The 72089-nt window shown below is 34.1% G+C and overlaps 5 protein-coding genes and 1 long non-coding RNA gene across 11 annotated transcripts in view; 3 read left to right on the top strand and 3 right to left on the bottom strand.

The window, feature by feature from the left end:
- Positions 1–4899, top strand: part of LOC109150185 — a 5147-nt gene extending 248 nt beyond the window's left edge. Inside the window, exons 1-11 of one of the 2 annotated variants that reach the window (XM_019298093.1) lie at positions 1–61; positions 838–1016; positions 1108–1232; positions 1330–1438; positions 1551–1590; positions 1924–2013; positions 2098–2197; positions 2283–2422; positions 2660–2762; positions 2848–3458; positions 4403–4899. The exon at positions 1–61 is cut by the window's left edge and continues 248 nt beyond it. In XM_019298093.1, coding sequence (XP_019153638.1) covers positions 878–1016; positions 1108–1232; positions 1330–1438; positions 1551–1590; positions 1924–2013; positions 2098–2197; positions 2283–2422; positions 2660–2762; positions 2848–3458; positions 4403–4673 — 1728 coding nt within the window. In that variant the 5' untranslated portion in view covers positions 1–61; positions 838–877 and the 3' untranslated portion in view covers positions 4674–4899. Of the gene's footprint in view, positions 87–837; positions 1017–1107; positions 1233–1329; positions 1439–1550; positions 1591–1923; positions 2014–2097; positions 2198–2282; positions 2423–2659; positions 2763–2847; positions 3459–4402 lie in introns of both variants that reach the window. The other variant, XM_019298092.1, reaches the window with a different exon arrangement.
- Positions 4900–5677: 778 nt separating this feature from the next.
- On the bottom strand, positions 5678–9111 carry LOC109150172 (uncharacterized mitochondrial protein AtMg00810-like). Its single transcript, XM_019298079.1, has 3 exons — positions 9067–9111; positions 8924–8980; positions 5678–6379 (listed from the first exon to the last, which is right to left on the bottom strand). Exons 1-3 carry the CDS (start codon positions 9109–9111, stop codon positions 5678–5680), a joined length of 804 nt encoding a protein of 267 aa, XP_019153624.1.
- A 24250-nt stretch (positions 9112–33361) lies between these two features.
- LOC109150173 lies at positions 33362–40250 on the bottom strand. 2 transcript variants are annotated; one of them, XR_002049091.1, is made up of 10 exons: positions 40002–40250; positions 36170–36405; positions 35845–36048; positions 35471–35739; positions 34975–35385; positions 34604–34897; positions 34348–34521; positions 33913–33982; positions 33707–33805; positions 33362–33618 (listed from the first exon to the last, which is right to left on the bottom strand). It is a non-coding gene; the product is annotated as an uncharacterized LOC109150173 (long non-coding RNA). The 2 variants fall into 2 exon arrangements; XR_002049090.1 differs by having other exon boundaries at positions 35475–35739.
- A 2089-nt stretch (positions 40251–42339) lies between these two features.
- LOC109150159 (calcium-dependent protein kinase 24-like) lies at positions 42340–47598 on the top strand. Of its 2 annotated transcripts, none has more exons than XM_019298067.1 (9): positions 42340–43181; positions 43711–43775; positions 43929–45027; positions 45269–45412; positions 45529–45681; positions 45993–46108; positions 46479–46646; positions 46740–46964; positions 47206–47598. In XM_019298067.1, exons 3-9 carry the CDS (start codon positions 44136–44138, stop codon positions 47317–47319), a joined length of 1812 nt encoding a protein of 603 aa, XP_019153612.1. In that variant the 5' UTR covers positions 42340–43181; positions 43711–43775; positions 43929–44135; the 3' UTR covers positions 47320–47598. The 2 variants fall into 2 exon arrangements, with proteins under 2 accessions (XP_019153612.1, XP_019153611.1); XM_019298066.1 differs by having other exon boundaries at positions 43869–45027.
- A 1474-nt stretch (positions 47599–49072) lies between these two features.
- Positions 49073–50423, bottom strand: LOC109150171. The gene is made up of 3 exons (XM_019298078.1): positions 50141–50423; positions 49875–50039; positions 49073–49815 (listed from the first exon to the last, which is right to left on the bottom strand). The coding sequence occupies exons 1-3, from the start codon at positions 50421–50423 to the stop codon at positions 49073–49075; spliced, it is 1191 nt and encodes a 396-aa protein (XP_019153623.1).
- A 15069-nt stretch (positions 50424–65492) lies between these two features.
- On the top strand, positions 65493–68786 carry LOC109150183 (protein WVD2-like 4). 3 transcript variants are annotated; one of them, XM_019298090.1, is made up of 7 exons: positions 65493–65702; positions 66154–66806; positions 66881–66943; positions 67037–67121; positions 67223–67294; positions 67386–67493; positions 68124–68786. In XM_019298090.1, exons 2-7 carry the CDS (start codon positions 66172–66174, stop codon positions 68556–68558), a joined length of 1398 nt encoding a protein of 465 aa, XP_019153635.1. In that variant the 5' UTR covers positions 65493–65702; positions 66154–66171; the 3' UTR covers positions 68559–68786. The 3 variants fall into 3 exon arrangements, with proteins under 3 accessions (XP_019153635.1, XP_019153636.1, XP_019153634.1); XM_019298091.1 differs by having other exon boundaries at positions 65499–65702; positions 66159–66806; positions 67064–67121; XM_019298089.1 differs by having other exon boundaries at positions 65499–65702; positions 66159–66806.
- The last annotated feature ends 3303 nt before the right edge of the window (positions 68787–72089 follow it).

Below are 72089 nucleotides of genomic sequence, written 5' to 3'. Positions count from 1 at the left end.
TCATTCGTCCCTCCCTCGATCATTCATTGCTTGAGATCTGTGATTCTCTTCTCCCCACTGGGTATTCTTCAAAACACCTGCTTTCTGTGAGTTCTCCATTCTTTTTGTATATCAAAGTTCTCATCTTTTTTTTTTTTTTTTTTTTTTTTTTTTTTTTTTAGTTTGTGGTAACTATTTTGTACCTGTGTTTGAACATGTTTCTTTTTGAAATTTCATTAGTTCAGTTGTATTTGGTTATGTGCATAGGTGCATTGAATGAAGAAACTGTGTGTTTCTGAGGGGGTTTGACTGAGTTTGAAGCTCTGTGCATTTAATTTTGAAAAGATTTGAGTTTCTGTACTGAGAGGTGAAGAATTTTGCTAAGCTACATATTGTAAAAAAAAATATTTTTGGTGCATACATGTGTAATCTGTGGACAGTGGATGCCACCAATTCTCTTGATCAATCTTAAATGCCAGAAATTGGATGTTTCTTCTCTGTATATTTTGGGGTGACGAGGAAACCCGCAGCCACTACCCGAGAGTGTGCATAGGGTAAACCCCGCCTTGTGACCCTAGCCAGCAAAGGATCACAAGGAGGTAAATTAGCCTAGGTTGCCCATAGCTGACCGGCTCAAACCAAGAGGGCTGGGATTCGAATTTGTGACCTCGTGGTTACAAGTTTGTATCCTTAGTGTATATTTTGGAGTTATATTCTTATGTGTGTTGATGTAAACCAACCATGTTGTCTTCGAACGAAAGAGTGAAGTTGTCTCTGATGGAAATTTGTACTTGATTGCTTTTTCTAGTGGATCGTTCCAACATATTCGGTATAACATAATCTCGTTTGGCATTACAGAAGTTGAAGTAGAGTGTTTGTTTTGCGCTGAAATGCAAATATGGTGGTAAAAGGAGGCATATCCGAGTACAGAGATCGACTTGATAAGACCTTGCTGTCTCAAGATCTTGTAAATGAGGATCTACTTAAGGGCCTTGTTAAGAGTCAGATCATTAGCTCGTTAAACATTGAGAATGAAGGTAAGTTTATTGACTTAATTTGATAATCGTAATCCCTCTGATTGGTCCGTTTTTCACTTGATCAGATTATTGTACGTGTATGCTTTTGTAGAGTGTATTGACAATGTCGTAGAGAGAAGAACCAAGGAAGTACAAAACGTTCTTGGCATGTTGAGGAGCACCTCAGTAACGGATGGCGAGAAGTCGAAATCCTCTGAGCCATCACACGGTTGGAAAGTAGGCTACTCCGTATTGGCTTCTCCTTTTCTATTATTTACTCCCGAAGGGAAATTAGTTACAAACTTTTTTTTTTTCACCTCTTTACTTTTGGCAGATAAAGCAGGATAGTGAAGAATTCCGGGTTATGTATAGAGAAGGACCCGAAGGCACACCTTTTCATACACTTCTTGTTGAAGGCTATGTCGATGGCCCGGTTGATGTTTGTAAGCTAACCTTAAAACTTTGATCCTTTACCGCTTCTTCCTCGAAAAAAAAAAAAAAAAAAATTTCTACCCGTCTATGTAGGAATTTTAAGACAAACAAATAACTATGCAGGTCATTGCATCTCTTGGGAAGCAGACTTATACAAGAAATGGTAAGACGTCTAATTTTGCAAGCACAGTAATTTTCTGAATTAATCTCGATGAACACTTTCATTTTCATTTTATAATTACTTTAACTAATTATGATGGCATGAAAGTTTTGTTGTGCACCTAGATAACGTGCTCCTTTTACTAGAACGTTAGTGCCAGTTTGGCAGAATGGATTAAGAATGTTTCGCCTTTTGATTTACGACATGAGAGGATGAAACGAAGAAATTTTGCTAAAAGTAGAACACTAATGCAAACACAACAGTGTAATTTATGTCTGTTTTATCTGATAATTGATTGTGGACTATATGATTATATTCTTGCATTCGACTTGTCAGGTTGCCGCAAAGTACTATACCGACTTTTAAGATATCCTTCACTCAGTGTTTGCAGAAGATCAGAATCGGTGAACAGATATCTTTAGTAAGGTTTGTGCTCATTTAAAAGTAGAGATTTTTATGTTTACGAAGTCCTTAAAGTTGCTGATGTGTTTCGATTTGTTGGGAAGACAGGATGAAGCTTTCATGGCCGTTATCATCGAGGGAAGCTCTTTTGCATTACTTTGAATTTGATTACTTTCAAGATGGCCTTGTTATAGTGCTCCTAAACTCCGTAAGAATTTAACTTAAAATGATTTTCTTCTAACACAGCGTGTTATTGATGGAAAACTAAATTGAAACTTCGTTTCGATTTTAAGATTTCAGACGTAGAGGGCGTTGATATAAGTACTCACGGATTCTCCAAAGACGGGATACCTGATGCACAAGATGTGGTAAGAATTGATGTGGTGGGAGGTTTTGCCATGCAGAAAGTTACCGCTAATCGGAGCTACTTCCGGTGAGTTTGGCGTTTTTAAAATTTTTCAATTCAAATAGTTTCTGTTATAAACTAAGATTGGGTTAGGATCACTCAATTGGGCTATAATGCACATGGGCAAAACCACACTAAAAGATTGAATCCAGCAAATTGGCTAGTCTAACCCATGGCCTTATAAACCCATATGTTCTCTCTTATTTTATCAATGTGGGACTCTTAACACGTATAGTAATGATCCTGCTGCTTTCTGTTTTGCAGGACCATCGCAAACCTCGATATAAAATTGGATCTTGTTCCTCCAGCGTTCATAAATTTTATTTCGAGGCAGCTCATAGGTAGCGGATTCAAGCTATATAAGAAGGTCAATTCCAGTTCTATAATTGATTTTTCTTCGTTTGTTTCAATATTTGTTGTGGCATTATCTAAAGTCTGGCATTATTTTTCAGGAAGTTGCTTCAGTTACGAGAGGCGACGAAGATTTTAGCAAGGCTTTAAAAGATCCACTGTACAGTCGAGTACGCGAAGCTCTATATTCAGATCATACGTGTAATGGGGCTCCCGTGCTGGAAAACTTGACGGGAAACAGTGATAAACAAGCAAAGGATGAAAGTCGAGACGAAAATGTGAATATGGACCATATTGTGATTAATTCACCAGCAGGTGGAAATGAAAATGTTTCTTGTGAGATTGAGGAAATTGATGAAGAAGATGGCGAGAAGAGCGAGAATTTACCCAAGGACGATAGGGAACAGTGTGATTCCCCGAGCAATCCCGTATTACACAAGTGTTTCAACAGCAAAAGCAACGAGGTTGTTATTAGTCGTGACGTCCAACAAGCACTGGCAACACTAGAAAAGGCCATTGCTTTCATACGCGAAAATCAGTTGGATCTGGATGCCCGGCCCTCTTGTGGAGCCAACGCAAAGAAACCACTAGGCACGGTGGACAAGCACGATGTAGAAGAAGTAAAATTTTCAGCTGAATTACCCGGAAAGGAATCAACCGAAACAACCTCCTCGTATGAACATAGTAACAGCTACAGCAGTCGCGGCTCGAGGTAAATCTCGTTTGCTGCGTGGATTACTTTCAACAAAGCTCACTTTAATTTGTCATATACACTTAAGTGACTTAACAACTCCCATGTTAGTTTCACTATACTAGAGCCTAGAGGTGTCAAACGGTCGGGCTTGAGCCGGCCCGCCACTAGCATGTTTATTTTTTGGACCGGGTTGGCCTAGTCCAATTAAGCCCGGTCCAAAAATAAAAATTAAAGTCCGGCCCAGTCCATAGCCCTAAAAATTTAAAAATAGAATTAAAATTTATATATTTATGTATTCCGTCTAAATTAGTTTTACAAGTTCACATCTTTTTTTCAACTATTTAACTTAAAGAAATATTACAAGAAAATAAAGAAAATAAATTTACAAATTGCAACTACTAACTACTAATTAGTAGGGTAATTTTTTCAATTTAAAACAAATAAAATTTTACAACTTTAAAATATTTTAAGGTAGTAATTACTAATTAGTATGCTAGTTAGACAGTTAACTAGCTAAATAGTAAAATACGAAAATACGTAAAAAATTAATAGGCATAGAACCAATATCACAATTTCTAATGTAATAATATCATGAGCTATTACTCTATTAGAGTATATATGTATATTATATTTTTTAAAAAATGTACAGTCTAACGGGCCAGACCAGGCCAACCCGGTCCATGCGTCAAAAATTAAAATCCATCCCTGTTCGTAATATAAAACGGGCTAGCCCTAGTCCGCCTATTGTAGCAAATGGACCGGACCAGGCTGGATCAAACGTGTTGGGCCTGTACTGGACTTTGGGCTAGCGGTAATCCTCAAAATATAGACCCTCAAGCCTCGTATAAATAACAGTTAGTAAGAGGAAACTCATTTTCGTCTGGTCAGCCAGGATGTGTGTTCTTTAGAATCATTTGATTAGCTATAAAAAGCGTTAGCATCAATGCCGCTTGTTTTTTCAGGCGTATAAGCTCTAGCTTGTGCACGAGGGAAACGAACCATAATAAGATCGCACCAGCTTCACCAGACGTTTATATTGCCAATCCTAGCGAGACTCGAGACGTTGTTTCACATTCCCCAGAAGATCAAAGAGAAGAGGAGACAATTTTGGAGAAAACATTGAAGAGTGATCATTTAAGCAACATCACTAGTGAGAATCGCATTGGTAGAAAAAAACCCAGAAAACTGAAGAACAGGTGTTTTTCCTTTCTTCCTGGGAGGGGAATTGCTTAAGAAAGTAGCCTCTCTGAATTGCATCATGGAGAAATATAGGGTCAAAATCTCTTGGATCAAGTTATTATATATGGTTACAGATTGTCAGAGTTGTAGGTATATATATATATGTATCTAAAGTTCAATAGGAAAGCTTATTTGATCATAAATGGATTCGAAAATGTAATCTTATAAACAAAATTTTGGAGTCCTCATCCAGGGCTGAAATCTTGGTGTTTTTTTTTTTTGGGAAATTGTATTAAAATAATGTCTTTTTGAATTTCTACAGGATTATTATTTGTTTCTGATTCATATGCACACATTTAAAATTATTTATTGAATATTCATAAATTATCTAGAAGCTTTAAAATTTGGTTCTCTGATCTCAACACAAGGGTGAAGAAGAAAATAACAAGGTACAAGGGACACAGTCCTTTAAGGGTTTTTTTTTTAATGTAATATCGATGAATAATTTAAACTTGTGTGATTTCTTAACTATTATGTGTACCTATAGTTTAATGTGGATTGCGAGTATCATAACTGTACTTTGTTTTTCATTTTTGAGAATATAATTCTTTTAAATTTGTTTTAAGTGTTGTGTTTGTGTAATTCAATTTTAAATTACATTAAACCTTGACTAAATTGTATGTGAGTTTTGGGTAATTGACCATAGTAGTGGCTTTTAGTTTAGGCACCACAAGCACACTATGGGGTGGGGATGATAACTATAAATGAACAGCTATTACAACTGTACAGACTAGGAAAATATATACAAGAGAGAATCATAGAAAGACTAGGATAGAGAGTCATAATATGATTCAAATACATAGAGTCCTAATACTAGTCTTAATACTCCCCCTCAAGCACATGGTATACTGGTAACTTGTAGCTTCTCTCTAAGAAAAGAAAATCTAAGATTACGTAAAGCTTTAGTAAAATGTCTGCAAGTTAATCTTTCGTAGAGATGAAATTAACTTGAATGTCTCCGGAAGAACCTTTATCTCGAACGAAATGGTAGTCAATTTTCATGTGCTTGGTACGAGCATTAAGATGAGATTTGCACACATATAAGTAGCAGCAAGATCATCACACCATAATTTTGGAACAGATATACCTGACACTTTAATCTCACGCAGCAAGGAGACTATCCATGTTACTTCAGCACAGACATTTGCTAGAGCTTTGTATTTTGCCTCAGTAGAAGATCTAGCAACAGTTCTTTGTTTCTTACAGACCCATGAGACGAGATTAGATCCAAGAAATACAGCAAAACCACTAGTGGACTTGTGGTCCCCAGGACATCCAGCCCACTCAGAATCAGAGAATGCATGGAGTTCTTTTGAGACTGACTTTCTTATACGCAAGCCAAAATTAACTGTTCCTTTAACATACCTCAAGACTCGTTTTAGGTGCCCCCAATGAGATATTGTAGGAGCGTGCATGTGTTGACACAACTGATTGACTTCAAATGATAAATCTTGATGTGTTATAGTAAGATATTGTAGTGCTCCTGCCAGACTTCTGTATTGCGTATGATCATCATATAAATCTGCACTTAAGGGAATAGATTTCGAAACAGAGATAGGAGTAGATAATGCTTTACATTCTGCCATTCCAACACGTTTCAAAATATCATTCATATATTTCTGTTGCGAAAGTAAAATTCCATCATCACATTTAATTGTCTCAATCCCAAGAAAGAAACCAAGTTCACCAAGATCTCTAATCTTAAAAGCAGTAGATAATTATGTTATTAAACGAGTCACAAGATTCTGATCACTCCCCATCACAAGTATATCATCAACATAGACCAAAAAATACACATAGACAGAGTCCTGTGAGTAGTAAAATAATGATACATCCGTTTTTTATGCTTGAAACCCAACAGAAAGTATAAATGTATGTAGACGATTAAACCAAGCTCTAAGAGCCTGTTTTAAGCAATACAAAGAGCGTTTAAGTAAGCAGACATGATTGAGATACTGAGTATCAATATAACCAGGTGGTTGTTTCATATACACAGTTTCAGATAGATTTCCATTTAGAAAAGCATTGTGGACATCGAGCTACCTAATAACCCAATCAGAAGATAAAGCCAAGGAAAGAAGCAACCTGACAGTTGTGCGTTTTACCACTGGGCTGAATGTGTCAAAGAAATCATGTCCTAGTACTTGATTGAACCCTTTTGATACTAATCTTGCTTTGTGTCTCTCAATAGAACCATCTGTCTTTCATTTAGTGCGAAAGACCTACTTACACCCAATAATATTCATACCAGTCTGAGATGGTACGAGATACCATGTTTTATTCTGTATAAGGGCATTGAATTCCTAGTCCATAGGCTCACGCCATTCTGGATGTTTTACTGCATAAGTGTAACAAGTGGGATCTGGGGGACAAACCTGAGCACTCAAAGCTGTAGGTGGTGCTTGAGACCGACTACGAGTCTCCATCGTGTGGTAGATTTTACTGACTTTTCTCGCGGACGCCCCCTGGGTCGAGTGGCGACAAAAGGTGCTGCTGAAATTTGTTGTTGAACGGGCTGATCATGCCCGCTGGTGTCACCCACGGGATACCCAGGCCCGTGAGGGGCTCCCGCGGGGTCATCTACACCCGCAGGGTGTTCTGACATAGGCGATGGCACGGTAGTTTGCTGTAGGATCGATTCTGCCCATGGAGTGGTTTGAGGAGCCTGTGGTGTCTACAAAATATTTTTAGTAGCAAAGGGAAAGATAGCCTCATCAAACCGCACATCTCTGCACATATAAACCTTATTAGTCTGTAAGTCCATGCACCTATAACTTTGGAATGACTCAGGATAACCTAGAAAGACACAGGAGAAGATCTGTAGGACATCTTGTGGCGATTATATGGTCGCAAATAGGGATAACATAGGCACCCAAAGACACGAAGAAATGAGTAGGATAAAGGGGATTTATGCAACTTAAGATGAAGATTGCAGTTATTTAAAACAGTAGATGGCATTTTGTTAATTAAATATACAGCAATCTCAAAAGAAAAATCCCAGAATTTATACAGAACAGAGACATGAGTAATGAGAGTTAGACCCGTTTCAACTATGTGTCTATGTTTTCTTTCGACACAATCATTTTGTTCATGAGTGTAGGCACAAGACTGTCGATGAGTGATTCATAATTGAATAAAGGATAAGTGTAATTTTTTGTATTCAGCTCCTAGATCAGATTGAATGGATTTAATTTTTCTATTGAAGGAACACTCAACCATAGTATGATATTTTTCAAAGATGACATAAAGATCATATTTTAATTTCATGGGATAATACCAAGTGTAACAGGAGTGATCATCCACGAAAATAACAAAGTAACGATAGTCATCAGTGGATAACAAAAGAGCTGGACCCCAAATGTCTATGTATGTTCAGATGCTTGGTGTGTGGATTAAGTTCAACAGATATAATGAAGAAAAATTTTGGAAGCAAAAAAAACAAATGCCAAAATAAAAAGGTCAACAACTAATTTAGTGGAAGTTTTACCACTTTACATTTGTCTTAACTAGCCAACAAAATAACAAATGCCTTTTGCCAACCAACAACTTAGCAAGCTGGACAAAAAAAAAAATCAAGTTTAGTGGATGTTCTACCACTTTACAACTTAGTAATAAAAATCAGCAAAATATTTTCAGTATTTGCTAACTTCCAAAACAGAATATCAGCTTCATATTTACAGTGCTCACTTGATTGATCAGGCTACAACAAAGAATTTTAAATATTACAGAAATAAAATTAAAGAAATATATAAAAATAAAATAATTGAGTAGGACACCTTTCTTATCTTTGTTAGTCTGGTAGGACACCAATCCTAGTAGGACACCGTCTTTTATTATGGTCTGAATTCTTACATATTGAACATCACATTTCTTTTCCATTCTTTGACAACTTTAGCTTACCACATGCAATGGTAGTGCCACTAGTAGTAGTGGTACCATTGCCACGACTTTATGGAACTTCACTGGCCTCACGATTTCTTTTCGTTTAGGTCTTCCTGACATTTTTTTTTTTGGGAATTGGACCCTCTTATCTCTTCACATTGAGTTTTTGGCCAAAATAATTCGCCATTCATAGGTTCAAGTGAATGTGCATATGTCCTTATGTATACTTTTTTTGAGTAACATGTATCAAGGTAACCCTCCGGATCTCTTCCTTGATCAAAGATGGCACATATTGCATGTGCACAAGGTATACCACTCAAATCACATGACCTACATGAGCAACTTCTATTTTCAAGTTTAACCTTGAATTGGTTTCTCCCATTCATAATCTCATACCCATAATCTCCATTAAAATCAACCTACCATCAAATATAATAAAAAATACAAGATACATACTAAATACAACACACCAAAGTGAGTAGATCAGATAACACCACATACTTACCTTCCACCCAACATTCTCAAGTATATTATGATTAAGCTTCTTCATTATCAATGGTCAATGATTTCCAGTCCACCTCTCAACAGACTTCATCTTTGTTGCAACCTCCTCATTACCCCAACTCGTATATATGTCTTCAAGCATTGGAATGATAGGTTTTACTCTTGCGTTCACTAGAGTGCTATTGAATGCCACACATAGATTATTGTCAACAATATCACACTTGACATTTGTTCTAAAGAAAGCTTTACACCGCAACCTTAATGGGTACCTTAGTAATCATTCAATGCTATTAGTTTAAAATACAATGGGCAGAAAATCATATGGCCACAGTATAATAATATTGGACAGAATTTTCATAATGCAATTTGGAACATGAATATACCTTTCTATGCTCCACCCACACCCACCCTGATGCCAATTTGTGCGGCTTCCGCAGGCTGGATTTAAGTTTCCTTCCCTGTCCCCAAGGTGGCATAACTGTAGTGCGTGCTTCTTGTGGTGATTTAATTCTATGCTCCACCACCATCTCCCAAACCACCAAGTTCTATGTCTGTAATCAGCTAACCAAGCAGTGGGCTGCTCTTCCTTCTGGCCCCCAATTCCAAATCCAATTGATTGAGTGGGTCATAACGGCCTATGGCTTTCTTCGCCTTCCTGCTCCCTGTTCACTTTGCAGCCAATGTGTAGACAATTCTCGCTATAATTTTGTGGTGGCTCAATTTTGTATTTATCCACGTTCTTATTTCCAAGTCGGACTTCACCTCTTCTCCTCTCAGGAAGGTCAATGGAAAACTCTTGTGGTTTCATTACCGCGGCGCTTGAGGTTTTCAGTCCCCCACTATAATAAAGGAATATTATCTTCTATGCCCCTTGTCCCTTATAAAGGAATGTTACATTGGCTGATCTCTGATTTTTTTATTCTTGTGTATGATCCCCGGGGGCGGAGCCACCCCTACCCCAAGGGGGGCCCTGGCCCCCCACCCCACCCCCATTTTTAATAAATATATAGGTATATATTATTATAATATGGATAAATTATACTTTTGGCCTCCCTCCTAATTTTTTTTTTTAAAAAAATCTATTATGTATATATTAAATGAACTCGAAAGTTACACTTTTTGTCCCTAAGTTATGAGATAATTGTAGAATTCGTCCATAATTGTTGGTCGTGTTCACTTTTCGTCTCTAAACTATAATTAACGTTGAAAATTTCGTCATTTAAATGACATGTTGTGGTCACTCTTCCTTTCTAAGCTATACTTCGTTCTTAATGTTTTGTTAGTAAAGGGACGAAATTTGCAACATCAATTGCGAAGTATATTTTAGGGACGAAAAGTAAGCATGACTAATAATTATGAATTCTTCAATTACCCTATAACTTAGTGGTTAAAAGTGTAATTTTTCCTATTTTTTACTATTGTATAATTTGTGTTATGTAAAAAAAATTCAAAAGTAATGTTTGACAATCTTAACGATCGTACTCATATAATTATATATTTCATATATTATTGTACATAGTATAATTAAAAATAATTATCAATAATAATTGGCACAATCATATATGGTATATATATAATAATATTGTGTGGTTGGTACTAATATCAACTAAGATAATAAATTTCTTCTATAAATTTGGCCCCCCAACCCCAGCTTTCTGGCTCCGCCACTGATGATCCCTATACTTGCCCTGGAAAATTTTCTCGTTCAATTGATATGCCAACTTGTTCTAATATCGCGGACTACCAAACCATTGGAATATTTCAAGATCGTCTTCGTGCAACATGCATTGGGGGTTGTAACCGCTATGAATTTCCCATACATTATATATGGGAGCTGGAGGACTACAACATGGGGAACTGGAGTTTGGTGCACAAGATTTACGTTAATGAAATTCCACGTCTCTTGAATCTCCTGGATCTTGATCTTGATCCTAAAATTAGAGAGACAGGATTTCACCACCGTGATATATGGAAGTGCTTTTTATTGGACTGATTCGGTTGGGTGGTCAGTTAGTAATGGGATTGCCCATTCAATTACTGAGCAATGGTGGCCAACACCCGTGACACCACTAACTTAACTTGCACGATTAAAAGTAAGTTGAAAAGTATCAGTTTCATACAATATCTTTCTAAAGATTTCTATGACCGTTTTTCCCATTCTAGTTTCCTTGTGATAGTTGCTCTTTGCTTCTTATTTAATATATATATATATATATATATATATATATATATATATATATATGGCATATAATTTGTATAGCTGGCTCAATAGCTAACACATTTTATTTGGATTATAGTTGTATCAATAATATTGAATTTGGATATTCTTTTCTTTCAATCCTAATATATTTACATGTTATAGTTGCAGATAATGAAAATACTCTTGGGAATTCATAGAAAAAAAAAAACAAAAAAAAAAAGAAGGTGAAAGGTAGATATAGAGTTTTGTCACCTTCTCCCCATCTATTAGAAAAAGACAAATTTGAAAATTTTTCTTATTTCATTAATTTTATATGGAGTTACATTTCTTAGTATTGTTTTATTGATCTACCCCTTTGTGGGATTCATGTAATTTGAGGCCGGAGAGAAAATATAGCTCACTTGACTTCTATTTTATTGATGAATGATGATTAAAACAACTTCCATGATTTGTTAATGATATGATATGATTTGTTAACTTGACTTCTTATTTCCATTGTTGTTTAAGTTCTATAATTCTTAGTTGCGCGGGTGAAGAAAATTAAAGTTAGTATCCACCTTTACATTAATGTTTCAATTAGGATGAGACATCTGATGGTTCATTAACACTTTCTTGCTCCCTTATGGGTGTTTGGTTGGATCATGGATGTAGTTAGAATTCATTTCTTACTTTATTCCGTGGCACAAAATTACAATTTCCTTCTTTTGCTGAATTGCAATTCGGTGATTGTGAGAATGGAAAAAATAAAAGCGTGAAAATGACAAAAGTTGTTTTATTACTACTATTTGTAATCATTATAAGAAAATAATATATATCATAATAATAAAAATAATTAGAAATTTTAAATAGTACTAAAGATTCAATAAATAATTAACATTTACATTATATTACAAATTATTGAAAATTTCTTTGTAAATAACATTTTTAGTTATGTACTCAAAGATTATCTATTATCCCCACAAATCAAAATTTTTTTAAGTCCTTAGATTATCTATCCTCAAAACATCAATATGTAATAGTGTTTGACCCTAATTTTTATTTATTGCACATATTATTTGACCCTAACTTTTATTTATTGTCATACGGGAATTACTTCTTTTGAAAGTTGAATGATAACCTGGGATCTGACGGTATGCAGATAACTACATGTTACCAAGCACAGTATGCAGTTGAATTTTCCCCCTTTTTTCGCCAGTCTTTTAGCCATGAAGCAAAGAGGACATCAAGTAGTGCATTTTAATTACCAAATTTTCTTGAGTTCAGGCATTTTCCAATAATGACTACTGGATGGAGCCGGATTCTATTGTACTTAGTGCACTTATCAAGCATGCTTAATTACTTAATGACAGTCTTAATGAGGATTTCTCATGAATAGTCCGGATTTGAGTGGATTAATAGTTTATGTTTCTCTTGTGATCTTTGCTTTATTTGTTAATCTACTAACCTTCCAAATGTGTTGCTATCTGGTGGAGGCCTAACAATTGGGCAAATTATACCATGGATCCAGGTTTACCTCGCATTGTAGACCATGGTCCAAAAATAACCTTTCAATTCTGTATCTATAGTTGACCAATTCCGATTCTGTACTTGAGCTATCATATTATATGTGTAAGCAATTATCAAGATTGAGTTACAATGCAGCATCTGTTCATAACTACATTCCCAACCTACTGAAACACAAAGAGTCAATAATATCGCATCTGTGGCTCCTCTCATAGAGACCAAATTGGTATCACTAGACCATAAAGTGTTAGCATGTAAAGAATGTGTTAACTGAAGGTACATAATTTTTATATATGTTCACAATGCAATATGAACACTGGTCCATAGTATAACAATTCTAACAATTGTGTACCAGTACATACTGCCCCCCACACATATCAAATCGCCACCAACTTCATAACAATTGTGTATCCATATTCCATACTGCCCGCACCCATAACAATTCCAAGCTAAGGTATCGATCCATGCATTATTGTAATTTCCCACTTGACCTGTGTGGCTGTGTCTGTACTTTGGATTTGGTCCTCTTGTTTGAACTTTGAAGTATTTTAAGAGAAATTTATTTAGAGCATTGATTGTGTTACAAAATTTTATGATTCTATTTGTCCCACTTTATCTGTTATATTTAATATTCATTAGTCATACAAATTATTTCTTCTTTATCCTTTCTTATTTTTTTTTATTAGTTTGTAATTATTTTTAAATTTAAATTTTTATACTACTTTTACTGTAGTACGTACTTTTACCGCAGTTTCTAAATATATAAATTTTATATGCTAGTATTAAACTTGATGTTTAAAAACTTGTAAACTCACAGTACTGTAATTTACTGTATTGTAAAATTTTCCATTAAAAATTCAACTAATCTCATCTAAAGAATAAGCAGTAATTTCTCTCTTTTGCGAAGCTTAAAAAGAAAAGACAAAAGAAATGTACTTACACCCCAAACCTCCGTTTTATTCCCTTTTCTTCACTTTCCTTACATGCAAGTACAAATATATGTCTATTTTTGTCCTTTGACATTTATTAGTTTTACTAGTTTTTTTACGCGTATTGTGCGATTGGGATAATGCCTAATGTTTTTTTTTTTTTTTTAAATAAGTACTTTAAAGTATATCCATGCAAGACTATATTGGACTTGTTCATGCATATAGATAATTATTAAATGTTGAATTTGCGTATTTAAATAGGTAATTCTAAGTTTACAAATACAAGATAATATAGTCAAAATTTATTATAATTGTCAATAAAATAATTGTATAGGTATGGTTGAAACCAAATACAGGAAATAAGGGAGAGCAAATAAAAATTAGGGCATAAAATATTAAATATATACTAATATTGAAGAGATAACTGCCGATTGTCAAACAAGTACATTGCGAGGTAGTTTCTCACTTCAATTTATTGTATGATTTGGATACTCTTTTTGTCAATAAATCTCCCAAGTAGTTAATATGATTGACTTAATTATATTTTTTATTCTTTAAAACAATTATTATTATTATTATTATTATTATTATTATTATTATTATTATTATTATTATTATTATTATTATTATTATTATTATTATTATTATACCCTTAGGTCATTTTACATGTTAATCTAAACAACTAATTTTTTCAAATATCCTTTTACCAACCGTGATATAATTCGCTGGTCAAATTCGCTAACGCTAACCACTAACTGCTGATTGTCAAACAAGGACATTGCGAGGTAGTTCTCACTTAAATTTGTTGTGTGATTTGAATTCTCTCTTTGTGATCAACAAATCCCTCAAGTAGTTAATATGAGTTGATTTATTAATTATAATTTTTAAATTTTTTCATGGTATTAATAAAATACTTGGTAAATAAATATATATCATTATTTTGTATTATAACTTTGATACTTAATTAAAAATAGTGCACAAAAAAGATAATAGACAATGTAGTGAATATAATAAATTGATGAATTTGAATGTAAAGAATTTTTACATTGGAGAAATATAAAGACAATATAACTAATAAAATTATTTCTCTTAATTAATTTATTGATAAGTAATAATTTTTTTTTTAATAAAGACATTGTAGGGACAATGTAGCGAATATAATCAATTGATGAATTTGAATGTAAAGAATTTTTATATTGGAGAAAAATAAATACAATATAACTAATGAAATTATTTTCTTATTTAATTTATTGATTTATTGATAATGAATAATTTTTTTTTTTTGAATAAAAACATTGTAATCAGTCAGATAATGAATAAAGACATTGTAGAGGCGGCCGCCTAGGCGCCGAGCCAACTTTGATTGGGATGAGGTTCGAACCTAAGAGGCTAAGACCTTTCTTATTAAAATCAATGATTAAGTTAACGGTGAACTAATGGAAATTAACGGAAAAGATAATATTTAACGGATAATCATATTCATTAAGGATAAATTAGAAAATCTTAAGGAGAAATTAAAATCTGATCAATCTGAGCCATTCATTTGATTAAAAAATTTGACCGCCATTTTTTTGACCCATTATAGGTCTAACTCTCTTGGACTCTTATTAGTATACTAGTTTTTTTACGCGCATTGCGCGATTGGGATAATGCCCCATGTTTTTCTTAAATAAGTATTTTAAAGTATATTAAGACAAGATTATATTATAATTGGTCATGCATAGATAATTGAATGTTGAATTTGCGTATTTAAATTGATAATTCTAAGTTTAATTTACAAATGCAAGATAGATAATATAGTCAATATTGATTATAATTGTCAATAAAATAATTGTATGGGTATGGTTGAAACCAAATACGGGACATAAGGGAGAGAAAATAAAAATTAAAGCATAAAATATTAAATATATAATAATATTGTTTTAGGTGTTTTGCTCAGTGTTCATTTTTTTTTTTTTTTTTTTGATTCAATGCTCAGTGTTCATTTAGTTCAACCATTATTGTTGAATAAATTATTATGGATAAAGAAATTCCTAATTTAAGAAATTTAAATGTAGTAAAAATTTAAAATTTTTAATTATAATGTAACCCAAAGATATTGGACGATTGGTAAATATGATGTAACCCAAAGTTCAAAATGATAAAGAAAGTGTTTTGGTTATTCAACAGTTTGAAGCAACAATTTGTTCCAAACCACTGAAAATACAAACATTGCAATTTACAATATTTTTACTTAACGTTTTTTGAGAATGATTTCCCCAAAACACATCTATATTTTTTTAAAAAAATTATTATTAAAACAATTATTATTATTATTATTATTATTATTATTATTATTATTATTATTATTATTATTATTATTATTATTATTATTATTATTATTATTATTATTATTATTGTTAACATTTAGGTCATTTTAAATGTTAACTTAAACAGCTAATTTTTCAAATATATTTTTACCAACTGTTGATATAATTCGCTGGTCATATCCGCTAATATAATCTGTTAACGCTAATCGCTAACTGCTGATTGTCAAACAAGGATATTGCGAGGTATTTTCCCACTTTAATTTGTTGTGTGATTTGAATACTCTCTTTGTCAAAAAAATCCCTCAAATAGTTAATATAATTGGCTTTATTAATTTAAATTTTTTAAATTTTTTCATGGTATTAATAAAATACTTGGTAAATAAATATATAACATTATTTTGTATTATAACTTTGATATTTAATTAAAAAATATTGCACAAAAAAGATAATAGACAATGTAGTGAATATAATCAATTGGTGAATTTGAATGTAAAGAATTTTTACATTGGAGAAAAATAAAGACAATATAACTAATGAAATTATTTATCTTAATTAATTTATTGATAATGAATAAATTTTTTTAATAAAGACATTGTAGGGACAATGTAGCGAATATAATCAATTGATGAATTTGAATTTTGAATGTAAATAATTTTTATATTGAAGAAAAATAAAGACAATATAACTAATGAAATTATTTCTCTTATTTAATTTATTGATAATGAGTAATTTCTTTTTGAATAAAGGCATTGTAGACACATAATTCTAAATTAAAAAAATGCATATGTATTATTTTTTGTTGTAGCTACTAAATTATTATTTATTATTTAATATAAGTAAAATAGAGTACTAATTATGCCAACTTTAATTTGATTGGGATGTGGTTCGAACCTCTTTCTTATTGAAATTAATGAGTAAGTTAACGGTGAACTAACAGAAACTATGGAAAAGATAATATTCAACGGAAAAATTAACGGATAATCATATTCATTAAGGATAAATTAGGAAATCTCAAGGAAAAATTAAAATCTGATCTGAGCCATTCATTTGATTAAAAAATTTGACCGCCCTTTTTTCTACCCATTATAGGCCTAACTCTCTTGGGCACTTATTAGTATAGTAGATATATATTAGATTAATTAATAGCTATATTTTCTAAACACTTTCAATTTTAGAGTTAATTCTATTTTTTGTCTTAGATTTATAGGTGGCAGTGCACTTTTAGTCATTTTTTATCGGAACATCTTTTTTTTTTTTTTTTTTTTTTTTTTTTTTATCCTAGTATTATTGTGACATGACCAATTTTGATCCTCTATTAAAAAAATGGTTGAAATTTTGTTAAATACAAGGGCAATTCTTTCTCCAATGAATCTTTGTCAAAAGTATAAACATAAAAAATATAACGGCTCAACACACTTTGTATTAAAAAAGATCAAGATGTAAATATAGGACAAAAAATGCTAGAATTCATGTTCATAATGTACATAATTTATGTTCATTATATCTTGTTTATGTGTATTATTAACATAAATTATGTCATTATGAACATTAATTATGGTTATGCCCTGGACCCGTGTCCACAATTCATTGTGGACACGCGCCCAAAACGACTTCGTTTTTTTTTTTTAAAAAAAACGCATCGTTTAGTTATAAAAAAAAAAATTCGCGCGTGTTTTGCCGTTAACGGCGCTAATTTTTTTGGATTATGAATGTACAGTTATGCCGTTATGAATGTATAGTTATGCAATTATGAAATTATGAACACAGAGCTCTAACATTATGAACTTACAATTATGAACATATAGTGATAAAATTATGACCATGGAGCTTTAAAATTGTGAATATAGAGCTTCAAAGATTATGAATGTACAGTTATGGAGTTATGAATCTACAGTTATGAGATTCCGAATCTACAGTTATGGAATTATGAATGTACAGTTATTGATCGAATTATGAACAAAGAAGCTCTGACATTATGAACTTACAATTATGAACATATAGTGATAAAATTATGAACATAGAGCTCTAAAATTGTGAACATAGAGCTTCGAAAATTATGAATGTACAATTATGGAGTTATGAATGTACAGTTATAGAGTTAAGAATGTACAGTTATAGAGTTATGAACGTACAGTTATGGAGTTATGAATGTACAATTATTAACATATAGTAATAAAATTATGAACATATACTCCTATAACGAAGCGGTCTGAAATTTAAAAAAAAAAAAAAAGGAGATAACAGTACCTAACGGCATTGTTACCCGTGTCCAGCATGCATGCTGGACACGGGTCCATAGCATAACGATTGGTAGACAATTCTCGCTATAATTTTGTGGTGGCTCAATTTTGTATTTATCCACGTTCTTATTTCCAAGTCGGACTTCACCTCTTCTCGTTTGAGGAAGGTCAATGGAAAACTCTTGTGGTTTCATTATCGCGGCGCTTGAGGTTTTCAGTCCTTTTTTCTATACCCCCTGCCCACTATAATAAAGGAATATTATCTTCTATGCCCCTTGTCCCTTATAAAGGAATGTTACATTGGCTGACGTCTGATTTTATTCTTGTGTACGATTCCTATATTTGTCCTCAAAAATTTTCTCGTTTAATTGATATGTCAACACCTATGATGGCTGCGAGTTATCAAAGCATTGGTATATTTCAAGATCGTCTTCGTGTAACACGTATTGAGTGTATAGGCTCAGAATATCCCATACATTGTATATTGGAGCTGGAGGACTATAACATGGAGAAGTGGAGTTTGGTGCACAAGATTTACCTTAAAAGAATTCTGCGTTTCTCAAACCTCTTAGATCCTGATCTTGATCCTAAAATTAGAGAGACTAGATTTCGCCAAGGTGATGGAAGTGCTTTTTATTGGACTGATTCTGTTGAGTGGTGGGTTAGTAATGGGATTGCCCATTGGATTACTGAGCAGTGGTGGCCAACACCCGTGCCTCCACCAACCTGCACCATTAAAAGTAAGTTAAAAAGTATCAATTTCATACAATATCTTTCTAATGTTTTTTTCATTCTAGTTCCCTTGTGATAACTGCCCTTTGCTTCTTATTATATATATATATATATATATATATATATATATATATATATATATATGGCATATAATTTGTTTAGCTGCTTGCTTGCTCGGTGGCTAGCCCACTTTATTTGGATTATAGTTGTATCAATAATATTGAATTTGGATATTCTTTTATTTTGATCCTAATATATTTACATGTTATAATTGCAGATAATAAGAATATTCTTGGGAGTTCATAAAATAAAAAAATAAAAAAATTGGATGGTAGATATAGAGTTTTGTTACCTTTTCCTCATTTATGGGAAAGAGATAAATTTTGAGTTTTTTTTTTTTCTTCTTGTTTCATTAATTTTATATGGAGTTACATTTCTAAGTATTGTTTTATTGATCTACCCCTTTTGGGATTCATGTAATTTGAAGGCTGGGGAGAAAACACAGCTCACTTGACTTATTTTATTGATGACTTTCATGATTTGTTAATGATATGATAGTAATCGTGTCAATAGATGTTTGCCCCGTTTGATCATTGGCCTTGTTTGGTAAATGGTTGTTAGCTATTAGCTATTAGCGATAAATTGATTGGATTAATTATAGGGTTAGTTGATAACATTAGCTGATTGTAGAAATGTGTTTGGTAAATTAGTTGTTTGCTAATAGTTGTTTGGTATAATATCTTTTTTCAAAAAGTTAATTGAAAATGCAGCTTTGAGCAGCTTTTTGAATTTTAGCATTTTGGAGTTGATTTTTTAATCAAGTCAAACAATTTATAGTGGTCAAATAAGCCAAAATTAGCTGATAAGCTAATTTTTACCAAACATGGTCATTGTGTTTTTTTTTTTTTATATCACATAACTTTTTTCACAAACTTACCTTGTACCAAAACCAGGATTTTTAGTTGCGTATGTAGTTTATAGCTAATTAAATTGTAGCAAAAAGTAAATGTAGTTTAAGTTCCAGGATTCTTAGTTGCGCTGGTGATGAAAATTAAAGTTAGTATCCACCTTTACATCAATGTTTCAATTGGGACGACGGATGGTTTTGATGGTTCATTGGGAACACTTTCCTGCTTCCTTAGGGGTGTTTGGTTGGATCATGGATGTAGTTAGAATTCATTTCTTACTTTATTCTGTGGCACAAAATTACAATTTTCTTCTTTTTTTTTTTTGAATTGCAATTTGGTGATTGTGGGAAAGGAAAACAAAAAAAGCGTGGAAATGACAAAAGTTGTTTTTGTTGTTGAAGTTGTTATTATTATTATTATTCCTCCTCCTTCGAGTGTTAAATAGAGTTATGGAAGAACCGACTGTTAACATCGCCCCCCCCCCCCCCTCATACCACATCTCTTTCACTCGCTGCCGCCACTTGTCATTTTTATTTTTAAGCAACATAAAATAGTGTCGCTGAGCCGCACCAAAATCACGAACCTGCCCACTCCCCCTACCCATTCGTAACACCCCCACTTTTGATTCTCCTCCTCCTAGTCACTGAACGCCCTCCTCCCCCCACTGCCATATTGCAGTTCCACACCCTGCTAGCCTCTCCATCGTATCACGCCCCCTTAGCCTATTCCATGTATCTTCCACTACCCTTCCACAATCTTGATTATTTCACCATGTGTTTTCAAACAAGTGCCGCCTTCTAAAGCATCTTTTTGGCACTCTATTCACCCGCAACAAAAGAGGCATGTGGTCACTACAACTCCCCTCTAATGGCCAAGCCCGAGCTGCCCTAAACATATCTCGCCATCCACCCGAGGCTAGAATACGGTCTAGACAGCCCACTTTCTTCAAATGCCTCCCTAAACACCTTTAACTGCCATGGAGGCTGAGGAACCCTCCCATCTTGTCCCTTTCCCACATCATGTCAATTTAAAATACAAACATTCTATTTTATCATACCTCTCAACTGTAATATAATTCACAATGTGATAATATGATATTAAATCAGGGTTAAATGTAATATTTTCCACCTCCATTCATGTATTTCATTTGCCAAGTAGTTGACACTAGGGGTGTAAACAAATCAAATAAAAAAATTCGATTCGTGATTCGAATTCGAATATTTCGAATACAAATCTGATTCGAATACTTTTTTGGATTCGAATATTTTTTGAATACGAATTAGAGTGTATTTGATTCGAATAGTGTATTCGAATATATTCAAATATTTTATGCTATTTAAATATAAATTTTTATTACATTTTCTCTTAATTTATTGGAGAATTTTGTAAAAAATTAAGTTAGGCATTTAGAATTCGAATATTCGAGTCGAATCGAATATATTCGAATAAACTGATCGAATCGAATACGAATCAAATTTGAGATTCGAATATTAAACGAATACGAATATTCGAATATATAGTTGAATTCGAATCGAAGAGTGAGATATTTGACTCGATTCGATTCGTTTACACCACTAGTTGACACAATGCCCCCCCTGATGTATTCTTAGGGAGTGTTTGGTTCGCACATAGGAATTAGAATCGAAATGGGTACCAAATACTTGGTAATTGTAATGGGTTTTGGTGAAAGTATTTAACATGTTTGGTAATAGGGTGGTATGAGAATGGTTACTAATAGTATTGCTTGAGAATGAATAAGGGAATGAAATCCTTATTTTATTTGGGTATGAGTTTTTCAATTGATGTGGTATTCGAAACTCATAGTAGTGTTTTAAAAACCTACCAACCAAACAACAACAATCACGTTTATACCCATTCCTATGGGCAAAACCCACCAACCAAACACACCCTTAATTCTGCTTCCAAATACATTCTACAACAAAAACAACAACAAAGGAACATTTAAGAATACAATGGACCACACACTGAAGTTAGTAAAGTTTAAAGCAAAGGCAAAGGTATATAGGTTTTACACAATCTATACCACAGTAAACAAGCTATACTACCAATATAAAAGACAAAGCTACTCAAAACTTACAATAAATTTGGTTAAATTATACTAGCAACTATGTATAATGTAAGTGAACAAGTTTAGTACACATTAAAACCTTGGTTGGCTAATTTATTTAGTTTCAATTTATTTAGATTTAAGATTAGTTTAAATCTATTTGGACCATTTCCTATCTTATAAGATTATTTTAAATGGCTATCATTTATTGGAAATTTAAGAAGAGAAATTCAGCAGAGCATATAGTGAGGGAAGTTCAAAATAGAATGTGTGGATGTGGTTTGTTGAAGATTATGGATGCTATCTTTATGGATCAAATCTAGTGGATTAAAAGTTACTATAAAAAGAAGCTATTCCTTTTTGGAAACTGACGAATTGAGAACTGCTATTCTAAGTGAAAGAATATTTTACAAGCTCTTATATTATCACTTTGATTATATTATTGTAGTTTAATTCTAGACTGCACAGACAGTACCTGGTACAGCTGAACCTTCGCTTGAAGATTGTTATGGCATGCACGATTCAATCCTGAATGGGTGTTAGGAAGGGTTGTAGTGGTAAAGGCTGAGAGCCATTTGTACTTACCTCTTGTAATACTCCTTGGTGAACATCTATAGTGGATTGGGCAGACGTGGGTTGCCCCGTAGACGTAGGAGAAGCACTCCGAACTGCGTAACAATTCTCTTGTGTTATTGTTTTATTTTATGCTTTCAATTTTCGTTATTTACATTTGATTAACAAATCTAATTAATGAACGAGATTTTTGCATAACATAAAATCAAGTAGAAATATAAGTTACATCTTGCATTCAAGATTCACGGTGCAATTTCAATTGGTATCATAGCCTGCAGACTTAATTTATTAGTATGTCGATCTGGTTATTCCGTGCCTCTTAAACTCAAGCTTTCAGTGGCTTTTATTGCTTTTCTTTATTCTGTTAATTTGTTCAATCTCACGGGTTATTGAGTGTTACAGAATGGATCGTGTTAAGGTTCTTCCTCAGTTAGTCGGCGACAACTATGCTTATTGGAAAGCTCGCACACGTACACATTTAAAAGCTCAAGGTGATGCAGTATGGAGGTCTGTGGTGACAGGTTGGACTCATCCGACTAAAGCCAGTACCAGTGATGATGGAACGCGAGTAACCTGAAATCGAATGGTCCCAATCTGAAATAACTAATGCTGGAAACAATGATAAGGCTTTAGATACTATTTACTCTCTTATCTATGAAAGCCAATTTCCTATAGTTGCAGGTTATGACTCAGCTAAAGGCGTGTGGGAAGCCCTTGAGTCAACTTACGAAGGTACGACTTCTGTAAAACAATCGAAGCTGTAACTGGTACAGTCCGATTTTGAAGAACTCCGGATGAGTGAGGATGAAACCATCACGAATTTCCACACACGCGTTCAAGAACTGGCAAATCATGCGATGGTTCTCGGTGAACCTTTTCCCCAAGAAAAATTTGTTAAAAAAATTCTGAGGTCCTTACCACTGAGGTTCAGAATGAAAGTCACAGCCATCCAGGAACATGACGGCTGGGAAAAAAATAGTCACTCAGTTAATTGGAAATCTTAGAACCTATGAAATGGAAATTTTAATTGATCACACGAAAAAACAAAAAAATGTAGCTTTTGCCGCTGAAGAAAATAATGTTGTATCTAATTCAGACGAACCTGGTGATGATACTGTTGTATTTTTGACTAACCAGTTCTCTAAAATTTTGAAACAGGTTTCAAAAAATTTGCGCAACAGAAATCCACAAAGAGGAGCAACATCGTCCAAAATTGGCCCTAGGACTGGTTCGTCAAACTTCAAGCAGTCTGTCTCACGCCCAGGGCAGTCCAAAGAAAAATATAACAATAAAGGAATCAAATGCTATGAGTGTGAAGGCTTTGGACATGTACACCTGGAGTGACGACGAACCTGACGCTGAAACAACTGGATCTGATGTAGAAGAAGTCTCCGGTAATTTTGTTGCTTTTACTACACGTGTTGCTGGATGTTCAGAACTTGAAGAAGGAGCTTACTCAGAGGGAGGTGAATATGTCTCAGCGGAAGATTTAGAATTAAATGCTTTATATTTTGAAGTTGAGTTTAATAAGTTGTACCCCAAATGGGAAGCCCTAAGAAACGAAAATCGCAAATTGGCTAGTGAGATATTGTAACAAATGCTAGTAAAGTGTATCAAACTCAAATAGCTGATAGGGATCTGCTTCTTAAAGAGGCATCTACCCGAGAAGAGAGACTGAAACAGGAGCGAGGTACAAACCCTGAAGTAGGAGCTAAGCACCTACAAACGACAAATCCAAATGATGGACACCAGTTCAACACTTGACAAAATCCTTGATTTCGGAAGAAAAACTTCTGCAAAATTTGGTTTGGGTTTCACTGGAAGCAACTCAAAGGATAAAACAGTATTCGTCAAAGTTTCTGGACCTGATCCAGGAGACATTCCTGAATCCAGCTCAACGAAACATAACAGTGGTATAGTAAGGTCAAACAAGCAACAATACAAACTCTATAACCCCGTATGTCATTATTGCAGGTTGCGTGTCCATACCAGACCCGAATGCTACTACTTCTACAAGGATCAAAGAATCGAGAAGTTCAGGCACAAGAACATCCAACCCTTTACAAAACAGATTTCGATTAAAAAGACTTACTATATTTCGTTTGTCTCTTTTCACTCTAAAAGTGCAGGAAGAGAAGAGAAATGGTACTTTGACAGCGGGTGTTCCCGTCACATGACAGGAAATGCTAAATTTCTAAGTAACGTAAATGCAAGCAAAGGTGAAGTTACCTTTGGTGACGGTATTAAAGGTCAGGTCATTGGGATAGGCACGCTAAAAGTAGTTGGCCTGCCAAAACTATAAAAAGTATTGCTAGTTAGTGGAATTCACGCAAATCTCATAAGTATAAGTCAACTATGTGACCAAAACTGGAACATGTGCTTCACCAAAAATAACTGCAGTGTCCTGGACAAAACAAATCAATGCGTTATGGAAGGTAAAAGGTCAATTGACAATTGCTATATTCTAATTAACATGTCTTCTATTGCGGGACCAGCATAGATGAAGCTGAGCTATGGCACCAAAAACTGGGGCATCTGAGTTACAGACTACTTGATAAACTAATGAAGATAGAAGGTGTTCGTAGTTTACCCAAGATGAAAGTCGAATCAACCATTTGTGGTGCCTGCCAGGCTGGGAAACAGACCAAATCATTTCATCCAGCTCAACATGCCATAAACACGAGTCACTGCGTAGAATTGATCCAAATGGATCTCATTGGTCCTACTCAAACAGAGAGTTTTGGAGGTAAGAAATACATACTGGTATGTATTGATGATTTTTCACGTTGTTCGTGGGTAATCTTTCTCAAGAAAAAATCCGAAGCACTTGAAGCTTTCAAAACACTGCGACTGAAACTCCAAAATGAAACAAATGAACCTATTATTTGAATTCAAAGTGATCACGGGCGGAAATTCGACAACAACTTGTTCGATGCCTTTTGCAATCAATCAGGAATTACCCACGAGTATTCAGCACCAAAGACACCTCAACAAAACGGAGTCGTTTAATGAAAAAATCGCATCATTCAAGAAATGGGACGAGTCCTGCTCAACGCCAAAGGATTACCTCAAAAATTCTGGGCAGAAGCTGTAAACACCGCATTTCACATCCCCAACCGAGTCTATCTTCGACCAGGCACAAGTCAAACACCGTATGAGTTATGGAAAGGTAAGAAACCGAATATTAAATACTTTCACATTTTTTGCTCACGATGTTTTATTTTGAAGGAGATAAATCCTGTTGCAAAATTTGAACCAAAAAGCGACGAGGAGATCTTTCCCTGTTATTCAACGAACATAAGGGCATATCGTGTATACAACAAAGTGACCAAGACCATCATGGATTCTACAAATGTTGCAATTGATGATCAATCGAATGATATTGTTGAAGTTTCACAACCTGAGTCAGTGACAGAACCTGATGCAAACCGTTCTGAAACTCCTGATCCTGAAACTCCTGAACCAGATCCAGAGTCGCCTACGCCATCACCCACGCTAACTCAACCTGACCTAGAACCAGAATCTGAATCTGATACTGATCAAGACGACATTGACATTCCAACACGCATCCACAATAGATCATCCATCTTCAAAATTAATTTTGCCATCATCTTTGGTGATAAGGTCTACAGGTTCATTACTCTCTAATTCCTTTTGTTGATTTCATAAATATTTAGGATGTCATTGTCTAATGTGCCCTGTTCAATACCTGCAATATTCCTATGTCTAAAGCTGAGTTTTTATGTGTCCCTTTACCTAATTTGGTGCCCTCTACTTCAATATCCTTGCATTCATCAAATCTTGACAATTCTTCATCTTTGCCAGTGTAATATTCTGCATCTGTGATAGAATCTGTTTCAGGATAAGAGAATTTATCTTTTGAATTAATGGTTCAGTTCCTACATGCTCTCGCATTGCATCTATGTTTTTTTTTGTGCGTGTGCCTCTCTATGATTGATTTGTCCTCTATTCCATTTTTTTTTAAATTTTCTCGCAATTAGTCCTTTTCGTTACCTACTCTAAATTGCGAATTGATTCTTTGTGTTTTGTTCTTGACTGCTTCCTATGCGTTTACTAAATGTTCTACTTGCGTTATTTTGAGTGATTTTAACGGATTGATTCTTTGTGTTTTGTTCTTGACTGTTTTCTATGCGTTTACTAAATGTTCTGCTCGCGTTATTTTGAGTGTTTTTGAACTGATAAACCTATTTTTGCTTAGGTTATTTTTGTTTCTTGTGTTCCATCTTCAAATATTCTATGGTTACTTGAATGAAAATTTGATTCAATTTGTTTAATATTTGCACAATATGTGAATGTATTTTGTTGGTCCGGTCATGACCGTATCTGTGTTTGCTTGTATACTTATTGTGCTAAATGTTATAAATTCTTGTCTGAAGTTGATTTATATGAATCTGTGCCTGATTTTGCTCTATTTGAATCTCTGGCTGAATATGCTTTACCTGAATGTGCTTACTGCCTTATTACCAATCTGTCTTCTTGAGTGACCCAATTATGTGTTTTTTGTGCTATTTGCTACGAATTTGTGCTTGAATGCGTTTGTTACTTGGTATGTTTTATCTACTTAATCTGTTCCAACTTGACTTTGGCTTATATGTTATTTGTTAAAATTGTTATCACATTTTGTTTTTCTCGTTGTTTCTAATCTTCTTATGCAGGTTCAGTCCCATAGGGCACTCCGTCAGACTCAATCCAAGAATATAGATGTTCACATTTGTCAATTTATTGGCAAAAAGGGGGAGTACAAAGATACAAAGGGGGAGTACAATAGGGAAGTATGAATTAAGTACAAAGGGGGAGTATGGAATATGGGGGAGTTTTGATAAAATTGTTGGAATTTTGGTTTGGTATGTTCTGGTTGTTTTTGTTGGAATAAGGGGGTAAGTAAGAAATGGGGAGTAGTAGTTAAATGGTTGATGTTGGCTTGACTCTGATTGCTGCATATGGTATGTCTTTTGGTACTACTACTCTTCTGGAATATTGTGTGGTAAATCTCTGACTATTATCACTCCATGATTATGCGATTCATGATTTATGTCTATTCACAATGAAGCTTTTATTTAGCTTATATCCGTATTGTGTGGTTTCTGGGAATAATTCTATTAGTCCGAATCGTGACATCTCATGGGATATTCGACAGTACAGGTTCATTGGAATACACAGATGGAATATGGTCCAAAAGGTTTTTAGTTTAAAGTGTTTTTTTTTAAGGTATTGTTTAGTACATATACTAAGGGCCTTCAATAAAATTAAATTGTTTATCTTATTTTGCCCAAAGTATAAGATACTATAGTTTTACCAAATAAATTGACAAAGGGGGAGATTGTAAGTGTACAAGTTTAGTACACATTAAAATCTTGGTTGACTAATTTATTTAGTTTCAATTTAATTAGATTTAAGATTAGTTTAAATCTATTCGGATCATTTCCTTTCTTATAAGATTATTTTAAGTGGCTATCATTTATTGGAAATTTAAGAAGAGAAAGTCGGCAGAGCATAGGGAAGTTCAAAATAGAATGTGTGGATGTGGTTTGTTGAAGATTATGGATGCTATCTTTATGGATCAAATCTGGTGGATTAAAAGTTACTATAAAAGGAAGTTATTCCTTTTTGGAAACTGACGAATTGAGAACTGCTATTCTAAGTAAAAGAATATTTTACAAGCTCTTATATTATCTCTTTGATTATATTATTGTAGTTTAATTCTGAACTGCACAGACAGTACCTGGTACAGCTGAAGCTTCGCTTGAAGATTGTTATGGCATGCACGGTTTAGTCCTGAATAGGTGTTAGGAAGGGTTGTAGTGGTCAAGGCTGAGAGCCATTTGTACTTACCTCTTGTAATACTCCTTGGTGAACATCTATTGTGGATTGGGCAGACGTGGGTTGCCCCGCAGACGTAGGAGAAGCACTCCGAATGGCGTAACAATTCTCTTGTGTTATTTTTTTATTTTATGCTTTCAATTTTCGTTATTTACATTTGATTAACAAATCTAATTAATGAACGAGATTGTTGCATAACATAAAATCAAGTAGAAATATAAGTTACATCTTGCATTCAAGATTCACGTTGCAATTTCATATAACAATTTTAAATGCATTCGAGGGCCACAATTTTAAATGCATTCGAGGGCCACAATAACCCAAAATGTCTCCATTATTGACTACAAGGTGGGACCCATATTTCAAAAAAAGTCATCCAAAAATGATATAGCTATGAAAAAAACCACCGTCGGACAAAGATTAAATCTTAAAAATTCATTTTCAAATTAATTTTATCTAATATATAAATACACTCAACTACACAAAGCATTTTCTACTAAAAACTGCCATTAAAAAAAGTTTCTCCTATCAAATATCAAAATTGTATATTACACTAAAAATTGCCATTAAAAAAAGTTTCTCCTACCAAACATCAAAATTGTATATTACACTGCTATAAGAAAGTGTACATCTATTACCTAGACCAATGTTATTTGCGATTTGTGAACACCTCTTCTATCACTTTCTTCTTCCGTCATCGTCGTCGATGGAGTCTACGAACAGATCTTTTTGGTGTCTTAGGGTCCATACAAACAGAGCTTTTGGATTCTTCAAAGGTATCTACTAACAAAGCTTTTAGAGTGGTCAATGGTGTCTACTAACAACAGTATTGAAGTCACAAATGGAAGATGGAAGAATTGCAATAGAGTCTACGTACATGTGGGCGGAATTGGAATTTGGGATTGGGGATTAGTTTAGGGTTTTATTTATTTATTATAATTATTTAGCTTTAGTTTTAATAATAATATATAATAAATATATTTTAATTGTAGTCCACGTGGTTTGAGGTAGTCTTTTTTTTTTTTTTTTTTTTTTTTTTGTTTTTGTCCACGTGGTTGCTTATGTTAGCATTAACCGGAAGGTTACAAGTAAAATGAGAGAATTGCACTAATTTGACAAGTTGAATGGTTCAATTGGAACTTTTTATAGATTGATGGTCTAATTGTTGTTTTGGTTATACTTTGAGGGCGTATTTGACCCTTATCCGTATTAATAATGTTACAATTATAGAGAAAGATTCCGTAGTTAATAATAGTTGAACATCAAAAACATCAATTCAAACAAAATTGGAATAAGCATAAGTCAGTAATAATAATTCAACATAATAGTTAATATAGTTAATACAAGTAATAATACTCTAGCAATGACGCCTAGCTGCAATCAAACTAAATGCAATATTATCGCCAATAATTGTCATTTCTCGGGTTCTCATATTATCATCACCTGGTACAAAGTTAGCTTCAACATCTTGAAAAATATCTGGGTATGAACTCTGAATCTTGATCAATGAATCTAAAACCTGGTTCACCAATTGTGTTTTTACTTATGTAGTTGTGCAATGCAAAACATGAGCAAATAAGTATGTTTTGATCCATTAATGAGTATATCGACATTTTTTGCAATATCTTCCACCGAGCATTAAGAACACCAAAAGCCCTCTTAATGCAACTTCTTAAAGATGAATGATCTTGATTAAATACTTCTTGAGATCCCCTTGGGTTTGCTACATGAAACTATGATTGATGGTATCTATTTCTTTATGGGAAGTCTTTATCGAGCAAGTAATACTTCCCTAAAAGTATCTAAAAAGTTTAAATTATAAGTATATTTAACCATAATAGTAATTAATGAAACAAACTTTTTAAAGTACCTGGGGGTGGTTTAGGGAATTTGAAACTTGGATTACTAATCGTGTCAAGAAAAATACGAGTATCATGTGCAGATCCCTCACATCCTGTTAAAACATATGTGAATAACATATCAAAGTCACATGATGCTACGGCATTGGTAGTTGAAATCCCTTTCCTTCCTCTATATCTCGTTTGACCTTCCTCTTACAGTTATTGCAATATGTGTGCCATCAATAGCTCCAAATTCGCGCAGTTCTACTTTAAGGGAAAAAAGTGGCATATATTAATATTCACATATTGATGTAACAAATATATAGATAAGAATGAGATGAACAACATATTAATTCACTTACCTTAAAATGTGGCATATATCCATTATCATTAGCAATTTGTGGCGGGATCTCCTTGAACTCATGATCTTTTGGTACAAGCATATCTCTTGAGAATTCATCCATGTAATTCAACACTTCTTTAATAATTCTACTCGCAGTTTAACCGGAATGTTAAAAGCGTTCTTGAGTATCTCTATTAGAAGCACCCTTACTAAGCACATATACAAATATACCAAGTTTCTCTAAAGTTGAGATCCTATTTGAAGCCCTCAAACCATACTTGGTTTCTAAATCTACACATAAATGACGAAATGCAATTGGGTTCATTCTAAATAAATTAAAACACTGTTTCTCATGACCATTCATGAATTCATTCATCCATCTTTCTCCAGTTAAATATGAAGTCATGCATGGTTCCTTGTAAACATGTTTCAAAAAGTGAACACACATATACCCAGCCATAAAAGTCACCAAATTTCAAAATTCATCCTCGTTGTCCAAGTACTCCTTAATTATGAGAAGTTTCCTAATTTGCTCAGTATTATCCATGTCTTGTTGCCTAAACACAAATTAGTATATTTACTATAAAATTCTCATTCATGTTTTTAAAAACCATAAATAAATTACATAACATTTCCTACAATAAGAATTCATAATAGTTCATTAAATAAGAAATTACATAAGAGTTCATAATAGTTCATTAAATAAGAAATTAAATAAGAGTTCATAATAGTTCATTAAATAAGAAATTACATAAGAGTTCATAACAGTAAATTACATAACATTTCCTACAATAAGAATTCATAATAGTTCATTAAATAAGAAATTACATAAGAGTTCATAACAATAAATTATATAACATTTCCTACAATAAGAGTTCATAATAGTTCATACAATAATAAATTACATAAAAGTTCATAGATATCCACTACTGAAGCAAAAAATACATAACAATTTATGCATAACAATTCGTGCTTGTTTTCTTTTTCATATAAGAACTTGATGTAGTCAACTCTCACCTTATCATCTGGTAATCCAAAGATAACATATCTTTTTTTTGGATCTTCACTTAGCGTGCAAGCAAAGAAAAATTCAGGAGTGCTGAATTCCAAACTGGGCAAAACATAAAATTTTGCCAATGCATTCGTAATTTCATTAGGACTTGAGTTTTTCATTGAAGTCAAAATATCCATAAGTGACATATTCACCTCTTTAGATACATTGCTTCTTTATCAATAATTTGTAACACACTATCAAGTTTCTCACTCAATGTTGCAGCCACTCCTTTTTTTAGTGGTTTCAGTCCTCGCACTCTTACTACTTTGTGAAGAATTAATCTCTAACACCCTCTTACCTCTATTTTTTCACTCCTCTCAAATTGTGTATCTTAAGGGGTAGTCGTGTAGGTATACACTTTGTCCACACATCATCACATGTATTATAACCACTATCATCACCAAGAGTCATCCATGTTACCAAGATCAACATACACTTCATCACTTTCATGTTGCAAATGTCCTTGCGGGGATATTAGACTAAATTTAAGTGCTCCTTGAGCATAACAACAAAAAATTTTGTCCATCTTAGTTTCTAGTTCAAATTCAAACCCTTCTTCCCGAAAAGCCTTAAACTTTGAATTTTCCTTTTAAGTTTCAAATCTTACCACTCATTAGTAGCACTAGTAGTTCGTTTTTCATGATCCCATCCTAATCCGATCTCTCTTCCTTTGAGTTGTTTCCACAAACCCCATCTAGTTCTCATTCAATCTACTTTGTTTTTTAGTTTCATTTTATCCTATTTAAGGTTTGTATTTTTTTTGAAATTCTGCTTAGATCTTCTTCCACAGTAACCTTTGAGAGGTTACTCCACTGCTTTTTCCTTTACTTTTTTTTTCAACATATTATTGTATACAAAGATCACAAAGAAGGTGAAGTTGTTCTTTTGATCAACTAACCCTGTCTGAATCATTACCACGTTGGTTTTCGTATTTCTTCTCACTTTTACCTTCATGTACATTTTTTTCCGACTCGGTGCCATCAACGTAACATAATGATACATTAGTGTTAACTCATGAAATTTCATACTGCTTCAGGATATGAGATAAATGGTAATATGAATCACAAAACTCTAACAATACCCAAAAGGACAGACTTAACATTTGGTAAAAGAAATTAAGAATCACAGGTGAAAAAAACTTTCAGTTTCCTCAGTGAGGCAGTGTGAAAAGACACCTCAAAAGATATCAAAGACAAATGAATATCACAAGTTATATACAGAGATCCATGTATTGAATGATTTTTTAAGAAGAGAAAAACATTACCTTGTTATAAGTTATGAACAAACTTCCAAAAACACAATTCTGATATTTTCACTAACAACACCCAAAAGCTACACTAGTACAGAAACAATCATCCGCGTTCAAAGTTAAGGCTAATACGCGTTCAAAGTTGCTTGGACACGTATGTGGGAGACGCTGATTGTATAAACAATCAGCGTCCAAAGTAACTTTGGACGCGCAAAACTAAAATTCGCGTCCAAAGTTCACGAATTTTGGACGCGAATTGTAGTGTTTTTTTTAAAAAAAAAATACCTTTGCGCGTCCAAAGTTCGTGAACTTTGGACACGCAAAGGTATTTTTTTTAAAAAACTACAATTGGCGTCCAAAGTTTGTGAACTTTGGACGCGAATTATAAAAAAACTTCAATACATACATCAATACATCATTACCAACACTTAAGCACTAAATTAAACTTCAATACATTCAATTCACAACATACTTCAACACTTCAAAGTTTTCAACACATGCATATGTAAACTAAACTTCAACACTTTAGCACTTTAATCCATACATTCACAACAATATCAACATGCACTTCAAAGTTCTCAACACTTGAAATTAAAGTTCGCAACACATACATGTAATAAGCTAGCTAAGTACCAACAATACATCATTAAAATTAACTAAATAAGAGTTCAAAAATTTATATACATTCTTCAACAAAATATTTAGACCAAACCTCATGAATCTCATCAATTTGCTCTTGTGAGTAAGGCTTTCTATCAAATGCCTACAAAAATTTAAAATAATCAAATAATTAATTTTGACATTAATAAAGTGTAATTTAAAACTATTTAGTTTTAATAAATTTTACATACCGTGTCTAAAAGTTCAAAATCACAATATAGAGTGCATATTTCATACATGTATCTCATCACATAATACCCGCACTCCACAGAACCCGGTTGTTGAGGACACTACAAAATATGAGTTTTTATGTATATATATTATTAAGTTAAACAAAAAAAAAAAACATTACTAAAAAAATGTAAAAAAATATTAATACTCTAATTTTGATATATACCTCAATTGGATTCCAATCAACGTTGTTTTTAGGTCTTCTTCCTCCTAAATTTGCAATCGATCAAAATGCCCTAAAATATAAACTCATAAATAATTTATAAATAATATATATATATATATATATATATGTATGTGTGTGTGTGTGTGTGTGTGTGTGTGTGTGTGTGTGTGTGTGTGTGTGTGTGTGTGTGTGTGTGTGTGTGTGTGTGTGTGTGTGTGTGTGTGCGCGTGCGCGCACACTTTCAATGTGGCCTTAATCTTCAACTCGCGCCTACATGCACGGGAGTCTAATACATAAGACTTTTCTTGATTGAACACAAATATCTAGAAGCATCCAATGATTTCTACGGCATTTATATAAATATGTTAAACATTATTCACAAATAATTCAATTAAGTTATATAAATAATTAAAAATATAAATTTAGTTTTCTTACTCTTGATGGTATGGAGCTAAAATGAAGTTTCGATCCTTCTGTTGATCCAGGGCACGAACAAGATATTTTGTGACCTTATCAGTATTCTCAACTACACGGTTCCTAGAAATAGTCCTTGGGCAGAGAAATCCAATTGTAGTAACTCTAATTTTTCCGCACATCCGATGAATACATCTACAACGTATATTGATAATTAATAAAAATGAAAGACTAAAGAAAAGTTTTTAAATATAAAAACATTATAAGAAATACTTACATTATAAATATTTGTAATATGGTCACATCAAGCCATTGCATCATCAACATTTCTTTAACATCATCAAACATCACGTGAATGAACTCCACATCGATCTACATGATGGAAGATTGCCTCCTCTAGGTCCACGTCAATGTAATCTAAATCGGATGGCAAGTTTCTAAGATGTCTGACCAATTGTTTGCATTCATCCAATTGCTGCAGTGTATCATCATCAACAAGAAGTGGTTGTAATTCTACAGTAGATTGATCACCACTTTCAAAATGCATCATTCTTGTTTGTTTTGGATTTTCCTATGAATCAAAAATTTTAAGACTTAATAACAAGTAGAATGTCAGATATTCAAAATATTAAAGATATTCAATATTACCTTAAGCTTGTTTAATCGATCAATAGAATGGCAATTGGCAACTGCTTCGAGATGGTGTGCCAACCTTTGGACTTGCTTGTGCATTCTTCATCAAATATTCTAGTTGAGATTGCATCGTTTCAAACTTGGATTGCATATCATCCATTGTTTGTTTTTTAATCTTTTCAGCCACTTTGTCATATAGTTTCTTCTCTATGATCTTCTCCATATCACTAACTGAAACAACCCCAGCTGAATTTCCAAGACTTATGCTCTACGGTTTACCAAACACATCCTGAATATTGGAGTGCACTCCAACACCTCTCACAAAACCACCGTACTCATTGATGCCAAGAGCGCAGCTGCTGTCAATATACCATTTTGCCTTTTTGGTTGGAATGAGCCTTAACTTATCTCTTCATACTTCTCGACCTATTTCAACATAAACAAGATTTAAAATTTACATGTTAGCTAGCATTCTCATCAATAATATATATGTTTAAAATACTTGTATTACTTACAGTTTTATCAACCACTCCCTTCGTTTTTTCATTGGGAATGTAATAACTTCCATCTTCAGATTTTTTAGATCGCGCTCGAACCCAATCCAAACTACGAACAGTTGACAGTAGATGTTATGGTCGAGGTAATAGCAGCACAAGAAGATTGTGAAGACAATGGGTCGCATATCAACCACTCAGATTCGCTTCCAACATAGCCCCTAGACCCTAAATAGTGGGGATGCTCATTTCGCGCTTGCAACTCCCTATACTTTTGACTTTTGGCCTAAAAATAAAATTTATTATTAAATAATATGTTAATAATAATAAAACATTAAGTCCACGTCAATAAAACATTATTATTATTAAGCAAGTAAATTATGTAGTGTACCTTAGAGGCTTCAGTTTCATGGTATTTTACAAATTTCTCCCATTGTTCTTCAGTCAAGAAGTCATATAACTCACAGGGAGAGCTATATTTTGGGTTCTTTTTGTTGATGAATTCACGCACCAATCTTGTCTTGAAATCTTTCCAACGTATCCACGTATGGTCCAAAATATTATTTCTTTCTTTATCAGAGATATTAAACTCTTTCTGAATAACAACAATAAAATAACAAATAATTAGACCTTTATTGACATTAACATATATAAACTAATGAACCCAAAACCGTTTAAATAATGATCAATATATAAATTAAATTATTGACTATTACCTTAAGATCCTGCCAAACCGTTTCTTTAACCCCGCTAGAGACTTGACGCCATTCAGCAATGTTAATGTTTATGTGAATACGAACCATAAAGCCAAGGTAATTTGCATACTTCCTTGCATTTGGGCCAATAGGCCTATGCATGTCATCGAACTCAATTAACATAGACTCATCCTCTGGTTTCTTCTTTTTCATTTTACTGCAATTTGTAGCTCCTCTTGCTTTACGCACTTTTCTCTCTGTCGGCCATGAATTTGTATATATATACATGCACATGCATAAGATAAATATGGTATAAAGAACATCTTATAAAATATAAACATGTTATAAAAAATAATAAGATTACATTTTAGAAATTATATTGTCGGATGGTCAATCCACAACCCTTCTTCATGATCAGTACGCATGTAATTAGTATCAATGTTATCTTCACATAAAGCCACAGGTTGAATACCAATAGAAAATGGTGGGATTTCATCAAATTGGTCATATTCCTCTTCATCCATAACATCACCAACACCAACAATACTTATTTTGCCTTGTAAGACAATTGACCACTTACGATCAATAAGATCAGAAACATAGAAGACTTGTTTAGCTTGAGATGCAAGTATAAACAGTTCATCATGATATCCTAGCCGACCAAAATCATCTACACGGACACCCCGTCTATTATCAACCCAAGAACATCGAAATAGAGGAATGCTAAACACCTTATAATCAAGTTCCCAGATTTCATCAATGACTCCATAGTATGACATAGTAGCATCTACAACGTTAGTATCTTTAGCACTAGAATACTCTCTTGATACTTGATAGTGCTACTAATGTCACTCCACTATTTTGCAACATACTTTTTTTATCTTGACGTTTTGTGTAAAACGTACACCCATTAATATCATATCCCTCTTAAGTTCTCACAACTAACCAGGGCCATACGCTAACCACCTAATGGTTTCACTGATATTATTTAGCACTTGAGATAACTCTTACATCACTGTATCTTTGAACCATGTGATAAATTTACAATTGTGTTCTTTTGTCACCCACATTTCACCCTTAGAAGGATTTTGTTGCCTTATAATAGACATGTGTTGTTCCAAATATGGATGAACCTCAGAAAGCTGCTGTAGTACAAGATAATGTGCTTGATTTCGGATTATTTGACTTGGGGCATGTGTTTTAAACCCAATGGTACCTTTTCCTGTGAGTCTTCCATCATGATGTGATTTAGAAACACCAATGGACTTAATATTAGCCAAATAATCAATACAGAAATCAATGACTTCTTCAGCGCCATAAGCTTCAATTATACTCCCTTCTAGCCAATATCGATTTCTCACATATCCTTTAAAAATGCCCATGTATCTCTCAAATGGATACATATACCTCAAGAATACAGGACCACACATTTTAATTTCCCACACCAAGTGAACTGTTAAATGCACCATAACATCAAAAAATGATGGGGGGAAATAAATTTCAAACTGGCATAAAGTTACTACAACATCAGCTTGCAAGGAATCCAACACCTCAGGATCAACAACTTTACTACTAATGGCGTTGAAAAAGTAGCAAAGCTTTGTAATGGCTTGTCTAAAATGGTTAGGTAATATGCCTCTAATAGCAATAGGTAACATATGTTGCATTAGCACATGGAAATCATGTGATTTCATACCAACCAATTTAAAGTCCTTCATTGAAACAAGCTTTTTAATTTTAGATGAATAGCTAGAAGGAACCTTGACACCATTTAGACAGCTACAACAACTTGTTTTTCCTTTTTTGATATAACAAGCTGGAGATAAGTACGCCTTCTTTCCAGATTCTTGTGGTGCTAATTGAGTTCTTATCCCCATTTCTACCATATTTTTTCTAGCTTTAATACCATCTTTCATCTTACCTTGAATATTCAACAATGTCCCGATAATGCTATCACAAATATTTTTCTCCACATTCATTACATCAAGACAATGTCGAACAAATAAGTGATCCCAATATGGCAAATCCCATAATATAGACATCTTTTTCCAAATATCTTTTTGACTTGTTTTTGAAGTTTTTTCCCACACATTATCAATGTTTTTGACTCGTTCATAAACAACATCCCCTGATAATGGTAAGCGAGCAACTCCCGTCTCAAATTTTCCATTGAAAGCTTTTTTCCTCTTTCGATAAGGATGGTTAATAGGTAAAAAGGTTTGGTGACTCATGAACACATTTTTCCTATTGTTGTTCAACCAATGATCAACTATTTCATCTTCATAAACAGGGCATGCCTTAGCCCCTTTAGTAGTATACCCTGACAAGTTACCATATGCTGGAAAGTCATTGATTGTGCAGAACAGCATGGCTCGTAAAGTGAAGTTGGTTTGACTATGAGCATCAAATACTGTCACACATTCATTCCACAACATCTTTAAATTTTCAATAAGCGGTGCCAAGTACACATCTATGTTGTTTCCTGGTTGTTTAGGACGAGATATTAGCAATGATAACATGATGTACTTGCGCTTCATACACAACCACAGAGGAAGATTGTAAACTGTTAAAAGAACTGGCCAAGTGCTATGGCGACTGCTCATGTTACCATGAGGATTCATTCCATCCGTGCATAGTCCAAGCTTAAGATTTCGGTTTTCAACACCGAATTCAAGAAACTTCCTATTAATGTTCTTCCATTGAGGAGAATCGGCAGGATGTCTCAACTTTCCATCTTCTTTTCTCCCACTAGCATGCAATTGCAAATTCTTCGCATCATTTGCATTTGCAAACAAACGTTTGAATCTTGGAATCACCGGTAGATACCACAACAACCTCACTGGAGGACCTTTCTTCTGCTCAAATGCATCATCGAGCCCTTTTCGTTTATAACGCGATGCTCCACACTTCGGACACACATGCAAGTCTTTGTATTCATTCCAATACAAAATACAGTCGTTTGGACGTGCATGGATCCTTTCAATCTCCATACCCAATGGACATAACATTTTCTTTGCCTGATAAGTTGAACAAGGAAGTTCATTCTCATCAAGTCAAGTCTTTAACTAAGTTTTTTTTTTTATTCTACTAAGAGCAGATGTGCAAAACACCAAAATTAAGTCTACTGTGCAAACTAAATATACTGTAGATAGGCACTGTTTAGCTCTCACTTGGTCTTGCACTCATTTTACTTCCAATTTTTTCTTCAATTGTGTATTTGTCAAGGGTTGGTCTTGCACTCATTTTACTTCCAATTTTTTCTTCAATTGTGTATTTGTCAAGGGTTCACTAATTGTTAAATCCTTCTCAGCTTAGCTACAACATAAGCAAACTGAACAACAAAGAGTAACATACGAATAGAATTTGATAAAAATATACAATAGGTCATTTATTGAAAGTTTTAGCTTCCTTATGTGGATGGCTAAATATTTGGATTGTACGTTCAGATTTTTGAAAGACTAAACAGACTACACTATTTTTCTTTCAGTGGGTCTTTGGCTAATAAGTTTAATGCAGTATTCCTCATAGATTTTTTTAATAGAACCCCAAAATAAAAAATGCCATTAGGAGAGAATAGAATATATATATATATATATCATACATGTTATCATACTGGAAAAGACCTAAACTGTACTATATATATTATTCACTAAGCCAAAATCTGTCTATAAATCTGTTTATATACATATACAATACCACACATTTTTATATACATATACAATACCACACAATTAATATTTATAACAAATTAATCAATTAAAAACAAATTTTAAAATAAATAAACAACAATAAAAATTCTAAAATAAATATAATAATTAAAATAAAAACTGATTTTCGAAAAAAAATTACGTACCTGCGGAAGCTCGATCGGCGTGGCTACGGCGGCGACGTTGGAGACCGGAGGCGACAGCGGCGGCGACGATGGAGACCAAAGGCGGTAGCGGCGGCGAGGATACCAGCTTTCGAAGAAGATGTCGACGAGCTTGGATCTCCGGTGCAGTGGCGGCAGCGGCGAGGACTCAGACGAGTGGCGGTGGCAGCGAGGAGGCCAGTGGCGGCGGCGACAAGGTGAGGAGGTGACGGCGAGAGATTTGCAATTTTGAGTGTGGAGTGCGTAGATCTGATGAAGACGAAGGGTTTGCAAATTTGAACACTAATATCCAAAGGTCTATACTTTGTACGCCTATTCATTTTAATTAACAAATAAATAAATAAATAAATAATTATATATAGTGGCATTTTAATTACAAAAATGTCACCGCATTACACATTTGGAGATCAAAGTTCGAACTTTGGACGCGAATTATTCAATTTTATTGATGTTTTTTGTACTAGTTCTAGTCACATACATAAAAACAAAAATAAAAACAAAAACAAAAAAAACGCTTTCAATTCAGAACCAAGATAAGACTATGTCATTATTGAAGCATCATACAAAACAGAAGTTTCCAGTTCCTCAACATGTGAGGTGATACACAAGGAGGTTGTACACAAAACTAAATTTGAATAATAAAATACATATCAGAAAGTAGACTTTATTTATAATGCTTCTTAATGGCTTTTAGAAACATCTACTATAATAATATCAATGACAAAAACCAGCAGAAAGTTTTAATCGCGAGAATTAGGAATGCCAACACAACATATTCTAATGGTTTCAATGCAGAGATAGAGATGTCAGTGCAACTAAGGTGAAAGACAAAGATCATAAAGTGCAAAGTAAATTTTACCTGAAAATATGTGTCAGGAGAAGCATGAGAGAAACAGTGAGAACCGGCTAGAGCAGTGGTGACAGGTGTGAGACGGTGGATCGGAGAAAGCAGTCGTGAAGGTGAGTACTTAGTAGAGGCAGTCGCAAGGTGAAAAGAGGCAAGCGCAAATGATAGAGGTGAAGGTGAATGAATTCATATTAGGGATTTACATGGATAGAACAGTCATTTTACAAATAATTTGCAACAAGATGATGAGAAACGTTGGTGTAAGCAACTTTTTATATTTTGGCTGATTGGGTCAATCAGCCAAGGCCAACAAGCCATTTACCAAACACTCCAAATCAGCTTATTTAGGGGTCAAACAACCAAATTGAGTAAAATTAGTCTTTTTTAGCTGATCAACCACTAACCAAACACTCCCGTTGAGAGTTACAAATAATTAAAGAGTGCAAAATGTTATGGAACTTAACTGTTTTATCCTCAAATATTTAAATTAAAAATTTGCAATGTAGTCATGCAAATGTTGAGAGTTACAACTTATTAAATAGTGAAGAATTCAATTGCTTCATCCTTAATTTTTTATATTAAAGATTCACAATGTAAATGTGGACAGCTACAACAAAATAAAATGTCTTGGAATAAAAAAGACCGGTGTGAGACGGTGGATCGGAGAAAGCAGTCGTGAAGGTGAGCACCTAGTAAAGGTAGTCGCAAGGTGAAAAGAGGCGGACGCAAATGATAGATGTGAAGGTGAATGAATCATATTAGGGATTTACATGGATAGAAAAGTCATTTTACAAATAATTTGCAACAAGCCGATGAGAAACGTTGGTGTAAGCAACTTTTTGTATTTTGGCTGATTGGGTCAATTAGCCAAGGCCAACAAGACAACAAGTCATTTACCAAACACTCCAAGTCAGCTTATTTATGGGTTAAACAGCCAAATTGTGTAAAATTAGCCATTTTTTAGCTGATCAGCCACTAACCAAACGCTCCCTTTTAGAGTTACAGTCACGATGGTGAGCACTTAGTAGAGGCGGATGGGAAGAGGGGTGAGCACTTAGTAGAGGCAGTCACGAGGTGAAAAGAGGCGGATGGGAAGAGGCAGACGCAAATGATAGAGGGGAAGGAATTTACATGGATAGAAAAGTTATTTTACAAATAATTTGCAACAAGCTGATGAGAAACATTGGTGTAAGCAATTTTTGTATTTTTTTGGCTGATTGGATCAATCAACCAAAAAAAAAATTAGGGCCAGAAATAATAATTATCAAAGAATTATGGACTAAAAAGAGTAATCTAGATAAAAGCTAAAGAATGAAAATATAAAAACAAGCAAGAACTATGAACGAAAATAATAATTATCTAAAAACTTAAGGATAAAAATTACAACTTTCTAAAAAATGAACTCTATGTTTTTTTTTTAGAAAATTACTACTTTGGTCCCTCAATTGTTTCGCTACTTTCAATTTAGTCCCTAACTTTTAATTTGAACTAATGTGATCCTCGGATTGTTTTAAATTTCATCAATTAAGTCCACTTGGCACTATTATGTCAATCATTCATTAGTTGTCATTATTTGAGAGGGCATTTTAGACTTTTCTCATTATCGCATTTTATCTCCTTCAACAGCAAGGAGACATAGCCTCTTAGATATCTCTGATGCTCAACTTCTCTATCCCAAGCTTCGTAAAGCCCGTGTCAACCGCCAACTTTCGGTCGCCGCTGTACACCTGAATGCACTCGCGCAAATATCTAGCAGAAATCATTTGCACGACAATGCTCCAGAGGTCATGGAATGCGTCCAACGGCATGAGGTCGATTTCTTGGAAGCTACTCGTAGATCAGTAGCTGTTGTTGCTCCTCTGGCTCTCCTTAAGCTCTAGCTCCTTGGTCAACGAGCTTTCTTCCTCAAAGTCAAAGCTCTTGAACTCTTGCTCTCCCAAGCTCATCTTGTTGCTGCTAGTCTTGGGGCTGTAAGCGACTCTAGAAGAGGAAGAGCTTGACTAAAGTAGCAATTCATCTTCGATTGGGCTGGTGTGAGCTATGAGGATGCTACAGAACTCGTCCTCAAGTCGAGCCATGGCAATCTGGATTGCGTTGTTAGCCATGCTCTAGTCATCCGACAGTGAGGCCAACTCCATAGAGTGTTGGATTTCATCGACGGCTTTAGTACAAGTCGATCTCCTGTCTCCGCCGAAGATCATCTTCTCTCTAGCATCTTTTGATGTCGTGGAGTCCCACTAGAGAATTATCTGCTCAACCGAGTTATACGCTACAACTTCGTTTTCATAATAAATGATGAAGGTGATATAAAAGAGGTAATGAAAAAGTCTAAAATGCCCTTTCAAATAATGGTTGATTAGCATAATAGTGTTAAGGGGACTTAATTGACGAAAATTAAAACAATTCTAGGATCACATTAGTTCAAATTAAAAATTAGGAACTAAATTGATAGTTGCAAAGCAATTGAGAAATCAAAATAATGATTTTCCCTCTTTTCTAAAGAAAAAATTTCCTCAATTTGTTTTTCTTCTTTTGGATGTTAAATGACAAACTACACCTCCACAGTACCACACACGCATTAGGAATTGTACTTTCTAACTGAAAAACCTGTCACCTCTCTCTGCGTTCTCTCTCCCGGCATAACGCAATCCCCAAAATTCCAAGAAAACAAAAAATTAAACAAAAAACGACAAACCAAAACCCTGATCCAAACCCGCCTTTTGAAGTTGTCAATGCCCGAAAGCTAACAATCCACAGGCCGGCCGGCCGGCGATCTATCTCCCTTCCTTCACTTTCTTCTTTCTTTTTAATTGCTGACATTTTGTTCTCCACTACTTCTTGCAGATTATGCAACCCGTTTCACACAAAGGGTTGCCACGCCATTATTCAACTACTTCACCCATTCTCAGGTTTTTTTTATTTATTGTTTTAATGTTTCAAAATTTGAAGGTTTCCTTCGGTCAGATGATGATGATAAGTATTTGAACCGTTCGTTTTACTAGGTCAAACGTTTGAAATTTGCCGGAGTGTGTCTGGATTGCTACTTTCTTGACGTTTTGTAGCTTACATTTGGAGTTGAGTGGGTCGAACTTGTAACTTCTCAGCCTAATTACTTATATTTTAGTTGCTGTTTCAAAACTCCAACAACCCTTTCTTGAGGAGAAAAATAAAATGGTTGATGGTTAAGTTGAGTTGTGATTTGTGAGTGAGAAGAGGGGCAGAGAGATTTGGGAGAGAGAGAGAGAGAGGAGAAGATTGAATAAATTTAGATGGGAAACATTTGTGTTCAAACTAAGAATGGGGTATTTCATTCGCTGTTTTGGTGGTATAGACCGGAAGGAGAGGTCATGGTTACTAAGAACAAAATATCAAGTGGTGATAATACCCTTTCAGCTGCTAAAGAGAGGGAAGATGCTGCCCTTCCAGCTCAGAAAAAGCCCCCAGAGGTGGTGAGGGTGGAGGAGAAAGATCTTCGTAAGCCAGATGTGATTGTGAAGGAGGAGAAGAAAGGCGTTGAGACCACAAAACGGGATGGTATGTTTGAGAAAGGAAATGCACAGCAGATGGTAAGGCCTGGAGAACTTATTTTGAAGACAGGAAATGGCCCGAAACCACATAGTGCCAAGAGAATGCTCAGTGCTGGGCTTAAGGTTGAATCTGTGTTGAGGACGAAAACCGGGCATTTGAAAGAATTTTATAATTTGGGAGAGAAAATTGGAAATGGCCAGTTCGGGACCACATTTCTCTGCACTGAGAAAACAACAGGGAAGGAATACGCTTGTAAATCTATTGCGAAAAGGAAATTGTTTACTCTGGAAGATGTGGATGACGTGAGGAGAGAAATCGAAATCATGCATCGCTTGTCCGGGCAACCTAATATTATTTCCATTAAAGGCTCTTATGAGGATGCCGTGGCGGTTCATGTTGTGATGGAACTATGCAAAGGGGGCGAGCTCTTTGATAGGATTGTCAAGAGGGGACATTACTCAGAACGAAAGGCAGCTGAGCTCACTAGGACAATAGTTGGTGTAATCGAAGCTTGTCATTCCTTGGGGGTCATGCATCGGGACCTTAAGCCAGAGAATTTCCTCTTCGTCGATGAAGAGGAAGATTCACCAATTAAGACTATTGATTTTGGACTATCAACATTCTTTAAGCCAGGTAAGAAAGTTATAAGCTCTCGCCTTTTGGATTCTTTATTTAGTTCCCAATTTTAGGTGCTAACTTTATTTACGCTTAGAGAAGACGTGGTTGCACCTGAATTAGAGATGTATGTTGTAGATAGCAGTTGAGTTACACTACTAACCGATAAATTTTATCACTTATGATTAACTAGGAACATAGTTCTCTTTCTGGGCAAAATCCCCTTAATATCGTAACACATCTACTTCATGAAAACCAGGGGAAACTTTCAATGAAGTTGTTGGAAGTCCTTATTATGTTGCTCCCGAAGTACTGCAAAAACGTTATAGTCAAAAGGCCGATATCTGGAGTGCAGGTGTAATAGTTTACATTCTTCTAAGCGGTGTGCCTCCATTTTGCGGAGGTGAGTGGATCCTTCTGCTCCTTTGAGATTAGAGCAACACCAAAGTTTTTAGTTTAATTCAGTTATCTACAAACTCTAGTTTCTTGAGATTTTCTTATCGACATTTGATGACACAGAATCAGAGGATGAAATATTTGATGAGGTCTTGCAAGCTAAGATCGAGTTCAAATTGGACCCTTGGCCACAGATCTCCGATAGTGCTAAAGATTTAGTAAGGCAAATGCTCGTAAGAGACCCAAGAAAGCGGTTAACTGCTCATGAAGTTCTCTGTAAGTTACTGCAATTTCATCAGTTTACTTTGTCAGCATGAAAAATATTCAGTGCAAAAGAAATCTTTAATTAGAAATTAATATTTTTCAAGGTCACTCAACTGGGCTATAAACCACACTAAAAGACTGAATCCAATGAATTAGTTAATAGCTAATGTAACCCATGACCTTATAAACTCATATGTTCTCTCTCATATTTTCAACGTGGGACTCTTAACAATCAGTAAGATATAGAAAAGTTTGGCTCCAGATTCTTTTGAAGATAGCACTTGCAGAGATATTGCTGAGTAAAAGCCCCATCTCTTTCACAGGTCATCCTTGGGTGCAAATTAATGGTGTGGCTCCTGATAATCCTCTTGGTTCGACGGTTTTAACTCGCTTAACACAGTTTTCTGCAATGAACAAGCTTAAGAAAATGGCTCTCAGAGTAAGTATTTGTTCTTTAGAAAGTAATGCTTGCTTTCTTGACTTCTAAGGCCTGCTGCTCTGGAGGCTTAGAATTTTCATAATGCTTCACATCTATGATTCGACACTGGACCGTTTGCTTGCTGATACCAAATTGAATGATGTGTTTTGTATATATTTTTTTACGAGTTAATCAACAATTTGGTCCCTCAATTATTAGCGAACTGTCAATTTGGGACCAAATCGATGAATAAGCGATTGAAGGACTACATTGACAGTTCGCTAATAATTGAGGGACCAAATCGTTCATTAACTCTCTTTTTTACTCCATATATTATATGCTCACCAACCATGATTACGAGTAGGCTCTCATTGACTTATTTTGTGTGCAGGTTATTGCAGAAAATATTCCGGAAGAGGAAATTGGAGGTTTAAAAGAAATGTTTAGAACAATAGACACAAATGACAGTGGCGATATAACATTTGAAGAACTGAAGGCTGGGCTGAAGAGATCTGGTGCTGATCTTAATGAGTCTCAGATACAGGACTTGATGAAGTCTGTAAGTATATTATTCATGAACACAACAGATATATACTCGTAAAACATATAAACGTGAGCATGAAATTATTTTTATGGATCTGAAATTGTGTAGACGGACGTAAGCAATAGTGGCAGTATCGACTACGTGGAGTTTGTAGCAGCAATGTTGAACTCGAACAAGATAGACTTGGAAGATCATTTGTACACAGCTTTTTCATACTTTGACAAAGATGGGAGTGGGTACATTACAGCAGACGAGATTCAGAGGGCATGTGATGACTTCGGTTTACAAGATGTCCACTTGGAAGAAATGATTCGGGAGGCTGATCAGAACGATGTAAGTAAACTAAATATATACTCTCACTATCCGCTTTCTATTCGTTTACCTTAATAAATGAACATAAATGAATGCTTATCAAATACGTACACAAATAGTTTATCGAAAATTCTGTTGGCTAACACCCCTAATTACATTTTGGTTGTCACTTGTTCATATATAGGACCACTGTTTGATGCATTTTTGTGCTCATTTCATTTATGATTTATGAGTTGAACTTGATTATGGTGAAATGGTTCAGGATGGGCTGATTGATTACAACGAGTTTGTGGCGATGATGCGTGGAAAGAAGCAATTGCCGGATAATTTCAACATCGCCACCGGCTATCGGCCGGAGGCAATGGAGGTTTGCTGACATCCTTTCTTCTTCTCTCTGCAAATCTTCCCATGATCTTGGAATGTATATACATAGATTTAGTAATGTGTGTGTCACGTTAAAAGAAAAGAAAAAAAATGTTAGATTAGGTCTTTTCCGAGTAAGAATTAAACTTTATTAACGTGACTTGAGTCAAATCCGAATTAATTTTATAGTAGTAGTGATATTGGATTCTTGCTTTGTGTAAGGAAAAAAAAAGGTGTTGTAGGTATAGACATTAGCTAATACCAGCAGCTTGGTAGAAACATATTTCGCTTACTAGTCTGAACTAAATTGTTACGAAGTATTTAGTACTTAATTCTTAGTTGTTATACCTCTAAAATATGCTTTTATTTTTGGCAAAATTTCTCAGGAGAGGATCCGTGAGATAGATCGGATTACTCATAAGTATTATAATTTTTATCATAAATATTACATTTTTTTATTTTCAATTCTTAATACTCTCATGATTAAATTTTGATTCGAAAGTATTACATTTTTATCAAAATATGATTTTTTTTCATAAGTAATACTGTAATAGTCAATCAATTTATCTCGGATTAATATTCTGTTTTTATCATAAGTAACTTTCAACACTTAAATATTATATTTTAATTTTAAAATATTATATTTTTCAAAAGAATTACATTTGTCTAATAAGTGACAATTAATTTATTCATAATTAATATTACATTTTTATATAGGCATGATTCGTTTTGCAGATAAAAGTTCATGAAATAATTTTACAGGAGAGTCATATTTTTATTTATTTTAGAAATAGTAATAGATAAACTTTCAATAAAACCATTACTATTATGGAAGGATCCAGGAGAGCCCTTGATTTCCAAAACAAAACAGAAGGAAACGAACGGGTAGATCATATCAGAGGTTGTCGGCGGCGGATGAAGAGTTTGTTACATGTGGGGGATGAAATATCAAATACTTTTTTTTTTGAAAGTTAAAAATGGCAGGGTAATAAAGCAGTTTTACACCATTAATAAGCAAATTATTAATATAACTAATTAATTATAAGTGATTTTTTTTTATACATTAAGTTTCTCTCAAACTAATTTCCTAAAGTCTTCCCCAACCTAAGAGCGTTAAAGAAGGTAAATCACGAGTCGTCCAATCAATTCTAAGTTTATGGTATATATATAAACTTAACTAGTATTTTTTACGACATGTTTGGTTGACATAATGAATTTTGAGTAAAATGCATTAACAAACAACAGAATATGCTTATTCTTGAGAACGTTATTGTATTCCAGACTTATTGCGTGAACCAAACGTGTTATTGTTGTACAAAGAAAGTTAATATCAGAAATTCAGAATCCCTTATAGGTGTTAGATGTATGCTACTTAACTATAAATAGTATCGGTAACCACAAGAGGTTATATTATAACGCCCTTTAAAAACAAATAAGAAGTGAAATTGACATTATTATTGAAAAGTCATTTGGTGAATGAAAATAAGATGTGAAATTGATATTATTAATGAAGCAAAGCCATTTGGTGAATGAAGATGCAAGCATTGAAAAAAAAAAAAATGTGATGCACATTTATTATTTTAAAAAATTATTTTGAATTTAATCTAGACAAATAAAGTTTTTTTAAGAGGGTACAACTTAATTTATCGATAAGAGAAATAAGGAGATCAATTAATCAAGTGGTCTCCTCATAAGAAAATTTTGCCCCCACTTGAGAAGGCATAATGCTATATTTTTTTTGAAAACCAAAAACTTCATATATTGCATTAACTTAACTCAGAAGGAATGAAAGATGGGAGGGAGTCCCTCCAGACTGAACGGGCATGAATCGCTCCTACATGTTTAGCTAAGGCATGAGCAACCAAGTTGGTGCCTCTGCGTACAAACTTAATAGAATGAGCTGAGAAAGAATTAAGTAAACGTGAACAGGAATCTAAAATAATGCCAAGATACGAACGATAAGAAGTGACGTCCCGAAAGCTATCCACGAGAACTGCGCAGTCTGTCAAGATAACAATATTGTGATAATTGTGGTCCTGTAGCCATGAGAGAGCCTCACGTATTGCCATAGCTTCGGCTAAAAGACGATCATATGGGCAAGAGAGTGGGCCATTTACCGCTGCAATAAAAACACCTCCCGGGCTACGCACATAGAAGCCGAATGTTGGGGCGTGTTGGGATCCATAGAACCCGGCGTCCGTAGAGCATAGTACGGCATTATGGGGGAGTGACGCGGCAGGTTCATGTTGCATGGCAGGCAGCAGTTCGGACGCTGGTGACGGCAGAGCAGTAATATGGCTCGGCAAGGGCGCAACACTGCCGTGGGCAGTAGACTTGGTCCAGGCGGACCAGGTGCGGTGAAATGAGACGCAAAGGTGTATTGGGGAAGGCAACGCGAGATTCCAAACCGCCATGTTCCGGCCCTCCATATTTCGTAGAGTATTCCACATATTTGATCTTTTAGAAAACCAGCAGATATTGCTGAATTCCCAAGCCAAAGCTCCACCCACTGCACAAAATCATGATCACCAAAGTTAGGGATTTGGAGTTGTGAAATATTCCACACACGTCTAGCATAAACACAATTGCATAAAATGTGCATAACATCCTCTTCAAGCACCCCACAAGCAGGGCACACATTCGGGATCTCCACTCTTCTTCTAACCAGGTTAGTAATTGTTGGCAAAATATTTGTGATAGCTCTCCAAAGAAATATTCTCCATTTGGGGGAACCTGTAATTTCCAAATGTTATTCCATATTGCATCACATGGGGCATTAATCTCCCCAAGCCGCCTGTAACCGTTCTTGACCGTATACATTCCCCTAATATCACCTGTCCAGTACCAATCATCTTTAAAATCCACACACACCGGGGTTTGTAAAATTAAGCCAGCATCCCTGGGAATAAAAATTTGCGATATTAATTCCTGATTCCAAATCCCCTGGTCATAATTTATCAAATCTGCCACCATCAAATCAGGATGTTGCGCGAGCTGATCTGAGTGAACGAAAGGGTCATGGGAATCAGGCAACCAGGGGTGGTCCCAGACTCTCGTCATTCTTCCGTTGCCAATTCTAAGCCTGCAACCACTTCGAACAAGGTCCTGGCGGGCCATAATGCTATATTAATTTATTTGAATCCAATATAGGATGAACCATTTATTTTAGCCACATACCATCCTATCAAATGGTGTCCATAATTAAAGGTAAAAAAAATGTTACAGTAGCCAGCGATGGTAAAATTAGAGTGGTTAAATCACTTTTACTAAATTAACTACCATTCTCATTTAAACAATCTTTCAAAAAAGTGGTTAAAACAATAAATTAAACTATAACTAGCTTACTGGCCCCTCAAATGCTGCTTAATAAAAATGTGTAATTTCTAAGGATACTTAATATCATATTAATTTATTTGGATGATTGGATCCAATTAGTATCATAGTATGTGCCATTGATGTAAGAGAATTATGAGATTAATAATTGAATGAAGAGAGAATGAAGAAGAATCCTATGCTTGAGGATTTGTGTAGTGACTAAAGAAGTGATAGTTTGAGAATTGTACATACATAAACATCACATCCCCCACAAGGCCTTGTTTGTCACTTTCAACAAGCCAATTGTACACGTGCTTGTAGTGGTGCTTCTTGTCTCCAATGCTACATGCCCCCCATACTTTTTTGTTTTTAATTTGGAAAATGTCGGAATCAAACGCTTATAATTAATAGCAAATATATAATTTTATTTTCTTATACTTACATAACTGTTAGTGTTATGTTTTGATGGAAGGATGCTAAACTCGACATTACAAACTTTCATCCCACAGAAAAGAACTTTCTTTAATTAGAATAATCATGTATTTGCACCTTTAATTTTGTGCTTAGTTTAATATTCAGTCATTTATTTGCTTAAGCTCATAATTATCCATTTATGCCTGCATCACATTAATCCATGATTACAAAACTTTAATCTCACATTATCATTTCTCACGTCAACACATAAAAGATACAAATTCATGATTTTTTTTATTTTTTTTTTTAAATTCTTTGTTCATTTCTTAGAAACTTCTACCATGACTCTTTCACTTCTACTCCGTATTATCTAATTTATCTCTTCCCTAGTCCTACTAAACCGGCCTATTCATTGTTATTGGATTTTTGTACTTTGGTGGAGTTGTGGTAATATCCTCTTTAGGGGAAAAGAAGAAGAAGAAGAAGAAAGAAAGAACGAAGGAACTAATTAATAATTAAGCTTTGTATTAGCTAGGTCTATGACATCCTCAATAGTGGAGATTTTGGTGTGAGTTTTTATCACTTTTTAGGTGCCAAGTAGGAGAGATGAAAAGGAAAGAGAAAAAGAAAACAAGTAAAAAAATAAAATGAAAAGAGGTTTTTAATGCAAGAAAAAAAGAATAACTAATTGTTATTTTTATCTTGCATTCGGACCACAAAATTCTCATTCTTTGCAGGAGGACCTCTAGCATTCTCTCACTTGCTTCTCTTTCATCCATGGTGGCAATTTTTTATTAAAAACTGTGAACAATCCTCCTAATAGGTTATTGAAGTGCACACAAAATTATAATTGAATCACTGAACTCAAAAAAAAAAAAAAAAATGCAATTAGCTAGGTCCCTATACTAACCAATTCAATATCATACGATTCTTCCAATTTTCAAGTTTTACAAGGGTTATCATCCGGTTACCATGCTAGTTGGCTGCCACATGGCATTTTTAATTACCTTGTCATGTCGCTTTCTTCTTCATTTCCGGCCTTCCTTTGTCTTGTCCATATCCATCCTTCGTTTTGCACTTTTAACACATGTTACTTGCACCAAAGTTCGAATTATTTACAAAAATGTCACCCCATCATTTAAAAAAAAAAAAAAAATTACATATGATCCGTTAGATCTAGGCAGGTGGACGATTGAGATTAGAAAAACACTGTGACTTCCAAGGAATAATATGAACAAGGGATGGATGGGCTGACAGACATTAGACATATATATATATATATATATATATATATATATATATATATATATATATATATATACTAGTAATTCACCCGCGCTATGCACGGGGAAAAAATTATGTTATTATAAATATAAATAAAAAATAGAAAAAATAAAAATATTTTAAATTGTTTAATATAATAATATTTTGAACTTCCATTGGTCAAGTATTCATTATTTTTATAGAATATAAAATTATAATTAAAATTTTGTATGATTAATATAATCTCTAATTATGTATATATTCAAATAAACTTAGAGAATTTACATAATTACATTGATTTATTCTTAATTGTATTTCATCTATATTATTATTTTTACAATACGAATAATAACTAAGATAATTACATTTAGAAAGCAAATTTCAAATTTTGTATGAGTAAATTTAAACTCTGATCTAATTGAACACATTTTTTTTATATGATTATATAATATATTCTTTATGCACATTGCATTTCATAAACTCAAATGTCATTTTATAAGTTCAAGACCACTTTTTGTGGAGATAATTCAAATGTATTTTTTTCTTTTAAAAGTCCTAAGTTTGGACATCCAGGAAAACATTAAAGACACATACCATATATACATTTATATATATTTAAATTTTTATTGGCTTAAATGATTTTTTTTATTCTGAAGTCCAATAATTGACCCACGGCCCGCAACATTTGCTTTCTTCATCCCTTCTTGCTTCTGTCATTTCTTTGAAGCATTTGAGAGGGAGAAAAATTATATGTAGAGGCTTGCATTAATTGCATTGTTTCAGATATCGAATAGGCTTTCATCAAAAATTTAATTAATATTGTAATCTCAAGAACCACCATAAATAACAAAAGCATATCAGATCAAATAGACTTTCATGCTAAAACCAGAGATTTAATTAATATTGCATCGTTTCATATTTTTTATTAATCGGGAATCGGAATCCTTAATCCTAATATCATAACATTTAATAACTCCATTAATTCAATAAATGTAATCCTTTGTTATGGGCGAGAAAAAAATAGCTATTTTATTTTTCAAATGTTGTGTTTTTTTTTTTATAGTAAAAGATGTTGTGGCTATTTTATATTTATAGCTAGTAATAATAATAATGTTGGTAATTAATTGTAACATTAATTACCTCTCAATCATATAGCTTTATTATATGTAAGATATATATATATATATATATATATATATATATATATATATATATATATATATATATATATATATATATATATGCATCCGTGTGTGGTGCATTTGTGCATTTCACCTTGGCGCATTTTTGAACATGTGGTGGTGCATGACCGCATGTTTCAGGGTTGTGCATTTTTATCGTGTATTTATACATTTCTCCTTGTGCATTTCTGAACATGTGATTAGGGGTGGGCTGGGCTTTGGTTCGGTATTTTTTTGGTTTTGGTTTTTCAGTTTTAAAAAAATCAAACTATTCGGATTAACATTAATGTTCGGTTCAGTTTAAGTGGAAGTTCACTGTTTGAACGTTTTCCTTTTCGCCCGATCGATTCTTTAGGTTGCTCACTTGGAATGCCACTTGAAATGTTTTGTTGATGACAAGACATCCATCTGTATAGTTAATATTTGAAAAAAAAAAATTATTAAAAGAATAACTTTCAAATATTTATAAAAATTTTCAACACATAACCGTTTAAAGAAACTGGAATGAAATCCCACAAATCAAAATTTAATTCCAGTTTGTTCACTAGAATGAAATCCTAGAAACTGGAATTTAGTTTAATAAGTACTGCTGGTAAGTATCGACACAAATGGTCTTATAGCTCCAAACTTGATGGTTAGAGGTTCGAACTTCACCTAGGACATCCACTCCATTTCTTGGTTTTTTAACAATTATATATATATAAACCGAAAACCCATATATATATAAACCGAATGGTTTTCGGTTCGGTTCCTCTAAAACCAATACCGATCGGTACTTCGGTTCGAATAAATCAAACCGTTTTGCCCAACCCTACACGTGTGGTGATGCATTTGTGCATACTTGTTGGTGCAATCCGCACGATCGCATGGAAACAGGGCGTCGTATCCGCATAGCCGCATGAAAACAAGGCACCGCAATCAGCACAGCCGCATGAAAATAGGGTGTCGCATTTGAACCAGTATATATATATATATATATATATATATATATATATATATATATATATATATATATATATATATATATATATGAACCAATCTTAACCCTTACATCTCGAAAAATTGGATGGATTAGGTAATATTTTATTTTAAAAAATACGGTGAAAATTTTTGTAATTATCACTAACTTTACTTGTAATTATCTACACTTCTCAAAATTTTTTAGGTTTGCACATTTAATAGTAACATATTGCACATTTATAGGGCGATTAGTTGGAAGGAATTTAAATTCCATTCCCACCTAATTCCAAAGGTCACTAAATTCCTTAGTTTGGTTGGAAGGAATTGCAATTCTCTCATTTTCATGGAATTATAATCTCATGTCTCTTTCTCTCTCTCCCCTCCCCCCTCCCCCCCCCCCCCCCCGGAGATTTTAATTCCATGAATTTTAGGAAGAAAAAAAAAAAAAAGATAATCATGAGACAAGATTTTTTTTTTATAATCATGAGACAAGATTTTAATTCCATGAATTTTAGGAAGAAAAAAAAAAAGATAATCATGAGACAAAATTACCCCTCCTTTTTTTTTTTAAACATAAAATTGATTTCTAACCTTCCCTTTTAGATGATAGCCGCGTATTATTCTTGGATCAACAGAGAGAACGTCGTTCCTGAGCAATAATCATTCTAGGTCAACCTTAATCAAGCATGTTTTCTCAAAACTCTTAAGTATTTAAATTTGATGTGTATATAGCATGGGTGGTGTGTTTATTTATAATAGCGAATGAATTTATGCAATAGTGAATGTCATTAGTTGTGTGTTTGTTAATTTTGATTATAATAGCAAATGAATCTATGTAATAGTGAATGAAAATTTGCATTGTTTATAATTTTATGTACAACAACTATAATTTGCATTATGAATGGCTTCAACAATAACAATGAGCATTTTGAACTTTATACTACTTATTCCCTCTTAATTCCCATAGGCAAATTATGATGTGCAACCGTGTGCACCATGCATGATGCACACGAAATTAGATCCATAATTTCTGTACTATAGATTAATAATTATTGAACTCTATATTCACAATTACAAAACTCTTTGTTCATAATTTTCAATGTTCATATTCCCAATTGTTGAACTCTGTATTCACAAATCACGAAACTATATGTTCATAATTTGATAATTATACAGTTTAAAAATTATGAATCTATAGTATAGAAATTATGAATCTACAGTATAGAAATTATGAATCTATAGTATAGAAATTATGGATCTACAGTATAGAAATTATAGATCTATAGTATAGAAATTATGGATCCAATTCCGTGTGCACCTTGCATGGTGCATACGGTTGCACAGCATAACGCTCCATTCCCATGTATACCAAACATTGGAATTGAAATTTCTAGTAATTTTATTTCTGCAAACCAAACACTGGAATCTAAACTCTCACTTTATTCCAATATTATTCTTTTTTCATGAAATTACAATTCATTTCCCACCTAATTCTCTCCTTCCAACCAAACATCCCGTTAGTATTAAAAGATTATACTTACAAAAATATAAAAGTGCATTGCACTTAGAGTTTAGATTTTAGTATTACCTCATGTGATACCTATGTATGAAAATAAATAAATAAGAGTGGAAGAATATAATATATAGTAAATGTTGGGTTTATTATATAATTTGCAAGTTTGCACCGTGCGTGGGGTGATCAATTATGATTATTATTATATTATATATATAACAGTCAATTGATTAAGAGGTGAGCCAGCTCTGATGGAATGCAACATATCTCCAACAAAATCCTCTTCTATACCAACACTTTTGACTCTCATATTCAAATATACGTATATAAACAGGTTTCTTCGTTCTAGTTCTAGTGTAAAAACGATTAGAGTGCCGATCAACGGCTTTCAACCGTTGGATCGGACAGATAACATAAGAGTGTATATAGGGCAGGCTGCAGGTGACGGGACCAATCACATTGCTGGGTCGTGACAACGTCGTACCAGCCAACGACAGACCGCCGAAACCCGATTCTTTCTGGATTTCCCTGTCACCACATCTGGGCCCTACATTATCCCGCTGTGGTTTCGCCTCCCTCATTTATATATGCATTCCATCAATCATTGCCCTGCCTTCCCCCATTATCACCCATACATATTGCCCGCCCTGGATTTGGTTAATTTGGATAAATAACCATAAATTATTCACCACACTCAAAACTTTGTTTCCGTCACGCTAATTGATGTGTTCTAAATAATCCTGATGAAATAAGTCTTAAAACTTTATACAAAGTGCAATTAATTTCATGAGTTTTTAAAAAGTGTAATTAAATATTCAAATTTTACATTTTGACGCATCTAAACCCAATAGCCAGTTATCCATATGGAATGATTGGTCATTAGGGTTCAGGTGGCATTTCCGACGAAAATTTATGCGTCCGGTGATTGGCAAAGGGCATTCATCGGTCGCCATTGGAGAAAAAGACGACCAGAGGTCACCTTCTCATTTTGACTTATTTGACTCATTTTGAGAAGTTTTAGTGTTTAATTACAATTTTTTTGACAGTTCATGGGCTTAATTGCATAATTAAATATTTTAATTATTTTATTTAGAATATAAAAATATTTATAATAATATAATTTATTTTTTTAAAAAAAAACATCACTGGTTTCCATTGGAAACTTTTAAAAAAAGGTCACTGGTTTCTGGCGGAAACCAGAACAGCTGTGGTTTTCGACTGTTCTAATTTCTCGAGGAAACCATGTTTTGGTTGTTGGCGAAAAATGGCTTCTGCCAAAATGCCTTCATTTTCCCCAGTCAACGGAAAATATTTTCTGTTGACTGGATTTTCCTATCGCATCCAAACACTAGAAACCCAGAAAATGACTTTCAGAAGTCATTTTTTGAGTTTTCAAATGGACCCTTAGTGTAAAGTTCAAAGACCTATTTAGGGATGCCAACGGGGCTGGGCGGAGGTGGGGAGTATACTCACTGTTCCCGTTCCCGTCCCCATCCCCGACGGGAATTTGAAAATAGTCTCCATCCCCGTCCCCGGTTAACTCTTAGTCAAAATTTTAAGTTAGTGTAATTTTTAATTTTAAAAATTAAAAACCTAAGTTTTAATTTAAAATATTTGTGTGTGTGTGTGTGTATATATATATATATATATATATATATATATATATATATATATATATATATATATATATATATATATTATTCATTTATTTATTTATATATTTATATTTATATTTTATTTTTTTAATTTTAGTAATTATTTGGGGACGGGGCGGGAAGCGGTATCCTCGTCCCCGTCCCCGACGGGGAATGATATACATTCCCCGTTCCAGTTCTCTGAAAATTTTTCATATTGCTGTCCCCGTTGGAGACGGGGCAAATTGCTATCCCTAGACTTATTTGCTCATTTTCCTTAAAAAAATATATTTAACTTGGCGACTAAGATTCGAGATGATTGGTCAGAGTATATAGACATTGTATTGATAGTCCGACATTTAGGAAAATGAACTATTTGATTATATATATATATATATATATATATATATATATATATATATATATATATATATATATCGAAGTTTGAGCACTCAAACAGCAGAACCTGGTGAACTAGAGTGTGGGAAGAACTTCAGATGGCAAGAAAGAAGAAGAGCGGGGTTTTGAGATAGAAAACAATTGCAGATTTTAGTTCTTTGTATATAAAACCACCTACTCAACCAAGAACTTATATAGGAGTTGAGGAATTAATAGCATTAAATCATGACATTAAAACTGATATTCAATCAATCAAAAAATCTCTGTAACAGATGACCATTAACCTAGAGATTAATTCTGAAATTAATATGAAATTAATTTCGTAACATATGAATTAATCCTCTAAACGCTCCGGAAGTTGCGGAAGATACCAACCGCTCCGGAAGGAAGTTGCCACATTCCTACCGCTCCGAAAACCCACACAGTGGCTAAAATGTCAGAAAATATTTTTGGAAATTTAGCATACCTTATGCTCGCAAAGCCAACCACTTTTCCGAACGATATTCATGTCCGCGCGTATATAAGTCAAGCCTTTTCAAGCTCATTTGGGTTAGTCAAAGGGCAAATGAAAATCTTGTTATTAGTTAGTTTTATTGTTGATTTGTGCACATTTCTTTGAGGGATAAATCAACCTAATGTATTATAATTGATTAATTATCAAACTAATTAACATGCTTCTTGATTGACTAGTTTGTCAAATCACAAATTTACAATACACCATGTTAAATAAGTTGTTTATTGTTAAAGTATCTATAGTATTTGCTCATTAGGCTATCAATACATTTGCAATCTTCCCTCACTTTTAAAATGTCATATCACTAAATTTACAATTAATCACTATTCATTCTTATCCATACAATTCTTTCATCTTTCAAAAGTGGTCTCACTTTTACATCACTTTATAAACAAAAAATAATAATAATAAAATTCTTTAATCAATAATAATAATAATAATAATAATAATAATAATAATAATAATAATAATAATAATAATTTTAAAAGATTGAAAAGTGTCTTAGCAAATTTTGCAATTCTTCTTGTCAAAATTGTATGACATGACTTTAATTTAAAAAAAAAAAAGAAAATAAAAAAATTCACGTTAGATTGCAAGTCTCAGCATTTCAGTGGTGCGATTGGCCTTAAGGGACCTCTTAATTGAAGAGTTCGACAATTATAACACGTCACATGAGACCAGACTCTTGATTTGAGATAAGTGTATTATTAAACATTTAAATAATGTGTTAGTTCATTTTTTTTTTAAGATTAATTAGGTTTTTACCAATTGAACAAAAAAGAAAAAATTTAGGTTAGATTGTGTATAGATGTATCCAAAAATCCATAGGATGCCTTGTTTGGATGTCCATACACATCCCTTTTTGCACAAAAAACAAATGCTATAGCCTATAATAAACAATAATGTATAGTAATTATTTGGATGCATTCCTAGACCATGTCCACATGTTGAGGTGACTGGTCAGCTAGCCTCCACCTCGGCATCCAAACAAACAATAGCCATGTGAAATTTCGATTGTTACATATGATTAAATCCAGTATAGTTATTTATTTATTTTGGGTTTTATAGTAAAAAAATCGTTGGTTTTATTAAATGTTTTATCAAATAATCTAGTAGCGTGTAACAATTGATAAACATATTGTTAATATAATTATAAGGTTAGAGATTTGAACATTGTAAATGGTGCATCATATGATTTGTAAGATTTTTATATGTATTGATTATTCATTAATTAGAAAACTCAATATAAATTAATTATAGCATAAATTAAAAAGCATATTTAGCCATTCAGATAGTAACGATTTGTAATTTTGACCTTTTAGATTATATATTATTACAAATTTTATTTATTTATTTTTTTAAAACAAAGCAACTTCAAATAATTTTATCTATAATTATTTTATAAAGTGATTGTTTTGATCCTTCATGTCATGACAATCTCTAATTTCATCTTAAATTTTACATGTTTTTTAATTTTTCGTGTCAAAAATAAAAATAAAGGTGACATAAAAATTAGAGAAGATGCAAATTTTAATACATTAACTAATAACTGTCATAACATTATATTAAGGATCAAAATAGTTGCAAAGTGCACACCTCAATACTCCAAAAAGAAAAAAAAAGTTATTTTAAAAGATAATTGAAATTATTGTAGCATCATGAATTGGATCTACAAATCATCCATATTTTGAGGATTTGAAATGGTTTTCATTTAATCATATATGTGAGATTATTGGACAGAAAAGTTAGTTAATTTATGTGCAAATCGGCTGACTGATTGATCTGACGAACCAGTGACAAAGGGATTTATGAAGGCACGAAAGTGGACCGACTTAGTATATGCCGGCTCCATATGTGTAGTATAAATAGCTTGGTTGATCCCACTCAAAGAGACATCTTGTATTCATTTCACTACATACACTTCACTCAACTATAGTACGCAATTGTCTAGAGTCTCTTGATCGACTAATTGACATTTTACCTATATACACTTGCTCTACTTCATTGTTCACATCATAGTAAATCCCTAGACTCCTGATCTAATTTACGCTATTAGAGTTATAAGTGTTGGGTTAATTTAGAGTATTAATTTTATGGTACTTAAATGACTCTAAAAGATTTCAAAAACAAAAAAAAAAAAAAATGACTCTAAAAGAAAAAAAAAAAAAAAAAGAGGTAAATAGACAATGATAACAAGTAGGTGATGGTTGTAATATTATTGTTTTGAGTCATTTAAAGGCAACAATTTGAATACAGATTATGTAAGCAAAATAACGGTATTTAGAATTTTTTTACAAAGTAAGATCAACTATTTATATAAGTATGTCGTATAAGGAATAATAACAATTTACAACATAAAATTATTATCACATTTTGAATTGGTGAAACCACAACGACTTCTTACTTTTTGTGTGACACTAACTAATGGCTCTCGCCTCTCTGTATGGTTGTATAGACACATTAACAATTGTTAATGCAAAATTATACTTTTAATCATTATTATACATTATACAAATAATAATAACAACAGATGTTATAATTTCACCAAGCACGTTATATTGTTACAATGTTACGTAAAGTAAAATTAAGTTTGAAAATTTTAATTTCGTACTCTTTATATTTGGTACGTAGTTCTCTTCAATGGGTCGCAATTCATAATTCTTTGAAAATTTGCACATATTCAATTCAACTAAAAAAAGTTATCGCTAGAAATTCAAACACCCATTTTCATGTTTCATATGCAAAAAAAAAAAAAAAATGCAGATTCATTCCGAAATAAGTGACTAAGTTGGTAGAGTATAATTCGTAAAGCACACCGCACAATTTTTTTTAAATGCAATTTACCTTTTCAATGCACACATTCTTGAATAGTAGTTACAAGTTTCTCTCTTATTGATTACTGTTTAATTTGTATACAAAATTTTCAAACATCTAATATCAAATTTTGTTATTGACTACAATTCATTTTTTTTTAATGTCAAATTAATCAATTAAGTCCAACTGAATAGTCTAACACAAATTATATTGTGGACCAGAATCCACCATGTGCACATGCGAATTGTGAACCTAGTTTAGATTTTGTACATACAATTAACATATTATGTATTCACAGTCTATAAATTATGTACATTTAATTATAATTGAATATACATAATATATTGGGAAAATGACACTTTTTCCCCCTGAGTTATATACCTATAACATTTTTTCCCCCTAAATTATTGAAGTGGCTGTTTTTCCCCCTGAAAAGTTAAATAGACATATTTACCCTTAAACTAAATATTTAATTTATTTTTTTCTCCAAAAAATTATGACCATAATTTGGTTCAAACTAAACAAACACTATAGCAGCCAAACCGAAATATTCCAATTACAATTTAGAATCGAAATTCGATATTTAGAGTTTATTAAAATCGTGAACCGGAACGGACGGTTCATGTTTCGAACTGAAAAAAATAAAATACATTTATTATTGAATTTAGACTATTTTAAAATAAAAAATAAAATTTTAAAATAAAGACAGTTCAAAATCGCAAATCAGATCCGGAACCGCCGGTTCATGGTTCAAGATTCAACTTTTTTGATACATAATTTTAATAAATTGACATTTAAATATTGGGTTCTAGATCTGAATCATAACCATAAACTATTAATTCAATTGCTTTAGTAACGGTTCAATTCAAACCGAACCGTGTTCATCCCTACGTATACGCAATAATTTGTTGGAGTAATAAAATAAATAAAATGTTTACTTTAAGGGTATAAATGTCAATTTAATATATTAGGGGGAAAAAGCACCACTTTTAGAATAATTGAGGGGACTAATGTGCTTACCTAAATAATTGAGGGGGGAAAAGTGCTATAAGTGTATAACTCAGGGGTAAAAAGTATCATTTTCCCTAATATATTAATTAAAAATATATAATATATTAATAGCATGTATATAATCTAATTCAGGGGTGGAAAGCTAAAACGCTGTCACTAGCGGGAAGAATAACCTTGGCAAAATCAGTTTTAAATGCAATCCCGGTCTACACCATGCAGACGGCGATGCTTCCGAAAGGTGTCTGTGCCGAGATTGAGAAAAGAACCAAAAGATTTATATGGGGGAGCAATGACCAGACAGGGGGAAGGAAAATGAGCTTGGTCAATTGGGAGCTGGCTACTGCGGGAAAAGCGAATGGAGGTCTTGGCCTAAGGAAGATGCATGAAATGAATGTGGCTTGTATGGTCAAGTTGTGTTGGAGGTACCGAATAGAATCAACAGCCCTTTGGGCAAGAACTCTGGCTACTAAGTATAATCATAGGGTGGGCGCCACGATGGACATTTTGAATCGTCGCAATATCTCAAATGTTTGGCGTGGTATGTGTGGTGCTAATAGCATTCTGGAGGACCGCGTCATGCGAATTGTCAGGGACGGTAAGTCAACAAGGTTTTGGATGGATAAGTGGCTGACCTCTTACCCTCTATACGACAAACTGCTTCATCCTCTGAGCCTTCCAGATTTATACGCATACGTTGGGGATTACTGGGACCAAACCACAGGGTGGAAATGGGAAATCCTCGAGCATTCCCTCCCGCGGGAAGAGCTTCTTATTCTCGCTGGCTTTGAATTAACAGAAGTTGGCGTCAATGACGAGTGGGGTTGGGAGCCGGACCCTCGTGGCCGGTTCTCGGTGCGCTCAGCCTATGCCGTGCTGGATCCTTCTCATGTCGGGTGTTCTGATCAAATGTGGAGTACACTATGGTCCTTGAGGGTGCCGGCCAAGATCTCTGTTTTCGCCTGGCTAGTGCGACAAGGGAAAATCTTAACAAATATGGAACGGGCAAGACGCCACCTTACGATTAATGAAGCTTGTTTTCGTTGTGCAGGTAAACAGGAGGATTTGAATCAATTGTTCAGAGACTGTGACGCTGCTAGACCAATTTGGGAATCTTCTTTGCATTGGCGTGTACGGGAAAATCTTCGCTACTTGAGCTGGGAGGACTGGCTAGCAGTAAACATCAGAGGAAGTGCGAATGATGGTTTCCCGGAGGACTGGCCCGAGAAGTTTAGCATGAGACTTTGGTGGATTTGGAGATGGCGAAACGATGAAGTCTTCAACGAACGAAACGTCGCGTGGGATCACAAGGCAGCTTGGCTGCAACAATATGATCATGAAATTCTTGGAGCTTTTAAAAAGAAACGGGCGACTCTACAGGGCCGAAATAGCTTTGTTGATGCAAGCATTTCGTGGAAAAAGCCAGAAGCGGGATGGTTGAAACTGAACGTGGATGGCAGTGTCAAACCATCCGGAATTGCGAGTTGTGGCGGGGTTCTCCGCGATGGGAATGGAGACTGGTGTAGGGGCTTCTCGTCCACGATTGGTAGGTGTTCTGTCGAAGCTGCGGAAGCATGGGGGGTGGTGCAGGGTCTTCGAATGGCGAAAACATATGGCGCCATGAGGGTCATAGCCGAGAGCGATTCTAAATCTTTGGTGGAATCTTTATGTACGGAAGAAGGCTGGAGACATCAAAATCACAATATTGGACGGTTATGCGTACGGGAAGCTTCAGGCCTTCTGGAAGTAAGATATACGCACGTTTTCAGGGAGCAAAATCGCGTTGCAGACATTCTAGCGGCAATGGGAGATGTGACTGGCACTGGCCTTCGTACCTATGAGACACCTCCGCATCAACTCATGGAGTTAATCACCCTGGACAAGATTGGTGCAACTTACACTCGTAGGGTCCATCGGGTTGAGTATGCCCGTAGAGTGGCTTAATTTGTCGTTTTGGGTATCCCCCTCCTTTCCAGATATAAAAAAATAATCTAATTCAGGGTCCACAATACTCATTGTGGATCCTGATTCACAATATAACAATTGATAGTCTCATTCGATCCCCTAATTAGTTCCAACAATGTATTTTAAATTGATAAAATACTGCAATTATGTTTTAGTATTACTTATATTGTTATCATTATTGTGACAATGACTAAATTAACACGGTCATTTTTATGCTTACATGAATTCTAAGTGTATACTTATATATATATATATATATATATATATATATAAATTTTCTTTTTATTTTTTTTAAAAATAAAGAAATAGCCATGAGCATCTTTCAACACTTTCTTAAAATTTTTGGTACATCCATTTGTTCTTAAATCGATTTATTACTCACCAAAATCTTTCAAAAATTATTTACGATTGATGCTAAAATGTGAACGGTGTGTTTGACTAACAAATGTGTGAATGAGATGGCTAGAATCTCATTTTGATTAACTAAGATTTCAAATTTCTTATACACGATATAATTAAGATAATCTGATCTGGAAGTATGATGTTCATTGACAGATTAAGAAAATTTAAAAATTGCAGTGGAATTAATGACCGATGGTCTCTCAACTATGTCGTAATTACTAAATTCGTTCTCAACTATCAATTTTGACCAATTAAACCCTTAACTATTAATTTTGTAATCGATTTGGTCCTCTGTAATTACCAAATTAATCATTGATCAGTTTGATGGAAGACCAAATCGATTATGAAATTATTAGTTGAGGATTAAATTGGTCAAAATTGATAAATAAAGATCAATTTATTCATTACGACATAGTCGAGAACCAATCATTAATTCTTCTTAAAAGGTTGAATCCCCAACCCTAAGGGCCCCACACCCCTGTCCAACAGAGCGGAGGATGTAAATCATGGTAACTCAATTGAACCACAAATGCTAGACCTTTGTTCACTGCGCACAAGGAGCTCCCCTCACTTTGAGAGGCTGCTCCCACACTGTCGCTGATAGAGACTCAATTCTGGATTATTCTTCCCAAATTTCACTATATAATCAGTTGAACTGCCCATGCGGGTCCAGTCATTAATTCAATTGCAGTGTGTTTGACTTTTATTACAGTATAATAATAAGTAATATGATGTGGAGAAATGTTTCCTTTTCAGGGTGGGGTAAGAAAGAAAATGAGGTGAAGAATGAAGATTGGTGATTTCGCTATGTGTTTTTTAAAAAGAATTTTCAGAAATCATCAAATCCGACACCTTGAAAAACTCGCCCACTTTTGTTGTTTTAACATTCTTCGTCGAACCGTCTCTCTTACTCTCTTCCCCCCCTGGTTTCAGTATATCTAACCGACTTTTCATTGCAAAGTAGAATTTGAAATTCCGAAGCCATAGTAATTCTCACTCTTGCTTACGCACAAGGTACTCTTCTTTCCCACTTTAGTCTCATCATCTTCCTTTCGGAATTCTCCCCGCCGCACAATTTTGCGTGATCTTAGAATCTTTTTTTTTTGCTTGAATTTTGCTGGATCTTTGTGTTCTAGCGCGTGGTTCTACTGATCTTGTGTTCTTGAATGTGTGTTGTGTGCTCTGTTTGGCTGTTCTTGAGTCTTGAATTGTACAATGAACAAGAAGTGCAGTAGGTGGAGTCCATGAAATCTTGAAATTCTCTTTGTGGGATCGGAAATTTTGGTGAATGGGTTTCTGGGTTTTCTTTCTATTCCTTCAGATGTGTGTTTTATGCCAGTGGGTTCTTGATTTGGGGTTCAATTTATGAACTTTTAATGATATGGAAGCCTGTGATGGTAAATTCAGTTTGAGCATGATAAGTGGTGTTTTTTGTTCAGTTACTAATCAATTATTTGGACTTTGGTATAGATAATTGTCCTAGATGGCCTCAGAAATCATGGCTGTGGTGAAAGAGGAAATGGATCCTGTTATTGAGAATGAAAATGTGGGTGTGGAGGAGAAAGAGGGAATTCTGGGTGAGAAAGCTAGTGAAAGTGAAGTTGTTGGGGATGAGATTGTGGTTAATGAAGCACCCAAAGTATCTGTAGCGAAAACCGAATCCTCTAGGAATGTTTCGAAAAGTAAAGTGTCTTCTACTACTGCTTCTTCGAAGGGTAGTAGACCGAAGAAGGATCAGGCGAGTTCGAGAGGCTCGGCTGGAATGGCTCGTGCGAAAAGGACGACGACAAGCCTGACCCAGAGTCTCTCGTTCCCTGCAAAAGGCGTTAGTTCTGATGTGATGAGGAAAAGCATTGATGTGTATCCAAAGAAACCGAGTGCCAAGGGGGGGTCGCTTTCAAATGCCACAGAAAAACCGGTTCCCCATTCCAGCCCAGCCGGAAGGCGTGCCTCGGGTGTCTTGAAGAGTGCTAACATCAATGTTGGAGGAACAACCAATAGAAGAAGAACTTTACCAGTGGCATCGAGTGTTCTTCACCAATCAACGGTTAATGTAGGCCTTGAGCTCGGGAACACTCTTTCTGGTAATGAAACCGAGAGTAAGAACACATGTGAAGGGTAAGTGATAATATTAGACGTTTTTGTTAGTCTTTGATGAAGAATTCTTGTTAACTATACAATTTGTTTCGCAGATCAAGTGACGAAAATATAAAACCTATTAAGGAGAATGAGGATGTGCAGTCAACTACTTCATCGTACCGTTCTTCTCTTAGAATTAACAATTTATTATCGTTCCGTAGTTCTGATTAACGCATTATTTCGCTTATGATATCTTCGATTGTAATCAGTAACGCTACTCCTCATGGACAACGTAGGACCAATGTCGCGGGATTCTCCTTCAGGTTGGAAGAACGTGCTGAAAAACGAAGAGAGGTTGGATATCTAACCTATAATTCCTAAATGCCATTTCGGTTTTCGACCTTAGGATTATGCTTTTTGTGTAATGGTTTAATGTGCCCGTCTCGTTCTTTCAGTTCTTCTCAAAGCTCGAAGAGAAGATACAGGAAAGGGAAATGGAAAGGAATAATTTGCAGGCAAAATCCAAGGTGTCACGCAACATAGTTTCTAATTTTTGTTCCTTTGTTTGACATTTTTAGTCTAGATAAATCTAAGCACTCTTCTTGGGATTTGATGCAGGAAAACCAAGAAGCCGAGATAAAGCAATTTAGGAAGAGCTTAACGTTTAAAGCTACACCTATGCCAAGCTTTTATAAGGAACCTGCTCCAAAAGCTGAACTGAAGAAGGTAATGCATATACGCGTAATCCCCCTTTGATTTTTCAAATTTTTGTGCAAATTACGATCCTTATGCCTCACAGATGTGGCATTTGAAACTAATGTTTGTGATCGAGAGACATAAATGTCTCCATCTTCCTTAAAGAATAAGAAGCAAGGAAAAGAAGAATAGTAGTAGAAAAGAAAATAGAGACAACAAAATTCATTGCGAGATATTGTGTTGTCATGAATTCCAGACGGGCCATCCTTAACATGTAAATAGGGGCATTGGTTTCTAGTGTTCTGGCTTAATGGTAGTGCTTCATTCTCGACCAATCTTTGGTAGAGAACTATTGACTGGTGTCTTTGTTTCAGACTTGTAAATTGATTAATAAGCCTGGCTTCTGGGAGAGTAACTAGGGGTGTTAGCGAACAGAGCTTTCAATAAACTACTCGTGTTCGTGTTCAGTAAGCGTTCGTTTATGTTCGTTTACCTAACAAACATAAATGAACAAATTTTAGAGGTCTAACTTAGCAGCTAGACCCTACCCGTATCCATGCCAGGCTAATTCTTTCCTCAAAGCTATCCACTTTGTGCAATGAATCTCGTTTTTATATTATACATGAACTTGATGTTCGAAGGAATTTGTCGATTTTACAGATACCAACGACACGCCCAATATCTCCCAAGCTTGGTCGGAGCAAAAACTCTGCATCTACAACCAACAGCTCTGAAAGTGGAGGGTCGGGCCTTAGTCCTCGAGTTGCTAAGGAACCTGACAAGTCACCCAAATCAAACGGGGATAAGAAGAGCACTGCCACTTCTACGAAACCAGTAAGAAATCTCCAAACCGACACTGTGTCTCAGCCTGCAGTCCCGAAAACTAAAGACAAGTCTGCTGCAACGAAATCTAAACCATCCAAAATTAAGAAAACGGGAGAGACTGAAACTGAACCCGTCATTCACACCGATGAACTCGAACAGAAGATGGATGAAAAGTCTGAAAACAGTCCCGCGGATGACAATATTGCTGCTGCACATTCACATCTGACGAACCCGGTGGTGGTGCCAGCTCAAGTTGCGGTTGAAGGTTAAAGAACACAAACATTACGGGCTTTCGAATGATTTGGTCTCTCTATTTGAGTTGTGAATAGGGTATTATTTTGTATTTACATCTAAAAAGCATCACAAGTGAAGTGGTTACTCTGGTCCTGTATTTTGATTTTTGTGCTCTTCACCAAAAACTTAGGACTTGCATAAGCTGTATGAGTTTATATGATTGATTCAATTTAGCTTCCTATCTAGTACAGATTGGTTTGCTTTTGAGTGAGTTTCAAGATTTAATTTGCTAATTGTTGTTTAAGTTGTTTGGACTTTTGCCAACTACTTAAGCTTATGATAGTTTAATTAATACATCTCGGTTACATAATGCCTTGAGATAACACTTTTCAAGTAACTGCAAACTCTTTTAATTTGTCAAGGATTTGATTCTTGGCTTTGAATATGAAGTAGCCTTAAATCTCTAGGTCAGCTATCCTATCTATTAAAGATGTCTACAATTCAGCCAGTGGATTAGTTGCTAGAACTATGTCTGGCGGTGGAAATCTTGGATTACAAAAAAAAAAAAAAAAAAAAAAAAAAACACTCCATTAATTTGTAAACACTATCCTATATTTCTAGACAATTCAGTACTACCATTGTTGTACAACTAGTCACCCTTTGGAAACAACTTTATCCCCAATTATATGGAAACTTTTAAGATGTTATGTACAACATTTTCACATTCATTAGCGGATTGTACTTTGTGCTTTGAAAGTTGTACTTCAAGCATAATGTACAATTAAACAAAACATAAAGTACAATATGTTAATGAACATTAAAATGTCGTGCATGACATTTTAAAATCTCCCTCAATTATATATACAGAGTATACTAAGCACTTTGCACCTACCTCTATGACTTTCCTGTAGGGAAGATCACAGAATTGAACCTCGTAGGATTTTGACTATTTTTGACTATAAAAAATAGAGAAAGTACATTTTCAAAAAATAAAAAAGATAGAGAAAGTACATTCTTCCAAAAGGCTGAACCCCAACGTTAAGGGCCCCCCTCACTTCGACCCGACAGAGCATTTGGGAGGATGTAAATCATGGTAACTCAACTGAACATGAACCACAGAGGCTAGACCGGTGCTCACTGCGCATAAGGAACCCCCTTCACTTTGAGAAATTGCTCCCACACTGAAAGTACATTGAATAGATATTACCTTGTTATAGAGTCGATAGTACTTGAATATATATATATATATATATATATATATATATATATATATATATATATATATATATATATATATATATATTGATGTAGTATATACGGACGGTATCAACTACAAGTACGATTCTAGGGTCGGTTCAGGTTCGGACACTTTGCCTAGTTTGCTTGACAGTGGGTCAGAGGTTCCTGAACTAATAGCTAGCGTGTAGAAATAGCCCAAAGTCACTCTCTCAGCAATAAATGCAGTATTTATAGGGAAGAGGAGGGAACAAGTTCCGGTCTCGCGGTATGCACGACACGTGGTACACATGCACGAGTTCAGGCCGGGGACCAAGGGGGCTTGGCCACGTGCTCTGATGTTCCTAAAGGCCTTGCAAATTGCAACTAGAACTAGGTCGGTAGGCCAGGGCGCAAATAACGTAAAGGTGCCTGTGCAAGCTGTCCTTAACGTAACTCGGTGAGTGACGAGGTTGAGAGAGTGTGGGTAGCTGGTCGGAGCGGGCCCAACCCATGAAGGGGGTCCAGTACCGTACTATGTGCACGGTTAGCCGGGAATAATCCCCATCATATATATACCGGAGTATAATTCTATAGAAGCTATTAAAGCACAATTATAAAACCTACTCAAACTAAGTAAATTCTTTAATGCAATAAAATATTTTTAGATAACTGATGAAATAAGAATATTGTAATCTCATTCCGCTCCATTTGCGGTGAAAGATGTGATGAATGCAAAGGAACAGTGGGCATATATGTTTGCAAAAGTAGTTAATTTATGTTGTCTTTGTTGGTTTCTAGATGCTGTGTATTGGATCAAAGTATGAAGCATGATGAAGGGACATCACATGTTGCCTGCCTGCCTTCAATTAGGGAAGGGGAAAATGTTGTTGAACCTGTTTCTCCACCAGTTATATATGAGCTGTATAATTTAGGTGTTGTCATACATCAATATTTTTTTTAAAAATTTTTTCTTGGGTTAAATTATTAAATATTTTGTTAATGCATTAATTAAATAAGTCTTGTGTGAGACCGTCTTATATGCAACTCTAGTATTTTTTTTAATTAAAACGTGATAAAAATCTACTTATAAAACAGTGAAAGTGTGAAACCATCTCGCCCGATACTTATTCAACTTTTAATTAGTAATAATTTATCTAGATGATGACATAAGAAAATCTCACGCCAAAACTGGAAAAAATCTCCGCCAAATCTTCTTTCATCGCCTTTGAGTACAGCACCCGGTCGAGACCCCTCCGATTGCCTAAACTGATCGCTCAACTGGGCTGACCGATAAACTACACGAGTGGATTGGGTCTGGCCTACTGGAGTCCACCCATCCTCCAAACAAGTAGTCGAATTGTAAACCCTCGACCGTCTAGGGGCATACTTGACTGGGTACCCTTTTAGGGGGTATCCATCAGTCCACATAGTGTTGTGTGAGCATAACAAAAAGTACATTTTTAATATACTAAAAGTACATTATTCGTGTACTAAATGTACATTATACAAAATAATGTATTTTTCATGAATACAATGTATAATTTAATATATTAAAAGTATATTATTTTTATATTGAACTAGTATTTGCACCCGTGCGATGCACGGAATGGATTTGTTGTAATATATTAAGAATATATGAATCGATATATAATTATTTAAATTAGAACATCAAATATTATATAGTGCAATTAAATATATGATTTGGATCGTTTATATATTTTGGTGTTATCATTGCTTGAATTTGTGTAAATAATTGCTCAAATTAATAGCTAATGTCTAGATGTACACATATGGTGCTATAACTTTGAAGATTTTATTTATCATTGTTTAAAATTTTCATAAATTAGGAAAATGTGATCATTCTCTAACAACTCAGTTATAGAAATGAATTGGTATCCTTATTCATTTGTATGGAAGATATATTTTTTTGTCTAGATATATAACAATTTTTTCATTTAAAAAAAAACTTAATATCACCGATTATATTTACACATTATTGAAACCTCTTTGTAGACGACATTGGTAGTGACAACACAATCCTATTCATCTTCGTCTAGAGCTAACACCTTCAATCCATCAGGACGGATTACTTGGATTAAAATATATAATGGTAGAATATTATTCAATTAGTTATCCTTTTATATTTTCAATCAATTAGTGATATCAGATTCATTTTCAGCCAATTATTCTTTTTTATTTTCAGACAATTAATTAATTAGAATATCAAATGTAGTGATATTTTCACCTAATTTTCATTCCATTTTTAATTGATGATGTAGATATTATTATTGAAATATTTCCGTTTCATTTTTAATTTACCTTTACTATTATTTAAAATATGCATTTACT

The sequence above is a fragment of the Ipomoea nil genome, unplaced genomic scaffold (genome assembly GCF_001879475.1).
Source record: "Ipomoea nil cultivar Tokyo-kokei standard unplaced genomic scaffold, Asagao_1.1 scaffold2216, whole genome shotgun sequence".
Taxonomy (NCBI): domain Eukaryota; kingdom Viridiplantae; phylum Streptophyta; class Magnoliopsida; order Solanales; family Convolvulaceae; genus Ipomoea; species Ipomoea nil.
The sequence above is the reverse complement of the archived record's forward strand: the minus strand, read 5'-3'. Positions and strand labels throughout refer to the sequence as shown.

Excerpts from the sequence above, each read along its gene's own strand:
- LOC109150171 (XM_019298078.1), bottom strand. The coding sequence starts at position 50,423 with ATGGCCCGCCAGGACCTTGTTCGAAGTGGTTGCAGGCTTAGAATTGGC. Across the intron at positions 50,040-50,140 it reads AGATGATTGGTACTGGACAG|GTTCCCCCAAATGGAGAATA; the intron begins GTGATATTAGGG and ends TGGAAATTACAG. Across the intron at positions 49,816-49,874 it reads CAATTGTGTTTATGCTAGAC|TGGGTGGAGCTTTGGCTTGG; the intron begins GTGTGTGGAATA and ends GATTTTGTGCAG.
- LOC109150183 (XM_019298090.1), top strand. The coding sequence starts at position 66,172 with ATGGCCTCAGAAATCATGGCTGTGGTGAAAGAGGAAATGGATCCTGTT. Across the intron at positions 66,807-66,880 it reads AGTAAGAACACATGTGAAGG|ATCAAGTGACGAAAATATAA; the intron begins GTAAGTGATAAT and ends TTTGTTTCGCAG. Across the intron at positions 67,122-67,222 it reads GTGCTGAAAAACGAAGAGAG|TTCTTCTCAAAGCTCGAAGA; the intron begins GTTGGATATCTA and ends TCGTTCTTTCAG.
- LOC109150159 (XM_019298067.1), top strand. The coding sequence starts at position 44,136 with ATGGGAAACATTTGTGTTCAAACTAAGAATGGGGTATTTCATTCGCTG. Across the intron at positions 45,028-45,268 it reads ATCAACATTCTTTAAGCCAG|GGGAAACTTTCAATGAAGTT; the intron begins GTAAGAAAGTTA and ends CATGAAAACCAG. Across the intron at positions 46,109-46,478 it reads TTAAGAAAATGGCTCTCAGA|GTTATTGCAGAAAATATTCC; the intron begins GTAAGTATTTGT and ends TTTTGTGTGCAG.
- LOC109150172 (XM_019298079.1), bottom strand. The coding sequence starts at position 9,111 with ATGAAGAAGCTTAATCATAATATACTTGAGAATGTTGGGTGGAAG. Across the intron at positions 8,981-9,066 it reads TTGAGAATGTTGGGTGGAAG|GTTGATTTTAATGGAGATTA; the intron begins GTAAGTATGTGG and ends ATTTGATGGTAG. Across the intron at positions 6,380-8,923 it reads ATGGGAGAAACCAATTCAAG|ATTAGAGATCTTGGTGAACT; the intron begins GTTAAACTTGAA and ends ACTGCTTTTAAG.